At 43.0% G+C, this 72,089-nt stretch overlaps 1 protein-coding gene and 1 long non-coding RNA gene across 5 annotated transcripts; one reads left to right on the plus strand and one right to left on the minus strand.

Annotated features, from left to right (window-relative positions):
- Nucleotides 1-6,978: 6,978 nt before the first annotated feature.
- LOC311253938 lies at nt 6,979-10,729 on the minus strand. Its single transcript, XR_014622073.1, has 3 exons — nt 10,701-10,729; nt 9,118-9,261; nt 6,979-7,136 (listed from the first exon to the last, which is right to left on the minus strand). It is a non-coding gene; the product is annotated as an uncharacterized lncRNA (long non-coding RNA).
- LOC311253937 (uncharacterized protein) lies at nt 9,959-37,344 on the plus strand. 4 transcript variants are annotated; one of them, XM_084384388.1, is made up of 4 exons: nt 33,297-33,387; nt 34,460-34,605; nt 34,728-35,781; nt 36,144-37,344. In XM_084384388.1, the coding sequence occupies exons 3-4, from the start codon at nt 35,686-35,688 to the stop codon at nt 36,669-36,671; spliced, it is 624 nt and encodes a 207-aa protein (XP_084240514.1). In that variant the 5' UTR covers nt 33,297-33,387; nt 34,460-34,605; nt 34,728-35,685; the 3' UTR covers nt 36,672-37,344. The 4 variants fall into 4 exon arrangements, 3 of the variants coding, with proteins under 3 accessions (XP_084240513.1, XP_084240514.1, XP_084240512.1); XM_084384387.1 differs by lacking the exon at nt 33,297-33,387 and adding an exon at nt 9,959-9,971 and having other exon boundaries at nt 34,460-35,781; XR_014622072.1 differs by having other exon boundaries at nt 34,460-35,838.
- Nucleotides 37,345-72,089: the final 34,745 nt, after the last annotated feature.

Genomic DNA, 72,089 nt, shown 5'->3' on the forward strand with positions numbered 1-72,089 from the left:
ATCCAAATTCAACCAGTTCAGGCTAGTAAACCTGTTTGAAAGACCTTTTTTCAGTGAAATGCAGCTTAGTGCAAAAACAGGCTGCTCTCGCTCTGAAACGCTCATTTTTCACATAAGCCACTTTTCAGCCTTAGGCGACTGTGCAGTGCTAAAACAGGCTCCTATCGCTCTGAAACGCTCATTTTTGACATAAGCCACTTTTCACCCTTAATGAGTGAAATTCCAGGTAAAAACTCCTTTGCCGTGAAGAAGATCCAAATTCAACCAGTTCAGGCTAGTAAACCTGTTTGAAAGACCTTTTTTCAGTGAAATGCAGCTTAGTGCAAAAACAGGCTGCTCTCGCTCTGAAACGCTCATTTTTCACATAAGCCACTTTTCAGGGCTAAAACAGCCTCCAATCGCTCTGAAACGCTCATTTTTGACATAAGCCACTTTTCACCTTTAATGAATGAAATTCCAGGTAAAAACTCCTTTGCCATGAAGAAGATCCAAATTCAACCAGTTCAGGCTAGTAAACCTGTTTGAAAGACCTTTTTTCAGTGAAATGCAGCTTAGTGCAAAAACAGGCTGCTCTCGCTCTGAAACGCTCATTTTTCACATAAGCCACTTTTCAGCGCTAAAACAGCCTCCTATCGCTCTGAAACGCTCATTTTTGACATAAGCCACTTTACAGCCTTAATGAATGAAATTCCAGGTAAAAACTCCTTTGCCATGAAGAAGATCCAAATTCAACCAGTTCAGGCTAGTAAACCTGTTTGAAAGACCTTTTTTCAGTGAAATGCAGCTTAGTGCAAAAACAGGCTGCTCTCGCTCTGAAACGCTCATTTTTCACATAAGCCACTTTTCAGCGCTAAAACAGCCTCCAATCGCTCTGAAACGCTCATTTTTGACATAAGCCACTTTTCACCTTTAATGAATGAAATTCCAGGTAAAAACTCCTTTGCCATGAAGAAGATCCAAATTCAACCAGTTCAGGCTAGTAAACCTGTTTGAAAGACCTTTTTTCAGTGAAATGCAGCTTAGTGCAAAAACAGGCTGCTCTCGCTCTGAAACGCTCATTTTTCACATAAGCCACTTTTCAGCCTTAGGAGACTGTACAGTGCTAAAACAGCCTCCTATCGCTCTGAAACGCTCATTTTTGACATAACCCACTTTTCAGCCTTAATGAATTAAATTCCAGGTAAAAACTCCTTTGCCATGAAGAAGATCCAAATTCAACAAGTTCAGGCTAGTAAACCTGTTTGAAAGACCTTTTTTCAGTGAAATGCAGCTTAGTGCAAAATCAGGCTGCTCTCGCTCTGAAACGCTCATTTTTCACATAAGCCACTTTTCAGCGCTAAAACAGCCTCCAATCGCTCTGAAACGCTCATTTTTGACATAAGCCACTTTTCAGCCTTAAAGAATGAAATTCCAGGTAAAAACTCCTTTGCCATGAAGAAGATCCAAATTCAACCAGTTCAGGCTAGTAAACCTGTTTGAAAGACCTTTTTTCAGTGAAATGCAGCTTAGTGCAAAAACAGGCTGCTCTCGCTCTGAAACGCTCATTTTTCACATAAGCCACTTTTCAGCCTTAGGCGACTGTACAGTGCAAAAACAGGCTGCTCTCGCTCTGAAACGCTCATTTTTCACATAAGCCACTTTTCAGCCTTAGGCGACTGTACAGTGCTAAAACAGCCTCCTATCGCTCTGAAACGCTCATTTTTGACATAACCCACTTTTCAGCCTTAATGAATTAAATTCCAGGTAAAAACTCATTTGCCATGAAGAAGATCCAAATTCAACCAGTTCAGGCTAGTAAACCTGTTTGAAAGACCTTTTTTCAGTGAAATGCAGCTTAGTGCAAAAACAGGCTGCTCTCGCTCTGAAACGCTCATTTTTCACATAAGCCACTTTTCAGCGCTAAAACAGCCTCCAATCGCTCTGAAACGCTCATTTTTGACATAAGCCACTTTTCACCTTTAATGAATGAAATTCCAGGTAAAAACTCCTTTGCCATGAAGAAGATCCAAATTCAACCAGTTCAGGCTAGTAAACCTGTTTGAAAGACCTTTTTTCAGTGAAATGCAGCTTAGTGCAAAAACAGGCTGCTCTCGCTCTGAAACGCTCATTTTTCACATAAGCCACTTTTCAGCCTTAGGCGACTGTGCAGTGCTAAAACAGGCTCCTATCGCTCTGAAACGCTCATTTTTGACATAAGCCACTTTTCACCCTTAATGAGTGAAATTCCAGGTAAAAACTCCTTTGCCGTGAAGAAGATCCAAATTCAACCAGTTCAGGCTAGTAAACCTGTTTGAAAGACCTTTTTTCAGTGAAATGCAGCTTAGTGCAAAAACAGGCTGCTCTCGCTCTGAAACGCTCATTTTTCACATAAGCCACTTTTCAGGGCTAAAACAGCCTCCAATCGCTCTGAAACGCTCATTTTTGACATAAGCCACTTTTCACCTTTAATGAATGAAATTCCAGGTAAAAACTCCTTTGCCATGAAGAAGATCCAAATTCAACCAGTTCAGGCTAGTAAACCTGTTTGAAAGACCTTTTTTCAGTGAAATGCAGCTTAGTGCAAAAACAGGCTGCTCTCGCTCTGAAACGCTCATTTTTCACATAAGCCACTTTTCAGCGCTAAAACAGCCTCCTATCGCTCTGAAACGCTCATTTTTGACATAAGCCACTTTACAGCCTTAATGAATGAAATTCCAGGTAAAAACTCCTTTGCCATGAAGAAGATCCAAATTCAACCAGTTCAGGCTAGTAAACCTGTTTGAAAGACCTTTTTTCAGTGAAATGCAGCTTAGTGCAAAAACAGGCTGCTCTCGCTCTGAAACGCTCATTTTTCACATAAGCCACTTTTCAGCGCTAAAACAGCCTCCAATCGCTCTGAAACGCTCATTTTTGACATAAGCCACTTTTCACCTTTAATGAATGAAATTCCAGGTAAAAACTCCTTTGCCATGAAGAAGATCCAAATTCAACCAGTTCAGGCTAGTAAACCTGTTTGAAAGACCTTTTTTCAGTGAAATGCAGCTTAGTGCAAAAACAGGCTGCTCTCGCTCTGAAACGCTCATTTTTCACATAAGCCACTTTTCAGCCTTAGGAGACTGTACAGTGCTAAAACAGCCTCCTATCGCTCTGAAACGCTCATTTTTGACATAACCCACTTTTCAGCCTTAATGAATTAAATTCCAGGTAAAAACTCCTTTGCCATGAAGAAGATCCAAATTCAACAAGTTCAGGCTAGTAAACCTGTTTGAAAGACCTTTTTTCAGTGAAATGCAGCTTAGTGCAAAATCAGGCTGCTCTCGCTCTGAAACGCTCATTTTTCACATAAGCCACTTTTCAGCGCTAAAACAGCCTCCAATTGCTCTGAAACGCTCATTTTTGACATAAGCCACTTTTCAGCCTTAAAGAATGAAATTCCAGGTAAAAACTCCTTTGCCATGAAGAAGATCCAAATTCAACCAGTTCAGGCTAGTAAACCTGTTTGAAAGACCTTTTTTCAGTGAAATGCAGCTTAGTGCAAAAACAGGCTGCTCTCGCTCTGAAACGCTCATTTTTCACATAAGCCACTTTTCAGCCTTAGGCGACTGTACAGTGCAAAAACAGGCTGCTCTCGCTCTGAAACGCTCATTTTTCACATAAGCCACTTTTCAGCCTTAGGCGACTGTACAGTGCTAAAACAGCCTCCTATCGCTCTGAAACGCTCATTTTTGACATAACCCACTTTTCAGCCTTAATGAATTAAATTCCAGGTAAAAACTCATTTGCCATGAAGAAGATCCAAATTCAACCAGTTCAGGCTAGTAAACCTGTTTGAAAGACCTTTTTTCAGTGAAATGCAGCTTAGTGCAAAAACAGGCTGCTCTCGCTCTGAAACGCTCATTTTTCACATAAGCCACTTTTCAGCGCTAAAACAGCCTCCAATCGCTCTGAAACGCTCATTTTTGACATAAGCCACTTTTCACCTTTAATGAATGAAATTCCAGGTAAAAACTCCTTTGCCATGAAGAAGATCCAAATTCAACCAGTTCAGGCTAGTAAACCTGTTTGAAAGACCTTTTTTCAGTGAAATGCAGCTTAGTGCAAAAACAGGCTGCTCTCGCTCTGAAACGCTCATTTTTCACATAAGCCACTTTTCAGCGCTAAAACAGCCTCCAATCGCTCTGAAACGCTCATTTTTCACATAAGCCACTTTTCAGCCTTATAGGCGACTGCACAGTGCAAAAACAGCCTCCTCTCGCTCTGAAACGCTCATTTTTCACATAAGCCACTTTTCAGCCTTAGGCGACTGTACAGTGCTAAAACAGCCTCCTATCGCTCTGAAACGCTCATTTTTGACATAAGCCACTTTTCAGCCTTAATGAATGAAATTCCAGGTAAAAACTCATTCAGGCTAGTAAACCTGTTTGAAAGACCTTTTTTCAGTGAAATGCAGCTTAGTGCAAAAACAGGCTGCTCTCGCCCTGAAACGCTCATTTTTCACATAAGCCACTTTTCAGCGCTAAAACAGCCTCCTATCGCTCTGAAACGCTCATTTTTGACATAAGCCACTTTTCACCCTTAATGAATGAAATTCCAGGTAAAAACTCCTTTGCCATGAAGAAGATCCAAATTCAACCAGTTCAGGCTAGTAAACCTGTTTGAAAGACCTTTTTTCAGTGAAATGCAGCTTAGTGCAAAAACAGGCTGCTCTCGCTCTGAAACGCTCATTTTTCACATAAGCCACTTTTCACCCTTAATGAATGAAATTCCAGGTAAAAACTCCTTTGCCATGAAGAAGATACAAATTCAACCAGTTCAGGCTAGTAAACCTCTTTGAAAGACCTTTTTTCAGTGAAATGCAGCTTAGGCGACTGTACAGTGCTAAAACAGCCTCCTATCGATCTGAAACGCTCATTTTTCACATAAGCCACTTTTCACCCTTAATGAATGAAATTCCAGGTAAAAACTCCTTTGCCATGAAGAAGATCCAAATTCAACCAGTTCAGGCTAGTAAACCTGTTTGAAAGACCTTTTTTCAGTGAAATGCAGCTTAGGCGACTGTACAGTGCTAAAACAGCCTCCTATTGCTCTGAAACGCTCATTTTTGACATAACCCACTTTTCAGCCTTAATGAATTAAATTCCAGGTAAAAACTCCTTTGCCATGAAGAAGATCCAAATTCAACCAGTTCAGGCTAGTAAACCTGTTTGAAAGACCTTTTTTCAGTGAAATGCAGCTTAGTGCAAAAACAGGCTGCTCTCGCTCTGAAACGCTCATTTTTCACATAAGCCACTTTTCAGCCTTAGGCGACTGTACAGTGCTAAAACAGCCTCCTATCGCTCTGAAACGCTTATTTTTGACATAAGCCACTTTTCACCCTTAATGAATGAAATTCCAGGTAAAAACTCCTTTGCCATGAAGAAGATCCAAATTCAACCAGTTCAGGCTAGAAAACCTGTTTGAAAGACCTTTTTTCAGTGAAATGCAGCTTAGGCGACTGTACAGTGCTAAAACAGGCTCCTCTCGCTCTGAAACGCTCATTTTTTACATAAGCCACTTTTCACCCTTAATGAATTAAATTCCAGGTAAAAACTCCTTTGCCATGAAGAAGATCCAAATTGTCGGGGTTCGATACTTTGAAACGCTGGTTTGGAAAGATGATGGCCCAGTCGGCAAACTTTAGTTTGGTGATTTTCTTTTTATTACACCAACAACCCAAAGACAAAAATACCCACAGGTGGCAAAGCAACAAAAAAAACGCAGGAATATTTACAATATGACAGAGTAAAAAAAATATTTACAAGGAACAGGCAGCAACTGTCATCCACATGCCACTCAGCCGAATCCTTCCTTCAAGTGAGCCGAGCTCTCTTTAAATACCCCCTTGGCCCCTCCCCCGGGCAAACCAATTAACAAAACACAGGGGTTAAGAAACATAAACTGGGAAACAACCCAGATAGCAAAATTCTTTTGGCCCATATCTGGCCCACACCTGACATGTTCATCCGGTCCACATACCGCATGGAATGATGTCACTTGGGAGGTCCGCTCCTGTTTGCCAAAAGTGGGCCACAACCAAGCCATCACAATGCCAGATGTCAACCAAAAACAGGCCAAATAAACCAGCAATCAACCGAATGTGGGCCACTGTACACTTTTATTCTGGCCCAAGTACGGCATGGGAAGATGGCACAAGGGTGGTCCACAGTTGTTTGCCAGAAGTGGGCCACAACCAAACCAACACAGTGCCAAATGTCAGCCGACACGCAATAAACCAGCACTCACCCAAATGTGGGCCACCACTGTACATTTTTATTCTGGCCCACATCCCACATGGAATGATGGCACATGAGTGGTCCACAGCTGTTTGCTAGAAGTGGGCCACAACCAAACCAACACAGTGCCAAATGTCAGCCATGACCAAATAAACCAGCACTCACCCAAATGTGGGCCACCACTGTACATTTTTATTCTGGCCCATATACCACTTGGAATGATGGCACAAATGTGGTCCACAGTTGTTTGCCAGAAGTGGGCCACAACCAAACCAACACAGTGCCAAGTGTCAGCCAAAAATAGACCAAATAAACCAGCACTCACCCAAATTTGGGCCACTATGCATTTTTATTCTGACCCACCTACCACATGGAATGACATGAGTGGTCCACACTTGTTTCTCACATATGACCCACAGCCTAGTCATAATGCTACATATTAACCAAGAGCTGAATACATCAGAACTGGTTTACAGTCTATGATCTTGTCTAGCCTGTACACATTGGAGTCACAACCAAACCATGACAAAGTTCTATGTCAAATATGAACACATCATATAAATAAACCAGAACTGGTCTGAATTTGTGGCTACTGTACATGTCATTATGGTACCTCCAGATACTGTGTTAAATGGTGGCAATGGTCCAGTCTTGTTGGTCTCAGTCAAAGATGAAGATACCTACTGAAGAATTGAAGAAAAAACCAGACACGAGAAACAACTTCTGAACAGTAGAGAACTATTTTATTTTTTTAACATGTGCCACAAACAACAACACAACACAAACAAAACAAACATGAAGATGAACATGAAAATTCTGACTGCGGAACACTGTTGCGGAACACGCTCACTCATGGCCCCACCATTGTCTCCTCTTCATCTGGCCCTTTAAGAAATGCACAAAAGAACATATTTTGTTGACTCAGTAAAGCAGTACTGTGGTTACTGTATATGGTTGCAGTGCAAAACACAAAACCTTATCAGGAGACCAAACAAAAAAGGCCCTGTAAAGTGATATAAAGTTATACAATATTGTGTTCATCAAACACTCTGACAAACTTCACATTTAACCTGAAGTTACAGTAATAAAACATAATGTATATTTGAGTTTGTCTTCATGTTAAAGGGGAATAGTGCACAGCCATTTGATTTTTTGCTATTTTGCTAACCTTTCCTCAGCATTTGTTGGTTCACTGAAGCCAGCCATAATGCAATTAATGGAGCATATCATATACATGTTGCAATGTGTGTATTTGTGTGGTTCTATCCTTTCATAAAAAGATAATGGATACAGGGTGTTTTGGTGTGTCATGATGCTGCCAGCACGAGAGCTGGGATACTGGGTCGGAGGGTCTGATCTTACAAGGTTGGTTTTCAGCCAAGTGACGCTAGGTGGAAGGCAGAGAGCCTCCATTCTCCCTGGAACAAGCCAGCAACATTACTCTGGAGCTGTTTCATTAAAGCATAAGTAAGCGGAATGTTTGTGTTAATATAAGTCTTATATAGTTATATCTTCCGACAGCAATCACTTATATAGAGTGTTTGGTCCGAAACACGGGTCTGTCAGTCACCCTGCTCTGCTGTAAGCCGAGGAGAAAACTTTCCTTGTATCCTACAACCTTTATCCAATGAGGAGAGAGAACGGCATAAAGGGGCGGTCCTCTCTGTGTGTGCAGCCAAGGGATGCACGCGCATGTGTTGACGTAGGGAAGAGGGCGGGGACTGCTAACTCCATCCGCTGACAGGAAGTTAGCCAAAACGACCGGATCGCTTACTTCTGCTTTAAGTAAAAAGTAGGTAAAAATCTTGAATATTTCCTCTTTAATGACTCTCCATGGGGACCCCCAAGATAGCTGTCAGTCTGGTGGTGCGTAATAGGTATCCACAAAACTGGACATTTACTGGACCAGAGGTCTGTGTGCTATGGCACGGTGCTCTGGCGGAACACTGGGGCCATACTCAGATCTAAAAGCCCTCACAAGAGGAGAGAGTTGGGATAAAAGTTGAGGTGAGGTCTCTCTGTCCTGGTTTATTCTTTATATATTATGCCAAGGTAAGTATTATATTCCATTGCAACATGGCTGAGGCTCTCAGTTGGAAGCAACTCCATCCTACATATTAAACCTATCACATATCAAGTCTGAGATGACAATGAGTCAGCTAGCCTCACTCACACAATCGCTGTGTAGTTACATCAGACCTGCCCACATGGTGGAGCTGAAGACCATGAATGCAGCAGTAAAGGGAAAAGTTTGAGGTTAGATAAGACCACATCTTAAGACTCAAAACTTCATCCACTCATGTTAACATTAGAAGTATGTTTTTGTGTTTGATAGGGGGTTCTTTCATTCCAGCTCAATTTAGCAGGGAGATGGCATGTAATATTAATATATTTAAAAATATATTTCAGCTGTTGCTTCATATTCATTAATTTATTTTGTAGATAGAATATTATACTAAAGTCAAATACAGTTTTCATTAAAGATGTGTTTCTAACTGAAATGTGATTTCCCTACTTTTCAGACCCATGTACTGGCTTTTAAGAAAGGCAATGGGTGACAATTCCAGTTACAGTTTACATTACTGTCCCACCACTGCCAAGTGAAATCTTTACATTTACAAGAAAATGGCTATGCTTGCTGCATGGTGGCTGAACAAGCTTCTAATTCCTAAGTGACCATAGCGAAAAAAATGGCAAAAATCACAACACTGCCTTTTTTAATTGTATTTGCTCATTTAGAATTGGGGAGATTTGTTCTGTACTTTGCGCTCGTTTTTTTTTTACATATGCTGACAGCTTCATCTTGATTTCTGCTGTAGAACAGTATCACACATATATTGCAAAATAGGTATTGTAGCTGACTTACGTGCGAGCTGTGTGGCACGCCTTTTCTCCTCTCTCTCTCTCCTCCCACCATCCCTGTCTCCAGCGAGATGAAGCCACCTTTTTATATAAGCCTCCACCTCCTGGTCTGTTGCAGTGGCCGTTAATTGATTGTTTCTGACCGTTCCTAAAAATTGAGAAAACTGTAAAGCTTTGGATAGATTGCACACAATGGTGAGAAATGGCTAACTGCATGACATGCTATATCCTGCCCATAGTTGGGCAGCAATGAATGTAGTTTGAAAACAGTCTAGCCATGACCAGCCAATTACTAAAATTGTAGGAGGAAAACTCTCGCCTTCAGCTGACGAACTGATTGCAGACTGGTGCATCTTAGAGCAGGGGGCAGATAAATAGCTGGAGAAGATGGTGAAGCACATAGTTTTAGATATTTTTATTATGGTGCAGGTTGCTGACATTTCGGCACAGAGTATGTCTTCTTCAAAGCAAACAGAGCAATTTAAGAATGGCAGCTTTAAACTGGTGCCTTATAAAATGTGATTGGGTGTATATGTTGTTGTATTATAAGTATTTTATAACGAGTATTAGACTATCAGCATTTTTAATTAATTGTATTACTTAAAGCTATGGTCTAAGGTCTGAAAGACGATGAGAAGCCGCCATTAGCAGCACCGTGGAGAGCTCCAGAGCTGGAGGGGGACTCGTCGCTCTGGGCGACCCAGCACAGGGTGCTGTATGTGGGGGAGAGGAGTAGGAAGACCGGGGCCTGTAGCTCCGCGGCGCCGTAGTTCGCAGAGCGACCCCGCTCAGGTTGCCGCTGCGGCTAGAAGCGGCTGTGTGTTGGGGAGAGGATCAGGGAGACTCGACGCGGCACCGGTACCAGTAATAACGGCAGCAACACATTCTGTGCTTCTGTACTGTGCTTCTCTGAATCCTAGTGGGGCTTTCAGCGGCATGTGTTTAAACATGTACCCTCTGACTGTTATAATCATATGGATGCTGTTATAATGTGTTGTGATTGAGATCCTGACCCACCAAACAGCCTGGAAAGTGACAAAGTTACGTTTTTCGTACAAAATTACATAATCACCATCAGTAAACAGGACGCTGTCTGACTATTTCACTCGCGGGGAGGGATGCTGTTTTCTGGAGGGAAAGTTCACTGCCACAGAGATTTATTTTTCTTGTCTCACACAGAGTCGTTGAACATGGGTCGGCATGTTCTCTGACCACTTTGCCACCACTTCTCAACTGCCTGCTCTGCATTATAGTCCTCAACCTCAGGGAAATGCAATGATATACGGAGGAGGGAATTGAGCATTTTGTTTGAGAGTGAGCGTTTGACATTTTTTTTTTCACTGTCCCGTAATTGTCCCGGACAAAATATAAGTGTGTCCCAGCAGGAATTTTTATGGTCCCCGCCGGGACATCGTTAATTTCGAGCCCTGCTGCCTGGTCATATTAACCTTGTATAAAAACTGAATGTTAACTAGCTAACATTTTTCGCAGCACTGGCAACCTGACAAAACAATGTGAAGTTCCAACAATAAGAGCTGAATGTTTCCCACAGAAATTCATTCATTTATTTTTCGTTCAGGGACTCACCTCACCGTGACTTCTCTCCTCGATCTCCGGCTCGCGCACTTTTTGCTCCCTTGCTCCCTTTCGTCAATTCGAATATGATGCATTCAAAAGACTCGTAATTTGGAAAACTCCAACTTAAAGCGGAAAAAAACATAACGGAAAGTAGAGTTTGAATAAAGATACGATCCTTACAGACTTAATAGCGTTGACTTAATAAAAAAAAAAACACTGTCACTGTGGGTGATATGTTCAGGTAAATGTAGGTCAATACATTTTCCAATGTCGACCTGCCAGTCATTTTCTATGTGACACAGAGAGCAGGTGGGAGCGGTTTCTGTTCACAAATGAACTGTCACTCTTGGCCTAGGCTATGCTCTTATTGGCACACTCGGTCAAGGAATGTACAGTATGTTGTGAATTTAATGAATTGAATTGAATTTATTTATTTAAAACAGGGACAATGCACAAAAAAACATTAATCTTGTAAGACAAGAAGAGATGCTTTGAGCCAGGTTATAGTTCCGCCTGTAGTCCCTGGGCAGGTAAAGTTAAAGCAGATACAGTATTAAAATCATTGAAATATGAGTGACATGATGACCATAATATTTTAAAAATAGACAGAATACACTAGTAAAAGCAGGGAACAAGAGCACCAAATCATGAAGTGCACAACAGCACATACTCTCTTACTCTTATCACACATTCAAACAGATAACAGTCCAACTATCCTCCTCTAATAACCACATTCATACACATATTAATAACCAGACACGTATACACACATGTAACTCAACAATGTGTGCAAACTCGCTTCCTCAGTAACCAGCGCTTTGACAAGCATGAGAACATGTAGGGATTTGTACATACACTGAAAAAAGGAACATGTTGGATTAACTTAATTCAATGGTGGACATTGGTTGCACACAGATGTTTTGCTTTGGCAGCAACTTAAACAATTGAGTTAAATTAACACAAGTTATTCATGTTCAATAAACCTGTATATTTTGTGTTGATACAGTGTGATTAAAACATGTTTTGATAAAGTAATTTGAGCTCTTGGAACATTTAAATCCTTCACAATTTCATCACTTCATTTCAACACTATTCAATAACTTTTACTCCAATACTATTTGGTAGCGTAAATACTACACGCTATTTTCATTTTACATGTTCGTATTATAGTCTAGTGTCAATTACACAATTTTACAATGGAGGCCTAAAAACAGATTGTTTGTATTGTTCTCTGAAGATGGTTGCCTGTACCACTAGTAACCTTTCAAAATAAAATGTCTAATTTCACTGCAGTGACAGTAGGTAAAGAATTGAACTGACATTACTGTTCTACTGTAATACAAATCAACAGTGAACAAGTAATGTCAGTTTTTCAGTGTTTTACCGACTCAGCCACAGAATGGAAATTAGACCTTTTCTTTTGAAAAGGCTACAGGCAACCATCTTCGAAGAGAACAATACAAACATTATGTTCAAGGTCTCTATTGTCAAGATTAAATTAAATAACAATTGTAACTGTAAACAATTCGATTCAACTATAGAACTGATTTGAAATGCAAAAACGTTAGTTGCCATTGCCATTTCAACAATCATTTATTTTAATGCCTAATACCTTTCTATTAACTCTCTTAATCATTGACATTACCCATTTTTACCCCAATTAAAAACAGAAATGAACAGTTGCATGTCAAAGCCTTTATTCAAGAGCCATAGGATAAACAGCAATGACTGACCTCATTGTGACATCTTGGTTCAAAACAGAACAGTATCTTAGAAGTATTTAAAATTCCTTACTACAACTGAAACATCCCATGCTGTTGCTGATTGTTCACCTGGAAATTCAACCTCCAAAATGCAGGAGAGCAAGTGTGAGCTTTAATTGTCCTCCTACCTGGAGCTAACCGCCTCACGTGCACAACAACAGTGAGCTCTCCTTACTGGAACAGTTTTGTCTTTAAGCTTTGGGCTTTCCTCGAGAGTTGAGCCACATCCAACTCCATTACCACCTTTTGAATCACTTCAAAAGTATAGCGGAGCTGTGACGGATACCTCATGTTCAAAGAGTAAAAAAGTCCAAACAAGGCTGTTGCAAGGGCTACATTATCCAGATCTTGAAGAACCACCACACCCTCGATGATGATGCCAACATCAGAAAAGTCATTGCCTGGCGTCTCTCTGGTGACATATTCCCACTGTCGTTTTCTCAATGGCACTCAGTGCAGTGGCCTCAGTCATGTCCTGGTTAAAGATAAAACATTTCTTGAAGCTTTTTAAAAATAAATAAATAAAATAAAAAAATTGATGCTTTTGAATGCAGCAATTCTAATGCAATAGTTTATTTAAACCCATGTAAGCAGCATAGCAGATTACTACAGCCAAAGATTGCCCTGCCATGCTGCCATTCATGGTCAATTTCTGAGAGAAAAAATAAAATACAGACATAACAAATTCCAGATCAAATGAAGAAGAGCCTTCAAGCTAATGTAAAGACTGAATTCTCGTCCTCATTTCTTCTGGAAGTAGTTTTCATGTTCCTGGATGATTTTTTATTATTAACCTTGATTTACTCCAGGGCTGTATCCCAGTCCCAATTCTGCCCTTGTCAGATGAGGGTCAGTGCAGTGTAAGAAGATGGTGGATTTTTCCTTCTTTCACTAGATTCACAAATTTGAAGTGTTTTCACACTAGTGTAATCCCTAATGTAAGAGAAACAATATTTTTTCACTCTGTGGCAGAGGGGTCAATATAGGTGGTTTTTCACTTTCATAATGGGGGATTATGGAGAAAAAATGGACTGTTTGGACCATTTGTTTTTAATCTCAGCACTGGAATCACTTTGCCAAGGTGATAAAGATGGCAAATGGACCTAAACGGTCCAAGTAGGATCACAGGGTTAACTGAATACGTTTGGAAATGTAGCAAAGCCACAATCTACTCACAAAACACCCACCATGTACTCCTGCACCAAGACGTCGGGATTCTCATTCAGATAGATGCAGAGTCCTTTAATGAGGGACTCCCTTCCGGCATCAATGTCATCCTTAAGAATTATAACAAAGACAATAGAGATATTTGAACTCAAATTTTCAGTAGCACAGAAGAAAGTGATCAAAGACAAAAACTCTGACTTTTTTAAACAGTCAGCATGTGACACCAGTATCTAAAAACCAACAGTAAAACTACCTGTTTGGACCTGACCTTTATGGACTGGACGTTATATAATCTCCGGAGATGATATAAAAAAAGATACATTTCTCATAGTGCAGTGCAGTGACAGTGAATGCATGATAAAAATGACTGGGTCCTTTCAGTGGAATCAGTACTCACAGGTTCTCACATGAACACCATATCTATGACACAACTAGTCAGGGCATCATTTTTTAAATTACCTCCATTGCATCAAAAAGAGCTGGCCATCTCTCTTGTACATTGCTGATCATGGGAGCATCACAAAAAAAACATAAAAGCTGCTGCCAAACTGTGCTCGATTACATCTGGGTGGTCATTTAGAACACCAGTACTGCTACCTGGTTGAGCATCCTCACCAATGTCATCATCAGACGTATTTGAAGCAGATTCTGGGGAAGCGAGGGTGGCTGATACTACAATTCCTGGTTTAAAATCTTTTAGTGAAAAAGACCTGTGTTTTCTGCTCTTGTGGGATTTAAAAGATCCTAAGATGTTTGTTTGAAATTTGCAATCCAAGAACATGCACGTTACAACCTCATTTATCTTCAAATGTGCATTAACGTGAGTCCAGTAATCCCTCTCAGACACAAGATCCTTACAAGGACACAAATGGCAACTAAATGTACATTTCTCTGACTGATGACGACTAGTTTTAATAACATCTATTCAAATGAATTAACAATGCATTCCACGTTCTAAAAGTGCATGGGCAGCTTGCATGCACACATGGAATACGATTGTTATTCCCATAATGTCTATGTCTGACTCGATAGTACTTCAGAATATGGGACCTACTTGGAAAAACTGAAGGGCAGGTCTTGCATTGCCACATTCACTCTGTCACTGGAACACTTCTAGCACCATTCACTGTGGAAGTAAAAACAAAGAAGGATTAAAGGTAGGGTTGGAGATCCTGGAAAAACAGTTTGAGCAGGACACATTTTAAAAATACACAGACAAAAGTCCAAGCCTAAATTAAGGCTTTAGCTAAATTAATTACATTAATCACCTGTCTGACAATATATACAGGTAAAAGTTGAACCTATGACAGAGTTGTCGTATAAGATACCACAGATGTATTAATGAGGTGGCCAGTGTCTGTGTATGCATGTGCTGAGGGATTCATTAAAATCTGTAATGCATTAACTACTACTAATTACTACTAATTACGGTAATAATAAGAGCAAATACAACATCCTGGTCTCACCACAAAAACTTGAGCCCATGATCCATCAGCTGACTCCAGGTGATATGCAGACTTGAGTTTGCATTATGAGGCATTATCTAGGCATTATGAAAACTGTATTTTAATAAACATACATTAGATGTACTCTCACCGGCAACTTTATTTAGGTACACTGCATAAACCATTGTAAAATATCAAATAATTAATGTGATTCTTCTCTGATGAGAACAGAGACTAATCATGTTCCATGTTCAAACACTGGGCTGACTGTGCAAAGCCAGCAGCTTGTATCCAAGAAAAAGTTAAGTTGCCATTATGAACATTAGGCAGTGGCAGGCCATGGCTACGTGATTATTGCTACCACTGCTCAGACAGAGCAGACGCACACCAGTTAATGTGTCCTTTTTTGTTTGAATTTCCTCTCCTTCTGCTCATGTTCTCATTACACGGTGTTTGGGGGGAGGGGGGTCGCTAACTTAATGCCGCTGATGACATTAGCTTTGTCATCAGCGGTGTTAGCTAGTGTGTTAGCTAGTTAACACAATGTAACTGAACAGTCAGTTGGCAAAACAATTCAAACAGAAGACTAAGGAGCGCCGCAAAGTTAAGTTGAATGTAACATGGACGGCTCCCGCTCAAAAAACAAATTCAAATAAAACATAGTGATAAAATAGCGCGAGCAAATAAGCTCATGGGACTTTACCGAACTCACTTAGTTCAACGTTAACGTTACGTAGTGACTCTCAAGACATTAAACTACATTTGGCTGAGATTTCGACAATATTTAATCAGAAAATCCAGACTTACCGACCGAATCGTGGCGTGGCGTGGCGGACCGTACGGCGAGCTCTTGGACGTGACTGTAAAGTGCGCAAGACGAAATCGCGTGCGGTACCGCGATAATTAACATCGCTACTTTATTGACTCACTTCATCCCAACATGATCTGAAAAAATTAATGTACCCTCTCTGCATATTATGTAGTTTCTACACTATATAGTTACGTTTAACTTTAAAACATGAGGCAATTGTGTTCAATACACCCAAGATGCTGACATAAATCCAAGAGTTGGCCAGTCTCCTTTTTTCAGTGTAGAATAAGTTCTGGAAGGACATTCCATTGGCCACACATGAAAATGCATATACTCAAATCAGAGAAAACACAGAATTGTTGGTCAATATATATATATTTTTATAAATTAACTTTCATCAACAAACAACAAATTCATCACAGTCAGCATATTATTTATACTGACAGATAATATTGCACTAAGAGAAGAACAAGTTAAACTTGACTATGCCTACTGTATGTAATTCCTGCTGGTATCAGACGGATAACAACTCTCAGAATTCACCATCCGCTTGTTGTGTTAACTTTTTTCTCTCAGATTTTTATGAACGGTTTTGTTTCTCTTTGTATCATGGGTGCAACATCCGGGCTTGCCATGGGGATGTGTTGTTCATGATAGACATTAGCTTGGATAAAATTCTCACCTCCATAGTGGAGAACACAATTAAGGCAGTTCAGGCCTAAAAGTCTTCAGTCCTCTAACTGCTTCAAGCTCCAGCAAAGAAGCTGGACGGGGGCTCCATTAGTGGCGAGCTTCTTCCAGAATGAGTGAAGGATCAATATTGCAGGTCGTTCATGCTGCAACATTGCCAATCATGCCCATCATGGAACATTTCCACCGAAAAAGGAATATCTACTTGCACTTTGCACTTTGGATTCCTTGTTTTTTCCCCTGTCCGAGACTTAGGCTCGTTGACTCTTTTGTTGCTACTTTATTTCTGTTGGACTTTGATTACCTGTTTATTTACCTCTTTCTAAAATAATAAACTGTTCCATTTGAGTCTGCATTTGGGTCCTGTTATCCCCTATACCCTGAATAGTGGACAGCGGTTCAATGAGAGAAGCAAACTAACTTAACTTAACTTGTCTTGTCTTTTCTTGTCCTGGCACATTTGTACTTCACAAAGTATGGACCCCACAATGTTACTGAACCATATGTGGGCCACTTTAGGCTCACATCCAGATTAGTCGATGCTAACTTGCCGTCTTTCGGCCAAAAATGGCCCAAATGTGTTTCAACAAAGGTGGGCCACCTGTGTGGAACCACATGTGGGCCACTTTAGGCTCACATCCAGATTAGTCGATGCTAACTTGTCGTCTTTCAGCCAAAACTGGCCCAAATGTGTTTCAATAAAGGTGGGCCACGTGTGTGGAGCCATAAGTGGGCCACTTTAGGCTCACATCCAGATTAGTCGATGCTTACTTACCGTCTTTCGGCCAAAACTGGCCCAATTGTGTTTGAGCAAAGGTGGGCCACATGCGTTTTCTCATAAGTGGGCCACATAGGCTCACATCCAGATTAGTCGATGCTAATTTGCTGTATTTCGGCCAAAACTGGCCCAATTGTGTTTCAGCAAAGGTGGGCCACTTGCGTTTTGTCATATGTGGGCCACTTTAGGCTCACATCCAGATTAGTCGATGCTAATTTGCCGTCTTTCGGCCAAAACTGGCCCAAATGTGTTTCAACAAAGGTGGGCCACGTGTGCTAAACCATATGTGGGCCACTTTAGGCTCACATCCAGATTAGTCGATGCTAATTTGCCGTCTTTCGGCCAAAACTGGCCCAAATGTGTTTCAACAAAGGTGGGCCACTTGCGTTTTGTCATATGTGGGCCACTTTAGGCTCACATCCAGATTAGTCGATGCTAATTTGCCGTCTTTCGGCCAAAACTGGCCCAAATGTGTTTCAACAAAGGTGGGCCACGTGTGCTAAACCATATGTGGGCCACTTTAGGCTCACATCTAGATTAGTCGATGCTAATTTGCCGTCTTTCGGCCAAAACTGGCCCAAATGTGTTTCAACAAAGGTGGGCCACTTGTGTTTTCTCATATGTGGGCCACTTTAGGCTCACATCCAGATTAGTCGATGCTAATTTGCCGTCTTTCGGCCAAAACTGGCCCAAATGTGTTTCAACAAAGGTGGGCCACGTGTGCTAAACCACATGTGGGCCACTTTAGGCTCACATCCAGATTAGTCGATGCTTACTTGCCGTCTTTCGGCCAAAACTGGCCCAATTGTGTTTCAGCAAAGGTGGGCCACTTGTATTTTCTCATATGTTGGCCACTTTAGGCTCACATCCAGATTAGTCGATGCTAATTTGCCGTCTTTTGCCCAAAACTGGCCCAAATGTGTTTCAGCAAAGGTGGGCCACGTGTGCTGAACCATATGTGGCCCAGCCTTGGTTCACTTAAGGAATAACCATTCCCTACTCTGCCACGTATTTGCCAAAGATGGGCCATATCTGTTTTGTGATATAAGGGCCGAATGTAGCATTTACCACATGGGCCAGTTTAGGCTCACATCTGTTTTGTGCGGGCCAGAAGAATGCCTACAGTGCCGGATTGTTGCCTGAAGTGGCCCACATCCGTATGCTATCTGGGAAAGCACAAAACTAACAGAACCCCTTTAAATCTAACCCCAGTACTGTGGCACTAATAACCCCTCATATAGCTGTGCCACTTTTCCCACAGAACACATACATTAACAATATTTCAAAACAATTAACACACATAGTTTAGTCCATGGTCACCTGACCCATGGAAGCGCGCCACAGTGCGCTACTTATGACGTGGCCCGGAACTGCCTCGGTTCGGCCCGTGAACCCGAGACAGACCTCTGCAGCAACAGCAGGTGAGCGTGTGTGTAGGTGTGTGTGTGTGTGTGTGTGTGTGTACGTGTCGCGTAGGCGCCGAGTGTGCACCCTCGACGACCCACGGAGGGGAGAACAGAGTTCAGGGTAAAAAGTTTATGTCACTGCTGGACCGCGAGATGCGGCCGGCGGGGAAACAGGTGATAAGGAGCTTGGCTCCGCCGGAACAATGAGGGCGCAGCGCGCCCCACCGGCACTCTCTGACAGAGAGAGCGCGCCGGTCAGGAAATGACGGGCGTTCAACAGCGCTCCGCCACATTATCCCCCTCCTCCCCGAGGTTGACGATGTGCGGCAACCTGGAGAGATAGTCTGCCACAACATTGGTCTTGCCCGCTCGGTGTCGGATCTGGAACTGGAACGGCTGGAGAGAGAGGTACCAGCGGGTGAGACGACTGTTGTGGTCTTTCATGGAGTTAATCCAGGTCAGAGCCCTGTGATCAGTCTCTAAGTCAAACTCTCTCCCCAGCAGGTAGTACCTCAAACTCTCCAGGGCCCATTTGATGGCCAGGCCCTCCTTCTCCACAGTGGAGTACCTGGTCTCCCGTGGCAGCAGCTTCCGGCTCAGGTACAGCACCGGTCGCTCGTCACCAGGCTCACCTTGGGCCAGGACTGCCCCCAGTCCCACCGCTGAGGCATCGGTCTGAACCAGGAACCGCTGGCTGAAGTCAGGGCTCCTCAGAACTGGCGAAGAGCACAAACAGGCCTTGAGAGCTTGGAACGCCGCCTCGCAGTCCTCGTTCCAGATGACCGGGTTCCTCTGGTCCTTCGCCGTCAGTGCTGTCAGAGGTGCTGCGAGGGTGGCGAACTGTGGGACGAACCTCCTGTACCAGCCGGCCAAGCCCAAGAAGGACCTCACCTCCTTCTTCGTGCGAGGGCGTGGGCAGCTACGGATGGCCTCGACCTTGTCCACCTGTGGTCGGACCTCCCCTCGTCCAAGCCGGTACCCCAAGTACTTCGCCTCCTCCCAGGCCCATTGACACTTGGCTGGATTCAGCGTCAGGCCTGCCTGCTGGATCTGGCCCAGGACTCGCTCCAGATCATGCAGGTGCTGCTCCCAGGTGGCACTGAAGATGACCACGTCATCGAGGTAGGTAGCACTGCAGTCCTCACACCTCCGCAGGACACGGTCCATCAGCCTCTGGAAAGTTGCTGGTGCTCCATGTAGGCCGAAGGGCATCACCGTGAACTGGAAGAGGCCAGCAGGTGTCTGGAACGCTGTGCAGGGACGACTGGACGCTTCCAGGGGTACCTGCCAGTACCCTTTACAGAGGTCCAGGGTGGTGATGAACCTAGCCCGACCAATCCTCTCCAGCAGGTCGTCGATCCGGGGCATCGGGTAGGCGTCGAACTCTGACATGGCGTTGACCTTCCTGAAGTCCATGCAGATGCGCAGGGAACCGTCCTTCTTCCCCACAATGACCACCGGGCTACACCACTCAGACTGCGACGGCTCGATCACCCCCAAGCGCTGCATCTCCTCCACCTCCTTCTGAAGTTTGGCCACCAGGTGCTGGGGCACCCGGTAGGCCCTCTGACGAACCGGCCCCTTGTCTTTCAGCCGGACCACATGCTCCACGAGGTCAGTCTTCCCCGGGTTGGCCGCGAAGAGCTTGGCGACCCGCTGGAACACCTGGCACAGCTGGCTGGACTGGGCGGCAGAGAGGTGCCCGAGAGCAGGCTCCGCAGACTGGCTCAGGTCGGCGAGGGTAGACTCCTCCTCCCCCGCGCTGTCCACCGCCGTCACCAGCAGAGACGCCACGGGAACCCGAGCCTCCCTCCACTCCTTCAGCAGGTTGACGTGGTAAACCTGCTTTGCCCTTTTCTTGTCCGGGTGGTGGATCTCGTAGGTCACCGGGCCCATCTTCCTGAGGACGGTGTACGGGCCCTGCCATTTGGCCAGCAGCTTGCTGTTGGAGGATGGCAGGAGGAGTAGGACCTTCTGGCCAGGCTGGAACTCTCTGTGCCTGGCCTGTCAGTCGTACCACGCCTTCTGGGTCTGCTTGGCCTCACGAAGGTTGACCTCGGCCTCGTCTCGGTACCTTGCCAACCGGTCCCTCATCTCCAGCACGAACTGGACCACACCACGGTCACTGGTGCCGGTTGCGGGAGACTCCCAGGTCTTCCGCAGCAGATCCAATGGCCCCTGTACCTCCCAGCCATACAGAAGCTCAAACGGGGAAAACCCTGTGGACGCTTGGGGAACCTCCCGGTAGGCGAAAAGCAGGTAGGGCAGCCACTGGTCCCAGTCTCTCCCAGTGTCGGCCACAAACTTCTGCAGCATCTTCTTCAGGGTCTGAATGAAGCGCTCTACCAGGCCGTCCGTCTGAGGGTGGTACGGGGTGGTCTTGATCGCCGAAATCCCCAGTGCCGGTGGAAGAGCTGCAGGAGTCTGGAGGGGAAGTTGGTCCCCTGGTCTGTGATGATCTCGTCCGGTACACCAACCCTGGAAAACAACTGAACAAGACAACGCAGAACAGCAGGAGCAGTGACCGTGCGCAGGGGGAAAGCCTCTGGGAACCGTGTGGCGTAGTCACAGAGCACCAGGATGTACTGGTGCCCCCCACTGCTCTTCACCAATGGGCCCACAATGTCCATGGCCACACGCCTAAACGGAGTGGAGATCATGGGCAGGGGTTGTAGGTAGGCTCGGTCGGACTGGCAGACATAGCAAGTTTTCTGACAGGTGGGACAGGTTTTGCAGAAGGTTTGCACATCAACATACATGGAAGGCCAATAGAACCTGGGGGATATGCGCAAATAGGTTTTGTTGCGGCCAAGATGACCTGCCCAAGGCAAGGTGTGTGCCAGGTGCATTATCATCGGCCGGCATGACACAGGAACCACAAGGCGTTTGACCCCCTCCGCCACTGCATACAAAACATCACTGTCAACAACAAAACATTCTTTCTCCCCTTTTGACATATCCAGCCCCCCAACCACCTTGGCGAACAAGGACTTCAGAGTCCCATCCTCCCTTTGCAGGGCCCCAATGTCCTCTGGCACCTCCCACATGCCCTTTGCCAGTCCCTTTGCACAGTCCGGCTCCCGGGACTTCAGCCCCTTTTCAAACCGCCGCTGGCGGCGAGACTTCCTGGGCCCCTTCATGGGCCCCTCAAACAAACTGCTGTCCAGGGTTGAAAAGAGTTCTGGATCGGGCCCCTTTTTCGGCCCTGGGTCGGCTGTCACCCCCGCCCTGGCCTGGGTGCGGGTGATCACATAACCGGACAAACCCTTCCCCAGGTCACTGTCTTTGGGGCCGGCCTCCAGCAGCACGTCCAGCAGCACAGGTAAGTCCCACCCCAGGATAGCAGCAACAGGTAACCTTTCCACCACCCCGACCGTCAGCAGGTAAGGTTGCTCATCCACCACCACCGTCACCTCAGCTGTGGGGTAGGAATGGCTGTCCCCGTGCACACACAAAATGTCTTCCTGTCTGCTATAATCCACCACGCCCGTTGGCACCAACTCCCTTCGGACCAGCGTCAGGAAGCTCCCCGAGTCAACCAGAGCAGTCACAGACTCACCATTAATGGTAACGTCCTTAAAACGCTGTTGCCCTCCCCCAGCACTTGCAACCTCAGCCCGAGGAGTGTAGCATGCCCCGCTAAGCTTAGCTTTTCTGATGGGGCACAACGAAGCCTTGTGCCCTGCTTGCTGGCAGTAGAAACAGATGAACTCCTTACCGGGGCTGCGCTGGCGAGGTGTGGGCCGGGATTCTCCAGGCGGATGCTGGCTGGCTCTGGCTGCTGGTCTGGGCTGCGACGAAACCTGGCGACTGGGACCACCGTGATAAGCAGGCGGGCCTCCCCTCCGTGCGTTGAGGTACTGCAGCGCTAGCTTGCCTGCAGCTAACCCATCCGTTGGCTTGTGCTCCTTCACCCAGGTGCGGATGTCTGTTGGGAAGACTCGCAGCAGCTGCTCCAAGATGACCTGCTCACCGATCTGCTCCTTGGTATGCTGCTCTGGCCGAATCCATCGACGGTAGAGACCCTTTAAGCGGTGGTAAGTTTCTGTTGGGTTCTCTCCCGGTGGAACTGCCATGGCCCGGAACTGCTGGCGATACGTCTCCGGTGAGACGTCAAACTTGGTCAGGAGTGCCGCCTTCAGGTCCGGGTATGAATGAGCCCTCTCCTCGTCCATAGCGGTGTACGCCTCTAGCGCCTTCCCAGTGAGTAGCGGCACCAGGCGACACGCCCACTCACCATCTGGCCAACCACACGTTCTGGCAATCCGCTCGAAGCGAAGCAGGTAATTTCCAATGTCCTCCCCAGCCAGGTACTGGGGAATCTTGGGGTCACCAAAGGGTCTGCTCTCCGGCCTCGGAGGTTCTGTCCCACTGCTCACCCCAAACCTTGCCGCCCTTAAGGGTGAACTGCGGCGCGGTGCAGCAGGTGTAGGTAAGTCCATTCTAAGGCTCATCAGCGACCTCTCAGATGGTGATAGGGACCCAGGTGCAGGGACAGGTGCTACCGGCCTCGGCCCTGCCACTGCCTGATCCAGTTGCGGGGGCTGGCCACGAAGCCTGGAGTCCCCTGAGCTCTGCCAGGAACCCCTCCTCTCTTCTCTGCTGTCCCTCCAGGAAGGTCCTCATGACCGCCACCAGCTCCTCTCCTGGACTTGGAGCTCCAGGGCCGGCCTGCCGGACTGGGGCCGCCGCACCCCCTTCGTCCTCCTCGGCTGTGGACCAGGCTCCCTCCTCGCCATCTTTGTCCTGCACTGGTTCCTCCTTTTGTGAGCGCAACCCAGTACCCGTCTTCCTGTGTACCGGATGCGCCCTCGTCGACTGGCCATCCCACTTCTGACACCAAATGTCGGGGTTCGATACTTTGAAACGCTGGTTTGGAAAGATGATGGCCCAGTCGGCAAACTTTAGTTTGGTGATTTTCTTTTTATTACACCAAAAACCCAAAGACAAAAATACCCACAGGTGGCAAAGCAACAAAAAAAACGCAGGAATATTTACAATATGACGGAGTAAAAAAAATATTTACAAAGAACAGGCAGCAACTGTTATCCACATGCCACTCAGCCGAATCCTTCCTTCAAGTGAGCCGAGCTCTCTTTAAAAACCCCCTTGGCCCCTCCCCCGGGCAAACCAATTAACAAAACACGGGTTAAGAAACATAAACTGGGAAACAAAGCACAAAACTAACAGAACCCCTTTAAATATAACCCCAGTACTGTGGCACTAATAACCCCTCATATGGCTGTGCCACTTTTCCCACAGAACACATACATTAACAATATTTCAAAACAATTAACACACATAGTTTAGTCCATGGTCGCCTGACCCATGGAAGCACGCCACAGTGCGCTACTTATGACGTGGCCCGGAACTGCCTCGGTTCGGCCCGTGAACCCGAGACAGACCTCCGCAGCAACAGCAGGTGAGCATGTGTGTAGGTGTGTGTGTGTGTGTGTGTGTACGTGTCGCGTAGGCGCCGAGTGTGCACCCTCGACAACCCACGGAGGGGAGAACAGAGTTCAGGGTAAAAAGTTTATGTCACTGCTGGACCGCGACATGCGGCCGGCGGGGAAACAGGTGATAAGGAGCTTGGCTCTGCCGGAACAATGAGGCGCCCCACCGGCACTCTCTGAGAGAGAGAGCGCGCCGGTCAGGAAATGACGGGCGTTCAACAGCGCTCCGCCACACAAATTCAACCAGTTCAGGCTAGAAAACCTGTTTGAAAGACCTTTTTTCAGTGAAATGCAGCTTAGGCGACTGTACAGTGCAAAAACAGGCTCCTCTTGCTCTGAAACGCTCATTTTTCACATAAGCCACTTTTCACCCTTAATGAATTAAATTCCAGGTAAAAACTCCTTTGCCATGAAGAAGATCCAAATTCAACCAGTTCAGGATAGAAAACCTGTTTGAAAGACCTTTTTTCAGTGAAATGCAGCTTAGGCTACTGTACAGCGCAAAAACAGGCTCCTCTCGCTCTGAAACGTCTATTTTTGACTTAAGCCAGTTTTCACCCTTAATGAATTAAATTCCAGGTAAAAACTCCTTTGCCATGAAGAAGATCCAAATTCAACCAGTTCAGGCTAGAAAACCTGTTTGAAAGACCTTTTTTCAGTGAAATGCAGCTTAGTGCAAAAACAGGCTCCTCTCGCTCTGAAACGCTCATTTTTGACATAAGCCACTTTTCAGTCTTAATGAATTAAATTCCAGGTAAAAACTCCTTTGCCATGAAGAAGATCCAAATTCAACCAGTTCAGGCTAGAAAACCTGTTTGAAAGACCTTTTTTCAGTGAAATGCAGCTTAGGCTACTGTACAGTGCAGAAACAGGCTCCTCTCGCTCTGAAATGCTCATTTTTGACATAAGCCAGTTTTCACCCTTAATGAATTAAATTCCAGGTAAAAACTCCTTTGCCATGAAGAAGATCCAAATTCAACCAGTTCAGGCTAGAAAACTTGTTTGAAAGACCTTTTTTCAGTGAAATGCAGCTTAGGCTACTGTACAGTGCAGAAACAGGCTCCTCTCGCTCTGAAATGCTCATTTTTGACATAAGCCAGTTTTCACCCTTAATGAATTAAATTCCAGGTAAAAACTCCTTTGCCATGAAGAAGATCCAAATTCAACCAGTTCAGGCTAGAAAACCTGTTTGAAAGACCTTTTTTAAGTGAAATGCAGTTTAGTGCAAAAACAGGCTCCTCTCGCTCTGAAACGCTAATTTTTCACATAAGCCACTTTTCAGCCTTAGGCGACTGTACAGTGCAAAAACAGGCTCCTATCGCTCTGAAACGCTCATTTTTCACATAAGCCACTTTTCAGCGCAAAAACAGGCTCCTCTCGCTCTGAAACGCTCATTTTTGACATAAGCCACTTTTCAGTCTTAATGAATTAAATTCCAGGTAAAAACTCCTTTGCCATGAAGAAGATCCAAATTCAACCAGTTCAGGCTAGAAAACCTGTTTGAAAGACCTTTTTTCAGTGAAATGCAGCTTAGGCTACTGTACATAGCAGAAACAGGCTCCTCTCGCTCTGAAATGCTCATTTTTGACATAAGCCAGTTTTCACCCTTAATGAATTAAATTCCAGGTAAAAACTCCTTTGCCATGAAGAAGATCCAAATTCAACCAGTTCAGGCTAGAAAACTTGTTTGAAAGACCTTTTTTCAGTGAAATGCAGCTTAGGCTACTGTACAGTGCAGAAACAGGCTCCTCTCGCTCTGAAATGCTCATTTTTGACATAAGCCAGTTTTCACCCTTAATGAATTAAATTCCAGGTAAAAACTCCTTTGCCATGAAGAAGATCCAAATTCAACCAGTTCAGGCTAGAAAACCTGTTTGAAAGACCTTTTTTAAGTGAAATGCAGTTTAGTGCAAAAACAGGCTCCTCTCGCTCTGAAACGCTCATTTTTCACATAAGCCACTTTTCAGCCTTAGGCGACTGTACAGTGCAAAAACAGGCTCCTCTCGCTCTGAAACGCTCATTTTTCACATAAGCCACTTTTCAGCCTTAATGAATGAAATTCCAGGTAAAAACTCCTTTGCCATGAAGAAGATCCAAATTCAACCAGTTCAGGCTAGAAAACCTGTTTGAAAGACCGTTTTTCAGTGAAATGCAGCTTAGTGCAAAAACAGGCTGCTCTCGCTCTGAAACGCTCATTTTTGACATAAGCCACTTTTCAGTCTTAATGAATTTAATTCCAGGTAAAAACTCCTTTGCCATGAAGAAGATCCAAATTCAACCAGTTCAGGCTAGAAAACTTGTTTGAAAGACCTTTTTTCAGTGAAATGCAGCTTAGGCTACTGTACAGTGCAGAAACAGGCTCCTCTCGCTCTGAAATGCTCATTTTTGACATAAGTCAGTTTTCACCCTTAATCTATTAAATTCCAGGTAAAAACTCCTTTGCCATGAAGAAGATCCAAATTCAACCTGTTCAGGCTAGAAAACTTCTTTGAAAGACCTTTTTTCAGTGAAATGCAGCTTAGACAAAAATAGGCTCCTCTCGCTCTGAAAGGCTCATTTTTGACATAAGCCAGTTTTCACCCTTAATGAATTAAATTCCAGGTAAAAACACGTTTGCCATGAAGAAGATCCAAATTCAACCAGTTCAGGATAGAAAACTTGTTTGAAAGACCTTTTTTCAGTGAAATTCAGCTTAGGCTACTGTACAGTGCAGAAACAGGCTCCTCTCGCTCTGAAATGCTCATTTTTGACATAAGCCAGTTTTCACCCTTAATGAATTAAATTCCAGGTAAAAACTTGTTTGCTATGAAGACAAGGGCGCAACTTCCACTGGGGACAGGGGGGACATGTCCGCCCCACTTTTCAAAATCATGTTTTTGTCCCCCCCACTTTTTACACTTTGAAAACTAACAGTAGGCACAGGCTGTAATTGCAAAACAACAAGAAACCCTGCGTAAACTGACCGCTCGGAAGCCCCCCTCACACTACGTGCTCAATCAAAGACACAGACAGGACGCGGCACAGCAGCAAAAAGATGAAAAGGAGCCGACAGCTCAACTTAAAGTCCTTATTTGGAACGGGACTAAAAAGGAAGAAAGAAAATGTGGGTTGATTAGTCATTACTGGTATTTCTAACTTTACTCTATACACTATTGTAGCTAACGTTAGCTAACTAATGTGTTAAACCAGGCGCTTAGCCATCTCTGTTTAAAACGTGTATGCAGCGCACTGATCACACAAGGAAGAGAGGAGGTGAAAAGAGACAACAACACCGTTACCTGTTGTATACTGGCCTCAGGCTGTACGATCGCTAAAACGCTGACGACCAGTGAGTAACGAGTTTGAAAGTAGCCTCTAACTTAATCAATCAATCAATCAATCACATTTTATTTGTATAGCACTTTACAATAGCCAGACGGTACCCAAAGTGCTTTACATCAAAACAATAAAATAATACATAAAAGCAATACATAAAAAACACAGGAAAGTGCTACAGTGCTGCAAGAAAACACAAGAAAGTACTACTAGTGCTGCAGGGTGTTAAAGGCCCTCCAAAAGTGCATTAAGTAAAAAACAGGCAAAATAAGTACACCTAAGAGCAGGACTACCCTAGTCAGAGTTAAATGCCAATCTAAAAAAGTGTGTCTTCAGCTTCGATTTAAAAAGGCTGAGGTCAGTAGTGGTGCGAATGTCAGGGGGCAGTCTGTTCCACAGCCTGGGAGCTGTGACAGCAAAAGAACGATCGCCCCACTGTTTAAGTCTTGACCTTGGTACCTCTAACAGGAGCTGGCCGGAAGAACGGAGGGCCCTGCCATGATCGCGGACAGTTAAAATCTCTGACAGGTAGGAGGGAGCCAGGCCATTAATGGAGTAAAAAACAAACAATAAAAGTTTAAAATCAATTCTAAAACGAACTGGAAGCCAGTGGAGTGACGACAGCACAGGGGTAATGTGTTCACACCTGGACGTGCCTGTTAAAAATCGGGCAGCAGCGTTCTGAACAAGTTGGAGACGCGAGATTAAAGACTGGCTTCATGAACGCAGCTCAAACCAACCCGGTGCCTCAGCAGGATGACCAAGCCTTGATAAATACACCGGATCCGCGCATCCTCATGCATTTCAGCCGGGTCGCTACCGGAGCTAAATTAAAAAAATAAATAAAAATAAAAATAAAAGCGCTCCTTGCGGTGGAGCTGAGAACAGCGGAGTTTCCTCTACTACAGCTGAACAGCTGACATGTGGTCAAGACGTACAGACCTGTCACAGTCTCACGGTGCATTTCATAATTATAAACTTCAACCTCAGAGCTCTCTGTCCTCAGACTGTCCTCACCTGTCCTGAACATCACACAGGGACAACATGGAGCCATGGAGCTGCTTGTGTGATTGGTTACTGAGTTGAGTTGATTTGTGTCTGACTGTCAGTCTGTGACCAACACTGTCTATGGTGCTGAAAGCTCAAGCAGGTTGATGTCTGGCTGAGTCAGTAGCTACCATGTCTTTGGTACAACACAAACATTAAATGGACACAGACAGTCTACAATTAACATGGTAGCTACATGGCTTAGACATGGTAGCCACTGACTCAGACAGTGACCTGTGTGTGTGTGTGTGTCAGAGGGGGTGATCTGTGGCATTGTCTTCTGCAGAAATATTTAGTGTGACTAGCATGTTTAAATAATGGAATAAATGCAATGTTTAAATAACTATCACAAGGGCCCATCGAGAATGCTCCTCCCTCTCTGTGCTGAGACCCACGCTCCGCCACTGGCAGTATGGCTAATGACAAAATAGTAGGCTAGGGTTAAATAGAAATGGCATGATTTAAGCTCTACGCAGGCAGAAATCGAGCGCACTGTGGTGTAGTGAAGAATGAAAACCAACTTGTAAGCTCAAGGGACTTTACTCAACATCTTCAGCAGGAAGTACAGCTTCATAACAACAGCTCCTTCTTCTTCTCTTCACCTACATACATAGTCCTGTCTTATTCAGTGGTGCCATCTAGTGACACTCCAACGTAACAGCGTTACAGAACACAACACGCGCTATGCGTACACAAATTTGCCGTTCCTACTTGTGTCCCCCCCACTTCTGAAACTAAAGTTTCGCCCATGGTTAAGTATATTTCTCCAGGAAAGTTTCTTCTGCCTCTCAAGTTTATAATTACAGTTTATAATTCAAGAGAAGGTCCGAACAGTCTGATGACATTATTTTGCATATGAATTAGCCATGTGCTTCTGTTCCTTCGCAGACCATGTCAATAACACCCGAAGACATAGTGTAGTCGGATTCTCTGAGCACCGCAACAGGTTCAGTCCTTTTGAATTCTCATTCACATCTTTCTTTGACCTCATGACGCTTTCCAACAAGGTCAAGGTGTGGTTTGGTAAACACTAGGAGGTCATTTTTGACTATGCGCGTTCCTCCCAAAACGGCGCTGACGTCCCCTGCAGAGTTTAATCTTGACATTTTCAATACGTCTTTGTATAAAATCACAATCGAGTAAGTCGACATTTAAAAAAAAAGCGTTGAGCATGGAAATGTAATTTGTTACATACTGGTTGAAATAAAATCCATGGTGACTACAGCTGTGGCTAGTGGTTGTGGCTAACCTTGCATGCCACCATATGCACAAAGGATTGTGCCATGAGAACAGCTCATGGCAGTCTATCACAGATGTTAATCATTAAAATCTGAATAACTTTCACTGTTTGTTTCAATCTCGTAATTTATGTATTTTGTAACTTTACAATCGACCTAATACGGCTTGGCTTTATTCGCGGACTTCATGCTACGAGGATACAATAGACGATAGTAATTAAGGTTTCAAACATTTAGTAAATGGGGTAATTTGAATGTCGACAAGATAACATGCAAAAATTAATTTAAAAAAAATAGTATCGCAAACATACCTCCAGTCCTCAGTCAACTTCACTGCACGATCTGCTTCTCCGATTGCATTCACAGGCAGTGGGAAACTTCACTACTGTTATGGCCTCAAATTGAAAGGAAACTTTTATCAAATGTTTCAATGTAAAAATACTACAGATTGAGGTAATTACTCCCATATTAAATAATTACTTCAAATATAGTTTTAAGCAGAGTGAATACTACGAAAACTGCCTATTAAAAATGAAATAATCTTAATATTCTCAGTCATGCAAGCCATGGGATGGTTTTGATTAGTAAAAATGAGTTAAAATATTTTTTTATCTTCAAATAATTTCAAATCATAAAGGGATTAAGAAGTTAAACATGTATTAATAATCATTATTTATTCAGTTCCAGGAAATCAGTAATTCCTGCCTGCCTTGAACGCAGCAGTGTTTTTGGAGGGAGTTTGGAGGTGCAGGTGCATTGAAAGCTCCCCTCCCCCACCCTGACTTGCACCTGACCTGACTGTGAACTTTCAGAGGAGCATGTAGTATGGCACTTATTCAATCTGAGATACAGAGCAGCACAAGTCTGAACTTTTTAAATGCTGTTTATCTTTAATAGGGATTTTCACATATTTTATACCAGATATGTATATTTAAATTACTATTGAAAATAAAATAAAAAATACAATTAGAATTTTTCTTTTCTATTAAATTTTGTAACTTGTAAGAAATGACTTATAATGGAAGGCTGAATATTGAGACAATATTTAGGAAAGACTGATATTTTAGCTCTGGCAGCTCATTGTAGTGACACTGAAGGTCAGTTTCTAAGCCTGTTGAGTGGCATCCTATGGTGGCATCCCCTCCCCCACCCTGAGTCCTCTCTTAACAGCCTTAGCTTTGAAGTCTGTCTTCTCCCTCTCACTAGAGAGATTTCTGATGCTGCTCGGGAAATTGCCTCCATACAGAATTGGGGGAGCATACGTCAGTCCGACCACCCAAAAGTCCGACTACCCATTAATCCGAGTTACTTTACAGTGTTAGGGTTAGGCTAAGGCAAATGTAATCAAATAATGCCCTATTTGCATATTTAAATATATATTCATGGAAACCTCCAATACAAAGGATGTTCTTATTCATGTCAGTGATCAACCTGTGAAGTTTCATGGATATATCTCTTAGTTTAAATTTTTGCCCTATTCACCTCAATTATACTGGGGCTAATATTGTGGTGGCCATATTGGATTTCCAGCAAAAAATTAACTTGCTTGTCCATATAGGTTGTAATCCTACTGGGTCATAGATATTTTTCTGGTGGCCAACCTTTTATAACATTGCAAATGCAGCACCCCGGGTGGATCATCTTATTTGTCCTCCAACATGTCAATCATTCTGAGGAAATGCTCACGTCACGCTGTCATGCATGCTCTTTCCTGGCTCGTTTCCACTAGCTGCACGTGCACTTTGATTATTTATGTGTCCCATGAAATGTCTGCGAGGACTTTTACCCCAGTTGGTGTGACAGTGGAGCATTACCGGCGGCCCGGTGGATGGTGCAGCGGGGGCTCCACCGGCCGGGACCGCACAGTAAAGCCGGGGGCATGGAGGGGGTGAAAGGGGAGGCTATACAGTAGGATATACAGTAACATGTTTTAATAAAAGTATTTCAAACATGCACAGAACAGTAACACTCTTGCATAAAAGGTATGCCCCAGTGGTCAGCATAATCCGACTCGAAGCAGACTGGTGCATTTGTGTGCAGATTAAGAGGAATAACAGAGTTTGTCATCCTGAATGTGTACAGAGTGTTTTGAATAGGAAAGCTAAGTAGCTTTAGAAAGCTCTAATCATTATGGGACAAAAATATTTTTGTATGACACTTATAAGTGAGCAACATAAAAATCTGGCTAAATCCCTTCAATCCTGTTTTTTCACCTTTAATACCCCCTGTCTCTTTGGCTGCCATGCAGCCCCCTTTCACCTTAGAGACCCCAAAATTTGCATGGAGGTTGTCTTGGGGCCCCTACACAAGAATACGAAAGCAAAATATAAGTCATTTAGAAAAAAGGTCCTTTTCAAAAACCCAAGGGTGTTACACCCTCTGACATACTGACAAATTTATAGCATTTTTTTTATAGAGGTCGTGGAAGTCTGAGCTTTTGATATGTTGTTCTGTAGCCCCAGATGAGTAGATAAGCATTGGTTTGGCTTTGATTAAACATCTACTTTTTGGTAGGCGGGCCTTCAAACTTTCACATTTTTAAACCAAATGAGGCTCACCATTCCAACAAACTGAATGACTTGAAACTTGTTATCTATTCCAAAAGCTCACAACTGCTGGCCACTAGGAAAACGAAGAACGCTCCAATTATGGGACCAAAATGTTCTTGTATTACAATTTTAGCTGAGCAACATACTCAAATCGTATTCATTTAGAATAAAGTTTTGATATTTTTGTTAAACAGTTTTACATGTCTTTTTTGGCCTTAAATGGCCCCCTTTGACCCTAGAGACCCTAAATTTTGCACGGTGGTTGACCCCCCAATACAAGTGTGCCTAAGGATTTTTCATATTGCAGGTTATACTGGTTTACAAAATAAATGTAATGTGTGAAAAATACCATTTGAAAAGTTGAGTGAGGATTTGAAATGTTTTTTCAAGACACAAGAGCACAAATTTAACCGAAAAAGTGAGCACAGCGCCTAAAAACTCTCTCTGTCTCTCTCTTTTTTTTTTTCCAACATCGCGTCATATTACGTCACAAGAGGGAGTTGTATGCTAGCAGCTGCCATAGCTTAGTGTGGGAGCAGATGGCTATTTGTCAGAGCGGTCGTCTTATCGTGAGTCAGTGTGTTTACAGCAGGTTTGGATTGCGTTATCATGGACATGGTAAATTATTCAGTTTGTGGTGGTTTCACAAACTCCAGCCTGTCACGACATCGAGTCCACCGGTCCACCAGAAAAAAAACGGTGCTATCTTCCGTGCCTGGGTGCGTGTTGTGCAGCTGAAGAGACGGGGCTTGACCTCTGCGTCAGCTACGAAAAACTCGGTTGTGTGTCGCTCAGTTTAAACCAGAGGGTTATCACTCCAGCGATCTGATGGAGTTCAACTGGGATTCCGAAGCAAGAACTGTGCGACCCCCCGCCCCCCTCTCCCCTCCAACCCCCGGTGCGGTGCGGTGCGGTGCCTTCGGTGCCGACAGCCTCATCGGGACCGCTGTCTGTCAGCAGCTGCTGGTGCTGCCGCCCCGGCAGGAGACAGTAACGGATCAGACAGAGACTCAGCTGAACGTGAACAGCCACTTGTAAGTCTTGTTTTATAACATTTGCGTGAGCTAGAGTGGGTGACATCATCGCTAGAGTGGAGAGCAGCTGCAAAAACTTGAGAAAAAACTCTCTTCATCTTGATTTGGGTCCCACAGCTTTTACTTCACATAGACAATATATACATAGAAATGTAGGAAATCTTGTTGGCTTTCAGGTGATGTTCTTATTTCAGATGTAGGACTTAAACTTTTGGCTGTAGAAGCCCTCGAGCGACAAGCACTCCAGCAACTCCCCCATAAGCTGCAGTGTTACAGAAATAAAAAAGACATCACATGGTTCAGCAATGTCTCCTGTTACTCACTGTATACATATTTTGGCCATAACCATTACACTTTTTTCTAAACCTGCAGGAGTTTGGGAGGTGTTTTCCCATTCATTCTTATGGGGACATTTTCAACTTTGGTTCTGCTATTGCTCCAGCATATGCAGCTACAGAAACTGTTTGGCTGTCAAACTGTTCAGCTTTTTAAGCTCTTTCAGCCTATTACTTTTCAGCTTTTCAGCCTTTTCATCCTTTTCAAATATTCAGCTTCATGTTCAGCTAGAGAAACCATCCAATTATCAAAATGTTCAGCTTTTTAAGCTCTTTGAACCTATTACTTTTCCGCCTTTGACTTTTCAGCTTTTGAAAAAAGACAGCTTTTTCTGCAAATTCTTGACCATTCATTCTCATAGTTGTATGCATTTTTTATGCATTAGGCAAGTGTTTTCCAGCACATTCAGCAGATTTCCGAAATCAATTCAGCCGTCAGCATTCACGCTGTATTTTCGCAGGAAATACAATTTTTCGAGTTATATATGCTATCTATATGCATACAGGCGGTACAACTCCAACACTATCTGACCTCCATTTTTAACACACTTGAACACATTCTGTGACAGAGCTGTTGTATGGGATTGCAGGTTGGACAAGGGTATATGTAGTAAACCAACCATTGAATGTATTAAGTTACATATTTGTATAAAGATTGACCTCTTATTATCCTAGCTTTCCAGGCACAGCCCAAGATGTGTCATGGTGCAAATTAATAGGTAATTTTCTTTTTTCAGGGCTACTGACAAGTTCATTGTGTGCCAAAGCCAGCTTATGTCTCTATTTACTAACTGCTCAGCCTGTTGTGGAGAAACTGAAGTAAGTAACTCCAACGGAAAGAAACATTGAGACGCAGGAGGGAACTTGTGCAAAAATAAAGCAGGTAAGGGTCTTCTTGTGATTTCTGATGAAAAAGTATCATAACTTGTATTTCAGTTTGTATATCTTGTGTTATTTATGTACTGTAATCTTCTGCCTTTCACATATGTCTTTCATGTCTGTCAGCATTTTTGGCTCCTCATGGATTCTCTGAGAGTGCGAGAGTGCAGCACTGTCCTGTCCTCGTCTGCTGCGGCTCCCCTTTCCAGATCCCTCCAGAAGATCAACAAGGAGGAAGCTGTTGGCATATTCACTGCCAGCATTCATGATTTGATACAGGACATTGATAACTCTGAGGCTTTTCATACTCATAACACTGTTTTTTTTTTTTTTTAAATGGGTCAGATGGTATATTTCTTTTGATTATTAATGGATAATAACCGTTTTTTACAATCTGGACCTTATTTCTAGCATAAAATACGATCATTTACTCACCCAGATAACTTTGGTGTCATTACAAGTCGTTCCAACGAAATTAGATCCAGCTGAGAGCCGCGTATATCTGTATAATGCAAGTACACAGGGCAGTGCAATGTAGCCTCTAAATAACACATTATCTGCCGCAAAATTCGTTAATTTCACCAATATTTTGTTATGATACGCTACTGCTATTCCCCTCTGAGTCCGGGGTTAGCTGTTGGTCTGTAGGTTGACCTACTAACCTCTGATCTGGATGATGTCATCTCCGACTGCGGCGCGCCTTGTTGCTATCGCTAATGCTACGGTTCGTTTCTGCGTGTGTCCGACTTGTCTGAACAAAATGAGCAGCTGGACGAAGTTCAGCTTCCTCTCCGCAACCTAGACTTACTAAAGCTCTGGCTAGTTGCACTAAAAATGGACCCGAATGCCGAAGCGGAATGATTATTATCAGAATGAGCCGGGCAGCGGTCGGAGATGATATCGTCCAGGTCAGAGGTCAGTAGGTCAACCTACAGACCCCGGGTGTTGATAACCGCTAACCCCCGGACTCAGAGGGGAATAGCACTAGCGTATCATAACAAAATATTGGTGAATGAAAGAGTTTCGCGGCAATTTTTTATTACTTACTAGTATTACTTTTTTTTAAAGAGAGTAATTATTGATAATGGCATTGACATACTGTCATCATATTCTCACACTTTTGATCTGTCTCCCTTCAGGGACCAAAGCTCCTCTCAACAGCAGCAGCAAGAAGCACCAGGTACCACAAGATCAAGGAGAGCCTTATGAACAAGAGTAGCAGAGGCTGTCAAAAGAGGTATCTGCATTCACTACTGACCAATGATGTAGGCATACTCAAGTGTTGGAACCAAGTGATAAAGTCACAATCTCTTTTTCAGTAATTCAGTAATGGATGGTAGTCATTTGTTTTACTCACCCATTACTTGTCCATTATACTCACACAAGGATACAGTAATAAGTCTGCATGAATAATAAAATGCATACTTTGGAACTGTGAGACAGTAGATACAGTAGATCATGGCCACATTCATGCCAACACCAGTAGAATTTTTTTTTTTACAATTGTGTGTTACTGACTATACATTTTTATCATTTTAACAGATCTGTGAAACAATCCTGGGCCATGCCAAAGACAGGTTCTCCTTCACCAGCTACCTTGTGAGTGCCGTGCTGCTAGAGGCAGAGCTGTTTGACCGGCATCTGAAAACATTCCCTGAAGAGGCTCTGAATACCACCATGAGGGCATACCCCATGCTACACAAGGAGAGGCTCAGGACTGAGCTTTCTCTCATCTACGAAAGTCCAGACTTCAGGGGCTCCTGCAGTGCACTGGCTCTGTACCAGGTTCTACAGAGCTACAACCTCCAGGAAACCTTCTCTGAGACTGTGGCGCTGTTGAACATCCTCATAATCACTCCAATGACAACAGCTGAAGCTGAGAGGTGTTTCTCCACCTTAAAGAGGTTCAAGACATTCCTGAGAAATACAATGGGACAGGAACGTCTGAATGCATTGGGCCTGCTTTCCATGGAGAGGGAACTTGTCAGGAACATGCCTGATTTCAATGAGAGGGTGATTGATCGCTTTGCTTGCTTGAAAGAGAGGCGAGCTAAATTCCAATACAAGTGATGAGTGAGTGTGTTCTTAAATGGTGAGTTGTGTTATGTTGTACTCTCCAAATGTTGAATTGTAAATAGTTGTATTGATTGCATATTGCCAGCCAAATATAAACTGAATATGTTCTGGAAAATTTTGATTAATTACAGTTTTGATGATAGTGTAATTTGATTTGATTATCGCTATGGCATCCATGATGGCTATAAATTGTAGACTGTGCTAAATGTGATTTCATGGGCAAACTATTAGATGACAATGTATCTGTTAATGTGTGTTTTATTGTGGAACCAAATTTATTGTATTTGAGACATTTAAATAGCCTAGCTATACAAAAAATACTGAATAGTATGAATATTTTATGTCTGGTGTTGCCATCTAGTGGTTGAACAGGAACACCAAATTAATCAATGAAATGTGACACTGTAAAGCTGGCTATCTGACTTTTATTTATTATTATTTTACCCATTGAATGGGTCACCTTAGCCATCATTGCAACTTTTGCCTAGTGGTGGTGAAACCGAAGCTTTCTGAAGCACTGAACCACTTTGACAAAGTTGCCTGGAAAATGATGCACTGCTTCGAAGCATTCGATACAGTCAAAATAGTGACATCTGCTGGCTGTTGAGGGGAAGAATTGACGTCATGACTTTCATGAGTCAGTTTTTAATAAAATGTATGTTCTCTCACCAAACTTGTGTCATAATGTTACTGTAGTCAATCTAAATATTCTATATATTCTGTCATTGGTAAGTATCAGTACTCCGACATGTATTAGATAATCAATACTAGTTTTTTTATTGCATGATACATGGTAGTAATCTGTACGATGTTGTGATGTAAGCATATCCGTAGCTAATGCGTATACAGTAAGCTAAGCCACCAGTCTCTGACCAACTCTGCACTGACTGTCCTGACACCACAGCTCAATTTCTCTCTCCTCTGGCCATCAATTCTCCTCCTGGTGTCTCTCTGCTCTCTAATGTGCATAATGGACTCCTAGTTATACGGTTGTGGTCTGTCGTATTTGTAATTATACACATGTAAAGTTCCCTCGGGGTCAGAACCAGCACCACAATCCATTGTTTTCCTATTGTTCAAACCGACCGCTCTCCCTCTGCCTACGTCACTTCCGTTAAGGGTTTTTCGATGCGGAAGTAAAATTTTCTCCCAAAAACGGAAGTCTTATTTATAAATTTATATTTATAAATATAATTTTAAGAAAAACTTGTTCCTACATTATATTTCTAAGCATTGGTTTAAGGGGGGGGGTCTAACCTGCAATATGCTCTTTAAGTCTTTTAGAATGTGAAAATTTATAAAAATAAAGGGGTTTATTTGAAGACCTCACATGCACCAGGATGACCTTTCAAGTTTCTGAAGGTTGTATGGGCTGGGGACTTTACAAACTGCAGAGGCCATGTCAGGATTTCAGCCTTCTCGGACAAAGCTTTGATCATTTATTAAAGAAAAGGGACTGTCCTGCCTTTTTAAAATTCAAATGTGTTGGGGCGGTGTTTAGTTCAGTTGGTAGAGCACCCGCCCCATGTGTAGAGCAGGCGGCCCTGGTTCGAATCCCACATTCAGCGGCCCTATCCTGCCTGTCATTCCCCCTCTCTGCCTCCCATTTCCTGTCACTCTCTGAACTGTCCTATCAATTAAAGGCATAAAAGCCCCAAAAATATACTTAAAAAAAAAACAATTCAAATGTGTAAAACCTGTCTCTTTTTTTTTAAACCTTAAATAGTCCCCTTTGACCCTAGTCAAAGTCACTCTAGGGTCTAATAAACTCACACACAATTGGCCCATGTATCGCGTACCATCACATAAACGGTATCATCATTGCCAGACTTGGCCCACATCTGGTTAACATACTATTTGCCTTGTCAGAAATAGACAAGAAGTGCCGGCTTGATGCCAGATCTGGCCCAGACCTGTCTGCTACGTATCTGGGCCACATACAACTAACCACAAATGGCCCACATTTGGCATGCCATTACATAAACGGTGCCATCATTGCCAGACCTGGCCCACACCTGGCTAACATACTATTTACCAGGTCAGAAATAGGCCAGAAGTGCCGGCTTGATGCCAGATCTGGCCCAGACCTGTCTGCTACTGTACAGACCTGGGCCACATACACCTAACCACAATTGGCCCACATTTGGCATGCCATTTCATAAACGGTGCCATCACTGCCAGACCTGGCCCACATCTGGCTAACATACTATTGCCATGCCAGATGTAGGCCAGAGGTGCCGGCTTGATGCCGGATCTGGCCCTGACCCGCTTGCTATGTGGGGCTGGCATTTCTAACAAGAAAACGGCTTGAAAACAATCTCACTGCACACACCTCTGCTGTGTGTGTGACTGCGGGCACAGCGGGGTTGGTTGCACCATGAGACATGAGAGGGGGGGATTCAATTACATTTTATAAAGATTAAAACACTTTGTTTTATGCTCTAGTCGACTGCCTATACCCCCTATGCCAAGAGCCGGCCCTGCAACCTCCTCTAGGACAAGTATCCAACATTTTAAACTGCCTCATTAAAACAGGTAACACACAACTGAACACCTGCTAGGCTTGCTAGCACAATGTTTCCTTCTGGAAGCGTGGCAAAGCACATAAAAAATAGGGACCCGCCATTTCTGCTATTTTTTTCGACACGCACCCAAAATACAACTAAATGTTAGTATATTAACAATATATGAACATTCAAAACTTACAGTAAGTCCAGTGAGGCTGACTGTTGCCACGTAGGTCCAACTTTCTGCAGTCCTCCGTGCTGCCTGTCTTCGGTGCTCCCCCCCTTTTATTGCATTTTAACATGTACAAGGCCTATTATTAAATTCCACCTATTTGAAATAATAGAAATAAGAAGACTTTACCATTCTTATATGTAGGCCTTAATTCTATTAACTTGTACTTAAGTTGTGTTTTTAATTTATGCTTACTTAATAAAGAAATATTTCAATTTAATCAAACATTATTAGTATAAATTACTCAAAAAGAAAGAACATGTTACACAAACTTGACATAATTAAGTTAGTAGAACTTTTTTAAAACTTTGAGTATGCAGTACTTAATCTATTTAATTAATTTGAACGTTCGGGTTTACAGTGTAGCATAAGCTGTATTTGACTGAAAAAAGGTCTTTCACTGAAGTTTCCTTGCCTGAACTGGTTGAATGTGGATCTATTTCATGACAAACAAGGTTTTACCTGATCTTTAATTCATTGAGGGTGAAAACTGGCTTATGTCAATTTTTAGCATTTCAGAACAATAGTAGCCAGTCCAGGCTAGGAAACTTGCTTGAGAAACCTTTTTGCAGTCAAATACAGCTTATGCTACTGTACAGTGCACAGAGCACACAGTACAAATACACATAACAAAGTAGAAATATACAGAAAACTGTAGAAATACACAGTGGAAATACACAGCACACAGTATAAATATACAGTAGAATTACACATCACAGCAGAATAACTCCTCACAATAGAAATACTCAGTCGAAATACAGAGCAGACAATAGAAATGCACAGTAGAAATACTTATCACAGTAGAAATACACTGTAGAAATACAGAGCACACAGTAGAAATGCACAGTAGAAATACACATCACACAGTGGAAGTACACAGCACACAGTCGAAATACACTTTAGAAATACAGAGCAGACAATAAAAATACACAGCAGACATAAACATCACAGTAGAAATACACATCACAATATAAAAACACAGTGGAAATACAGAGCAGACACTAGAAATACACAGTAGAAATACACATTACAGTAGAAATACACATCACAGTAGAAATACACAGCACACAGTGCAAATACACTAGAAATACCACACAGTCAAAATACACAGTAGAAATACACAGTAGAAATACACAGCACAGAGTCGAAATACACTTTAGAAATGAAGAGCAGACAATAGAAATACGCAGTAGAAATACACATCACAATAGAAATGCACAGTAGAAATACACAGCACACAGTCAAAATACACAGTAGAAATACACAGCACACAGTGCAAATACACTAGAAATACATAGCACACAGTTGAAATACACAGTAGAAATACAGAGCAGACAAGAGAAATACACAGTAGAAATACAGAGCAGACAAGAGAAATACACAGTAGAAATACACAGCACACAGTAGGAATACACTAGAAATACATAGCAGACGGTAGAAATACATTGTAGAAATACACATCATAAAGTCCAAATACACTGTAGAAATACACAGTAGAAATACACATCACAGTGGAAATACACAGTAGAAATATAGATCACAGTAGAAATACACATCACAGTAGAAATACACAGCACACAGTACAAATACTATAGAAATACATAGCACACAGTCAATATACACAGTAGAAATACAGAGCAGACAATAGAAATACACAGTAGAAATACATATCACAATAGAAATACACAGTAGAAATACACAGCACAATAGAAATACACAGTAGAAATACAGAGCAGACAATAGAAATGCACAGTAGAAATACACATCACAGTAGTAATGCAGAGCAGACAATAGAAATACACAGTGGAAATACACGTCACAGTAGAAATACACAGTAGAAATACACAGCACACAGTACAAATACACTAGAAATACATAAGACACAGTCGAAATATACAGTGGAAATACACATCACAATAGAAATACACAGTAGAAATACACAGCAGACAATAGAAATACACAGTGGAAATACACATCACAGTAGAAATACACATCACAATAGAAATACACAGTAGAAATACACATCACAGTAGAAATACACATCACAATAGAAATACACAGTAGAAATACACATCACTGTAGAAACACAGAAGAAATACACAGCACACACTGCAAATACACAAGAAATACATAGCACACAGTCAAAATACACAGTAGAAAAAAGGAGGAGACAATAGACATACACAGAGAAATAGAAATCACAATAGAAATACACAGTAGAAATACACAGCACACAGTGCAAATACACTACAAATACATAGCACACAGTCAAAATACACAGTAGAAATACAGAGCAGACAAGAGAAATACACAGTAGAAATACACAGCACACAGTAGAAATACACAGTAGAAATACACAGCACACAGTAGAAATACACTAGAAATACATAGCAGACAGTAGAAATACATTGTAGAAATACACATCATAAAGTCCAAATACACTGTAGAAATACACATCACAGTGGAAATACACAGTAGAAATATAGATCACAGTAGAAATACACATCACAGTAGAAATACACAGCACACAGTACAAATACTATAGAAATACATACAGTAGGTACTACTTCAAAGTGGCCATTTCACTCGCGGGGAGCGAGATTCACGCAACGCGTGAAATGTCAGTGACAACTGTAGCCACTAGGTGGAAGCATAGTACTGAATTGCAGCTGAAACGATTTTGGGACAATTCCACATTTGACCACAATGTAGCTGCAATGGAGAGTGGCGCTGTTTTAGGCTACAGGTAGAGTGAATGGAGAGGGGGACTGCTAAACCGTATCATATTGATTCAGACTGATTGTTTCTCAGCGGTGGGACACCTCAGTTATCTGGGTGACCTTGGATAATCACTTGTGCTTTCTTTGTTTTACAGTAGAGCTAAACTACATTAGTCGTTTTTTAAGGAACATTTGTTTACTGTTTACATATATCACGGCCTGACTGGATGTTGCTTAAATATAAGAATAGCCAATAAAAATATCTGATACCCTAAAGACATCTGAGGTTGTGATTTCGCTTGCTCGCTCGCTGCAGCCATGGCTAATAAGCGGAGGCAGAAACAATTACGCACAGCCTACAGAATTTTCTACGTCCATACAAGCATTTAAGAAATTATTCTTATCAGTTCCATAATTCAGAGAGGATTTTTACTCAACGAAAAAATTTATAAAGATCATCTTTTAGGTTGAAGACACGACAGCAGCACGTATGTCCAGACGCTGGTGTGTGTTATGACTGACGTATAGCTCCCCTGGTAGAGCAGCTCCCTCAGAAAGCAGAATTTGCCGCTAGTGTGAGTTCGAATCTCAGTTTAGGCTGTAACTTTAGTTAATGTGTTTTCTTTTCTCATCATCATCATCATCATTATGATCACATATAGCTCCAAGTTTGAGCAAATAAATGAGCAAATGAGCATTAATTCTCTGCCGGGCCGCGGCACCAGCTTTCCTGCTTGTGTACATAAAATACATTAAATTCTGACACCACAACTGTAGCGTACCGAATATCAATAGATGATAACCAGAAAAAAAACGTTCTATTGATCTGATTCACCGGCTTCATGGACGTCGGAACTATTTTCTGAGAGGGGGGGCGGGGGAAGCACGCACTTTTATCAATGATTAAGGATTTGATTTTAAGTTATTTTATAATGGCGTGCAGTTATAAGAGAACTAGATGGATGAACACGGCATCTTTATTGTTAAGAAAATGAAACTCCAGGAAGCTCCCCACTGCGTAAAAACGCAGCGCAGCCAGGAGCTGCACCTCCGGGCTGAGGGCAAAATTGCAGCGGGTTGCTCTCTGGATGTGTGGAGACAGAGTGATCAGCCGTTGGATCTCCGCACGGGGCAGCCGGTACTTTGCCTGGACAGCCCGGTCTGACAGCACGTCCAGTGGGGAGAAGTGCTGACGCACGTATGCATTTATGTAAACCGTCTGGCTTCGCGCACGGCGACGCTGTTGGTTCGCAGCGAGAATGTGCTGTATTGTAGCCATCGTTTCTCACACGCGCGGACTTTGGCAACGCATTTATATACTGTAGAGTAGCAGGTGAAGCCTCTCTGGATGAGGTTCAGTTGAGTTTAATTACATCTGTTTCCTTGATATCTGTGAAATGCCACAGGGTTGTTGTATTTTTATGTGTAGCAGCCTACTATAAACTCATATGCAGATATGTGTGGAAAACTTAAACGTGTAATTCAATAACAAGGTTTTTTCTTCTTCTTCTATTAGCCTATGTTTCTTGCGCCAGTGGTCCGCAGCTATGAGCGCATTTCAACATTGAGCATTGTTTTATTATTTCGAAAAGTGGAGGATGTAAATTTCCCTGACGCGGCTTGATCACTGAGCATTTGGCTGTAAGAAGGCTGTTAAGAGTGGGTCAGCTCGATCTTACATTTCCTTCTTAGTGAAAGATCTTCTTAAGCTAAGAGCGACTCTGGAAAACACATCCTTCTTTCACAGCGTTCTTAAGAGCGCTCCTAAGAAGATCTTAGCACTTAAGAGCTCCTTAACGAATCTGAGAAACGCGGCCATTGGCAGGGCCAGACACAGCTTAATGAGCTTCTCCACCTCCGAATGCAGGATGGACACATCCTGGATGGTGCTTACTTCTCGTCCCCTACACACATTCCTCAGTATGGGGGAATGCAAATGTTAAGGCATCTGGAACAAGTTGCTTAACTGGAAAGACCACATCCATCCCCCACACTTTTGAAAAGCTTGCTACGCCAGCGCCCCCACCCCCACCCCCGCGCGCTGAGGACAGCAAAGAGGTCTGCAACAAATACATTGATCACTTGGCCAAGGGATCTCCTCCTGCAGGGAGACGGCTTCAGGGACTCAGTCCGCTTTAAATAACCTTCTGTATATCCGACTACTGTGAAGCTGCTGATTATGTATTTTAATAAAGCTAGAGAAAACTGTCTGACATGACGTGGCGTCGTTCTTCTTTCTATAAGCCTGTTGTAGAAAATATAAGGAATAGAAAGCACAAATATTTGTGTTAAATTCTGACACCACAACTGAAATAAAGAAAGCCGGTCATAGACGTCGGAACTCACGCACCCCATCAGCCACCCTACCCACGGGAAGATACGAGAAGTAAGCACCATCCAGGATGTGCATATGGACCTGGTGCGCTCCGAGGCGGAGCGGCGTTTTGATCAGGAAGGACTCCGCATAGCTGCAGGGCGAGAGCAGGCAGTTCTTGAGGCGGCTCAGGGGAAACGAGTGGATGTGGGTTCCTCGGAACTGACCCCCTTTCCACGAGAGAGGTGGAGAAGCTCATTAAGCTGTGCCTGGCCCTGCCAATATCTGTCGCGGCATCCGAGCACTCTTTCTCAGCCTTGCGCAGGCTGAAAACCTGGCTGCACACCATGACGCAGGAGAGACCAACACATTTGACCGTTATGAACGTTCACAGTGACCTTATGGATGAAAGCGATGTCTCGACCCTGCTTAAAATCTTCATCAGTGGGTCAACTGAGAGAAGGTCCACTTTTGGATATGCATGAAAGCCCTGAGTCAGGAGCGCAGACTTTTCTTTTTTTCATTCAAGGGTACAAATAATGCCGTTATGTTCCTTAAATGGCTTGATTTAGTGATCAAAGTTTCATTTTCTTAACAATAAAGATGCCGTGTTCATCCATCTAGTTCTCTTATAACTGCACGCCATTATAAAATAACTTCAAATCAAATCCTTAATCATTGATAAAAGTGCGTGCTTCCCCCGCCCCCCCTCTCAGAAAATAGTTCCGACGTCCATGAAGCCGGTGAATCAGATCAATAGAACGTTTTTTTTCTGGTTATCATCTATTGATATTCGGTACGCTACAGTTGTGGTGTCAGAATCTATGTACACAAGCAGGAAAGCTGGTGCCGCGGCCGGTGGAGAATTAATGCTCATTTGCTCATTTATTTGCGCAAACTTGGAGCCATATGTGATCATAATGATGATGAGAAAAGAAAACACATTAACTTAAGTTACAGCCTACACAGAGATTCGAACTCGTATCAGCGGGTGATTCTGCTTACTGAGGGAGCTGCTCTACCAGGGGAGCTATACGTCAGTCACAATATTTTCATGTGCCTTATCTTTCACCGACCCGCTGCCCCAGCTGACACACCAGCGTCTGGACATACGTGCTGCTGTCGTGTCTTCAACCTAAAAGCTGATCTTTATACACTTTTTCGTTGAGTAAAAATCCTCTCTGAATTATGGAACTGATAAGAATCATTTCTTAAATGCTTATATGGACGTTGAAACTTCTGTAGGCTGTGCGTAATTTAAAAGGCTTCATAGTGAAAAAAAATCATTCATCTCATCCGCCATCAACATCATCAACAACTCACTAAGTTTGTCCTTGCTAGAGGGACCCTGTAGCGACAGGCTGAAGGAAGGAGTTGGAATGAGGTGTGGAGTGGGTGAGGTATTATTAGCTACATTCTTGTATTTAAGCAACAATGAACAGAAACATAAATCAGGCAACTCTGTCCATTCCCGTTCATGGTCACTGCTCCCTGCTGCTGCATGTTGTCGTCCTCCTGCTCACAGATGCCACCTGGTGGTTGTTTGGGCACATTGCCGCTTCTCATGAAAACACAATTTATCCGCCACTAAAAAGGTGTGTGATTCTCGCGTGATTCACGCGAGAATCACGCGTGAACTCGGCCACAACGAAGTAGTACCTACTGTAGCACACAGTCAATATACACAGTAGAAATACAGAGCAGACAAGAGAAATACACAGTAGAAATACAGAGCCAACAATAGAAATAAACAGTAGAAATACATATCACAATAGAAATACACAGTAGAAATACACAGCACAGAGTTGAAATACACTTTAGAAATACAGAGCAGACAATAGAAATACACAGTAGAAATACACATCACAGTAGTAATACAGAGCAGACAATAGAAATACACAGTGGAAATACACGTCACAGTGGAAATACACGTCACAGTAGAAATACACATCACAATAGAAATACACAGTAGAAATGCACAGTAGAAATACACAGCACACAGTACAAATACACTAGAAATACATAAGACACAGTCGAAATATACAGTGGAAATACACATCACAATAGAAATACACAGTAGAAATACACAGCAGACAATAGAAATACACAGTGGAAATACACATCACAGTAGAAATACACATCACAATAGAAATACACAGTAGAAATACACATCACAATAGAAATACACAGTAGAAATACACATCACTGTAGAAACACACAGAAGAAATACACAGCACACACTGCAAATACACAAGAAATACATAGCACACAGTCAAAATACACAGTAGAAAAAAGGAGGAGACAATAGACATACACAGAGAAATAGAAATCACAGTAGAAATACACATCACAATAGAAATACACAGTAGAAATACACAGCACACAGTGCAAATACACTAGAAATACATAGCACACAGTCAAAATACACAGTAGAAATACAGAGCAGACAAGAGAAATACACAGTAGAAATACACAGCACACAGTAGAAATACACAGTAGAAATACACAGCACACAGTAGTAATACAGAGCAGACAATAGAAATACACAGTGGAAATACACGTCACAGTAGAAATACACATCACAATAGAAATACACAGTAGAAATGCACATCACAATAGAAATACACAGTAGAAATACACATCACAGTAGTAATACAGAGCAGACAATAGAAATACACAGTGGAAATACACGTCACAGTAGAAATACACATCACAATAGAAATACACAGTAGAAATGCACATCACAATAGAAATACACAGTAGAAACACACAGCACACAGTAGTAATACAGAGCAGACAATAGAAATACACAGTGGAAATACACGTCACAGTAGAAATACACATCACAATAGAAATACACAGTAGAAATGCACATCACAATAGAAATACACAGTAGAAATACACATCACAGTAGTAATACAGAGCAGACAATAGAAATACACAGTGGAAATACACGTCACAGTGGAAATACACATCACAATAGAAATACACAGTAGAAATGCACATCACAATAGAAATACACAGTAGAAACACACAGCACACAGTACAAATACACTAGAAATACATAGGACACAGTCGAAATATACAGTAGAAATACACATCACAATAGAAATACACAGTAGAAATACACAGCAGACAGTAGAAATACAGAGCAGACAATAGAAATACACAGTGGAAATACACATCACAGTAGAAGTACACATCGCAATAGAAATACACAATAGAAATACACAGTAGAAATACACATCACAGTAGAAATACACATCACAATAGAAATACACAGTAGAAATACACATCACTGTAGAAACACACAGAAGAAATACACAGCACGCAGCGCAAATACACAAGAAATACATAGCACACAGTCAAAATACACAGTAGAAAAAAGGAGGACACAATAGATATACACAGAGAAATACAAATCACAGTAGAAATAGACAGTAGAAATACACATCACAATAGAAATACACAGTAGAAACACACAGCACACAGTACAAATACACTAGAAATACATAGGACACAGTCGAAATATACAGTAGAAATACACATCACAATAGACATACACAGTAGAAATACACAGCAGACAGTAGAAATACACAGCAGACAATAGAAATACACAGTGGAAATACACATCACAGTAGAAATACACATCACAATAGAAATACACAATAGAAATACACAGTAGAAATACACATCACAGTAGAAATACACATCACAATAGAAATACACAGTAGAAATACACATCACTGTAGAAACAGAAGAAATACACAGCACACAGTGCAAATACACAAGAAATACATAGCACACAGTCAAAATACACAGTAGAAAAAAGGAGGAGACAATAGATATACACAGAGAAATACAAATCACAGTAGAAATACACAGTAGAAATACACATCACAATAGAAATACACAGTAGAAATACACAGCAAACAGTAGAAATACACTAGAAATACATAGCACACAGTCGAAATACACAGTAGAAATACGCATCACAGTAGAAATACACAGTAGAAATACACAGCACACAGTACAAATGCACTAGAAATACACAGCACAGTCGAAATACACAGAGCAGACAAGAGAAATACACAGTAGAAATACAGAGCCAACAATAGAAATAAACAGTAGAAATACACAGTAGAAATACACAGCACAGAGTTGAAATACACTTTAGAAATACAGAGCAGATAATAGAAATACACAGTAGAAATACACATCACAGTAGTAATACAGAGCAGACAATAGAAATACACAGTGGAAATACACGTCACAGTAGAAATACACATCACAATAGAAATACACAGTAGAAATACACAGCACACAGTACAAATACACTAGAAATACATAGGACACAGTCGAAATATACAGTAGAAATACACATCACAATAGAAATACACAGTAGAAAAAAGGAGGAGACAATAGACATACACAGAGAAATACAAATCACAGTAGAAATACATAGTAGAAATACACATCACAATAGAAATACACAGTAGAAATACACAGCAAACAGTAGAAATACACTAGAAATACATATCACACAGTCGAAATACACAGTAGAAATACGCATCACAGTAGAAATACACAGTAGAAATACACAGCACACAGTACAAATGCACTAGAAATACACAGCACAGTCGAAATACACAGTAGAAATACAGAGCAGACAAGAGAAATACACAGTAGAAATACAGAGCCAACAATAGAAATAAACAGTAGAAATACACAGCACAGAGTTGAAATACACTTTAGAAATACAGAGCAGATAATAGAAATACACAGTAGAAATACACATCACAGTAGTAATACAGAGCAGACAATAGAAATACACAGTGGAAATACATGTCACAGTAGAAATACACATCACAATAGAAATACACAGTAGAAATGCACATCACAATAGAAATACACAGTAGAAATACACAGCACACAGTAGAAATACACTAGAAATACATAGGACACAGTCGAAATATACAGTAGAAATACACATTACAATAGAAATACACAGTAGAAATACACAGCAGACAGTAGAAATACACAGCAGACAATAGAAATACACAGTGGAAATACACATCACAGTAGAAATACACATCACAATAGAAATACAAAGTAGAAATACACATCACAGTAGAAATACACATCACAATAGAAATACACAGTAGAAATACACATCACAATAGAAATACACAGTAGAAATACACATCACTGTAGAAACACACAGAAGAAATACACAGCACACAGTGCAAATACACAAGAAATACATAGCACACAGTCAAAATACACAGTAGAAAAAAGGAGGAGACAATAGACATACACAGAGAAATACAACTCACAGTAGAAATACACAGTAGAAATACACATCACAATAGAAATACACAGTAGAAATACATAGCAAACAGTAGAAATACACTAGAAATACATAGCACACAGTTGAAATACACAGTAGAAATACGCATCACAGTAGAAATACACAGTAGAAATACACAGCACACAGTACAAATGCACTAGAAATACACAGCACAGTCGAAATACACAGTAGAAATACAGAGCAGACAAGAGAAATACACATCACAATAGAAATACAGGGTAGATATACACCGCACACAGTACAAATACACTAGAAATACATAGCACAGTCAAAATACACAGTAGAATTACATATCACAATGGAAATACACATCACAGTAGAAATACACAGTAGAAATACACAGCACACAGTGCAAATACGCTAGAAATACATGGCACACAGTTGAAATGCACAGTAGAAATACACAGTATTTAATAACAACCAAATTGTGATAAGACAGAGGCCCATTACTTTTTCTCAGTGGGAGAAGAAAGGCATTCACACCTTAGGGGATGTTTATAATGATACTGGTCTTCGCTCATTTCAGGATCTGAAAGACTGTTATGACCTGCCAGGCTCATCTTTCTTTTTTTATCTTCAGCTTAGGGCGGCACTTAAGGCCTATGGAGTCCCGTGGGGTTAGCCACTGAAACAACACCCCTTTCACAAACTTGTTACGAGCAGAGGAACCTCCCGGGGCTTTGTCTCTACTTTTTATACTTTTCTACTGAAGTCCTCTTACAAGGACCTGCTCTTAGACAAACAGTGGAGAAGTGATTTTGATTGGGACACGGTTTGGTCTGACATTTTGTTGACTTCACGTAATCCAAATCACCAACAAATCCACCTGAATTATGCTCATAGAACTTACCTAACCCCACGAAGATTGCACTTAATGGGTCTGGTGGCTGACTCCCGGTGCACCCTGTGTTCCCTCGGGGCTCCTGGTACATTTCTTCACATGTTCTGGCAATGCCCTCCTGTCGCTAGTTTTTGGAGCCGTGTATCTTCTCACTTATCAAATATTTTTTCTTTGACAATTCCGGTGTCAATAACTACTTTACTCCTGAATGATTTATCTCAGTTTTCAACATCTGGACAGCAGAAAAGACTTATTTTTGCTGGCCTTACTGCAGCTAAGAAATTAGTAGCTATGAGGTAGAAACACCCCGATAAGCTGTCAGTGAACAATTGGATCCTCACATTTCTTGATATTATTTACCTGGAGTTGTCCACTGCTCGTGTGATTGGAGTCAAGGAATCCGAGATTGAGCTGTGGGTCTCAGTGGCAGGGAAACTAAAGGAGCGGATCTAGCCACCTAATTTGCTAGTAGCTTTTGGTTCTGGGGGGCCCAGGGGTGGTGGTGGTGGTGGGCGGGTGGGGTGGTTATTTTATATGTTGTTTTTTTTTTTTTTTTTTACTATTGTGGTTTTCTCATTCTTATGTCTGTCATCATGTTTTGTATTTGTTATTAAAATGCACTGCCTTTTTCAAAGTTTGGAAAATAAAATAAAAATTTCATCACAAGAAAAAAGAAATGCACAGTAGAAATACACAGCACACAGTCAAAATACACAGTAGAAATACACATCACAGTAGAAATACACAGTAGAAATACACAGCACACAGTGCAAATACACTAGAAATACATAGCACAAAGTCGAAATACACATTAGAAATACAGAGCAGACAAGAGAAATACACAGTAGAAATACACAGCACACAGTAGAAATACACAGTAGAAATACACAGCACACAGTAGAAATACACTAGAAATACATAGCAGACAGTAGAAATACATTGTAGAAATACACATCACAATGTCATAATATACTGTAGAAATACACAGTAGAAATACACATCACAGTAGAAATACACAGTAGAAATATAGATCACAGTAGAAATACACATCACAGTAGAAATACACAGCACACAGTACAAATACTATAGAAATACATAGCACACAGTCAAAATACACAGTAGAAATACAGAGCCAACAATAGAAATAAACAGTAGAAATACACAGCACAGAGTTGAAATACACTTTAGAAATACAGAGCAGACAATAGAAATACACAGTAGAAATACACATCACAGTATAAATACAGAGCAGACAGTAGAAATACACAGTAGAAATACACATCACAATGGAAATACACATCACAGTCGAAATACACTTTAGAAATACACAGCACACAGTGCACATAGACTAGAAATACATAGCACACAGTTGAAGTACACAGTAGAAATACACAGCACAGAGTCCAAATACACTTAAGAAATACAGAGCAGACAATAGAAATACACAGTAGAAATAGACATCACAGTACAAATACACATCACAATAGAAATACACAGTAGAAATACACATTACAGTAGAAATACACATCACAAAAGAAATACACAGTAGAAATACACAGCACACAGTACAAATACAGATCAGACAATAGAAATACACAGTAGAAATACACAGCACACAGTGCAAATACACACTAGAAATACACAGCACACAGTGCAAATACACTAGAAATACATAGCACACAGTTGAAATACACAGTAGAAATACACATCACAGTAGAAATACACATCACAATAGAAATACACAGTAGAAATACACAACACACAGTACAAATACACTAGAAATACATAGCACACAGTCTAAATACACAGTAGAAATACAGAGCAGACAAGAGAAACACACAGTAGAAATACACATCACAGTAGAAATACACAGTAGAAATACACAGCACACAATGCAAATACACAGTACAAATACACAGCACACAGTGCAAATACACTAGAAATACATAGCACACAGTTGAAATACACAGTAGAAATACACACCACAGTAGAAGTACACATCACAATAGAAATACACAGTAGAAATACACATCACAGTAGAAATACACATCACAATAGAAATACACGGTACAAATACACAACACACAGTACAAATACACTAGAAATACATAGCACACAGTCTAAATACACAGTAGAAATACACATCACAATAGAATTACACAGTAGAAGTACACAGCACACAGTAGAAATACACAGCGCAGAGTCAAAATACACTTTAGAAATACAGAGCAGACAATAGAAATACACAGTAGAAATACACATCACAGTAGAAATACACTTCAGAAATATAGAGCAGACAATAGAAATACACAGTAGAAATACAAAGCCTCGTTTGCCATAAAGAAGATCCAAATTCAACCACTTCAGGCTAGAAAACTTAAGTGAAAGACCTTTTTTCAGTCAAATACAGCTTATGCAAATCAAAAATCAAATCAAATAAAATTTTATTTGTATAGCCCAAATTCACAAATCACAGTTTGCCTCAGAGGGCTTTACAATCTGTACAGAGACGACACCCTCTGTCCTTCGACCCTCGATTCGAGTGAGGAAAAACTTGCCCCCCCAAAAAAGGACCTTTTAACAGGCAAAAAAAATGCGGAAGAAACCTCAGGGAGAGCCACAGAGGAGGGATCCCTCTCCCAGGACGGACAGACGTGCAATAGATGTCGCATGTACAGAGCAGATCAACGAGATCACAATGTATTCAATTATAAGCGATGGTTGACAGGAGTGAAAGTACATAAAGATGTATTACAGCAATAATAATGAAATGCACATGGAAATGTGATTACTAGTGATAACAGTAGTAGTGATTAATGGTAAGGATGGTATGTAGTAATGCATTACAATAATAGTAGTGGAACGTATGTAACAGAGATGTGACTAATATTAGCGACAGTAGTGGTGGGTGTCAGGCAGGGTCATGGCAGTAGGCGCATCCACGATCAGGCAGGGCCATAGCAGTAGGCGCATCCACGATCAGGCAGGGCCATAGCAGTGGGCGCATCCAGTGGGCGCATCTATGCTACTGTAAGTGCAAAAAAAGCGACTTTCTCTGTCTGACACGCTGAAAATTGACATGAGCCAGTTTTCACCCTTAATGAATTAAATTCCAGGTAAAGCCTCGTTTGCCATAAAGAAGATCCAAATTCAACCACTTCAGGCTAGAAAAGAAGTGAAAGACCTTTTTTCAGTCAAATACAGCTAATGCTGTTGCCCAGCAGCCAGCAGCCAGTCAGCCCAGCACAGGTGCTGGCAATGATGACGACGAGCAGCCCAGCTGTTCCACATCATCATCTACTCTGCCTGAGTATTAGAGGAGGCTGAGAGGGGGCGCCCGTTGCTTGAACGTCGACTATTGTGGTCAGGTTAGCCGGCTGTGTACTAGCAGCACTCGTAAATCTTCGAATAGACTGTATTGTATATCTTTGCTAATCCTGTTCTCCTCTTTGTTTGTTCCAGGCTCCCTCCGTTAAAACCAGTGTCTCCTCGCTCCGTCCATGCCTTCCAGGCCCCTCACCTTCACCCTCACCTAACCACCACGTGGACCCTCCACCCTCTCTCCTCTCCCTGGATACCCAATCTCTCCCTCCTCTGCTCCACTCCCACGTAAAGTTGTTTAATAAAGTTGTTAAACTTGAAGCACGGTTCTGTGTCTTTGTCTCTGGGGTACCTGGCACATTTGGCTACTGTAACTTTAGAGCCTAACAGAACGTTCAAGTCACCATGAGCCAAGCCGGGTCCCCAGGGGCAGGGAACCAGACTCCTGCAGATTTAGGAGGTTTGATTGCCAAACAGGCCCGTGACCTTGCCGAGCTGCAGCAGGAGTTGAAGAAGGCCTTTCTCACTGTGCAAAGTCAGATAGCAGTGCTTGAAAGTGCCTCCCGTTCCACAGTAGGAACTGTGGCGTCCCTTTCCACCCAAGTGAGCGCCATCTCCGGAGCGTTGGCCGACATTCAGAAATCCCTGGATACCCTTACAGCCCGAACACCGGTCAGCGGACTTCCAGCTCCCATCGCCAACACCAGTCCCAGCCCTCCCATTGCAGCGGCGGGTTCAGCGGCCTCCCCAGCCCAGTCGCACCCCCAAACTTAGCCCAACTTGGTCAGCCCTAGGCCGTTCGACGGAGACTTCATCCACTGTCGGGGTTTCCTCGCTCAATGTGAGTTACTTTTCACTCATCAGCCGTCTAGATATTCTTCCGATGGGTCTAGGATTGCCTTGGTCATGTCTCTTCTGATTGATGAGGCTCTCAGTTGGGCTATAGCTGCAGTTGAAGGCAACCTTTCTCTTGCTACTGACTACGCACAGTTTAAGAGGGAGTTTCAGGCAGTGTTCGATCACCCTGTAGACGGGAAGGACGCCGCCAGTCGTTTGCTGGTAATCCGTCAGGGGTCTCGCTCTGTGGCTCAGTATACCCTGGAGTTCCGAATCCTGGCAGCGGAGAGCCGATGGGACACCAATGCCCTTCTCAGTGTTTATCGCAAGGGGCTGAGTGATGCCATCAAGGATCTCGTTGTCCGTGACTGCCCTGAAACCCTCAACGACTTAATATCCCTGGCCCTCCTAATGGACTCCCGGCTTCAGGAACGTCGCGCAGACAGAGCCCATTGAGGCTCTCCTCGCCAACCCTCCCACCACCCAGCTACGGAGGTTCCAACTCTGTTCTCTGCTAGCCGAGCTGAGCCCCCTCCTTCACCTCTGCGTTCCCCAGCTCCTTTGGCTGATCACGACTCACACCAGAGGAGAGAGAACAGAGACTGAACAACAGGCTGTGTCTCTACTGTGGTGAGTCAGGTCATTTCATTCGCTCTTGCCCCACTCGCCCAAAAGATCCTGCTCGCTGGTAGGGGCTATACTGGTGAGCAAGACTATTTTCCACCAGCCCAAGAAGAATCCCAACCGCCTCTTCCCTGCTACGCTGGCCTGGGGCACAGAGACACTTTCTGTCAGCGCCCTCATTGATTCTGGTGCGGATGAGTGCCTCATGGACGTTTCCTTTGCCCGCCAAGCAGGTGTCCCCTTGGTTCCCTTGGACCACTCGTTGCTCCCCCAGGCCATAGACGGACGTCCATTAGGCGCTATCTCCTATTCTACCAGGCCCCTCATGCTCACCCTTTCAGGTAATCACACCGAGTCAATCTGTTTCTTTGTTCTACATGCCTTGGTGTTGGGTCGACCTTGGTTGGAGAAGCATGAGCCCCATATCTCCTGGGCCTCCGGCCGGATCCTGGGATAGAGCACTACCTGCCATGCAACCTGCCTGCGTTCCGCACTGTCCCCGCCCTGTGGTTCCCAAGCGGTGCCCTCTCCCCCAGACCTCACAGGTGTTCCCCCCGAGTATCATGATCTTGCCCCAGTGTTTAGTTAGGACAGGGCTATGTCGCTTCCCCCTCACCGGCCGTATGATTGTGCCATCAATCTCCTACCTGGGACCCCCTTCCTGAAGGGACGGCTTTACAACATCTCTCTTCCAGAGAAGGAAGCAATGCGCAACTACATTGCGGAATCCCTGCATTCAGGCATCATCAGACCCTCGTCTTCCCCCCTTGCAGCAGGCTTTTTCTTTGTGGCTAAAAAGGATGGCGGCCTGAGACCATGTATTGATTACCGTGGGCTAAACAAACTCACTTTGAAGAATAAATATCCTCTTCCCCTTATCAGCTCCACCCTCGAGCCACTTACTCATGCCAAAGTTTTCAAGAAGCTTGACCTCCGAAACGCCTACCACTTAGTCCGGATCAGGGAGGGCGACGAATGGAAAACGGCCTTCAACACCCATCTTGGCCACTTCGAGTATGCCGTTTGGCCTGTCCAATGCCCCGGCCGTTTTCCAAGCCCTTGTGAACGACGTGCTGAGAGACATGCTTAACATCTTTGCGGTGGTGTACCTGGACGACATCCTCGTCTTCTCCAAGTCTTTGGAGGAACACCACCAGCATATCCGCCTGGTTCTTCAGCGGCTGTTGGAGAATTGCCTGTACGTCAAGGCTGAAAAATGTGTGTTCCACTCTGACTCTGTTACGTACCTGGGCAATGTACTGGAGAATGGACAGACCCGGGTGGATCCTGCCAAGGTCAAGGCAGTAGAGGAATGGCCACGTCCCAACGACCGAACTCAGCTAAGGCGTTTCCTGGGGTTTGCTGGCTTCGTCTGCAGGTTCATCAAGGGTTTCAGTCAACTAGCAGCCCCTCTCAATTCCCTCACTTCCCCTTTCACTCCTTTCTCCTGGACAGCGGAGGCGGAGGCAGCTTTCTGTAAGCTTAAGAGCCTGTTCGTTTCAGCTCCTGTGCTGGTCTACCCCAACCCAACAAGGCAGTTTGTCGTCGAAGTAGATGCCTCGGATACGGGCATCGGGGCAGTTCTCTCTCAACGGTCTGAGGGGGACCAGAGAGTGCATCCTTGTGCCTACAACCCCGCTGAGTGGAACTACGACGTGGGTAATAAGGAGCTACTGGCGGTCCATGATGCACTGAAAGAGTGGAGACACTGGTTGGAGGGAGCGAAGCTGCCATTCATAGTGTGGTCAGACCACAAGAATCTGACCTACTTAAGGACAGCAAAGAGGCTTAACTCCAGATAGGCCCGCTGGGCCCTATTTTTCAGCCGGTTTGATTTTGCCCTTAGTTACCGCCCGGGTTCCAAGAACATCAGGGCTGATGCTCTCTCCCGTCAGGTCACTGGGGAACTACCTGAGGTCCAAGAGGTGCCGAACACCATCCTTTCCCCCACCCGAGTCGTGGGTGTAGTCACCTGGCCTATCGACTCCATGGTAAGGCGGGCCCAGCGAACCCAGCCTGATCCGGGCAATGGACCCCGAAACAGACTGTTCGTTCCCACCTCTGTCTGCCCACAAGTGTTGGAGTGGGGTCACTCCAGTCACATTGCCTGCCACCCAGGGGAACGCCGAACAGCAGAATTCATCAGCCGCAGATTCTGGTGGCCCTCCCTCAACAAGGATGTTAAGGAGTTTGTAGCTGCCTGCACCGTCTGCGCCCGGAGCAAGGCTTCCCATCGTCCTCCAGCGGGCCTGCTTTAACCACTCCCCGTCCCCACTCGGCCATGGTCCCACATAGGTATGGACTTTGTTACAGGGCTCTCGGTATCCCAGGGCAATAATACCATCCTGACTGTGGTTGACCGGTTCTCTAAGGCTGTCCACTTTATTCCACTCCCCAAGCTTCCTTCCGCTGTAGAGACTGCAGACCTCCTCACCCTCCATGTTGTTCGCCTGCATGGAATTCCCTCAGACATTGTGTCTGACCGTGGTCCCCAATTCGTCTCAAAGGTGTGGCAAGCCTTCTGTAAGGGAATCGGGGCCACAGTCAGCCTCTCCTCTGGCCACCATCCACAGACCAATGGGCAAACAGAGCGTGCCAACCAGACACTTGAGACGGCCCTTCGCTGTGTCACCACCAGCAACCCTTTGACCTGGTCCAGATACCTGCCCTGGGTGGAGTACTCTCTCAACGCCATGGAGAGCGCAGCAACTGGTATGTCCCCTTTCCAATGCTCACTGGGTTACCAACCCCCTCTGTTTCCCCAACAGGAGCTGGAGGTGGCAGTCCCATCCACCAGGGTCCACCTCCGCCGGTGTAGACGGGTCTGGAAGGCGGCCCGGGCTGCGCTTCTTCGTACCACCGCACAAGCCCAGCGTGGGGCCAACCAGTGGAGGGTATGCGCTCCTGTCTACCAACCTGGCCAGAAGGTTTGGCTGTTGGCCCGGGATCTGCGCCTCCAGACCTCTCAGACCTCAACCCGCAAGCTGAATCCCCGGTATGTTGGCCCCTACTCTGTGGAACGCGTCATTAGCCCTTTGGCAGTACGTCTGATTCTCCCTCCTGCTCTCAAGGTTCACCCAGTTTTCCACGTCTCTCAGCTTAAACCTGTGGCCACAAGCGCCTTGTCTCCTGTTTCAGCTCCTCCGCCTCCCGAGTCCTGGCTGATGGTGACCCTGTGTGGACAGTTCACAAGCTGCTCGCCGTCCGTCGCCGTGGTCGGGGATTCCAGTACTTAGTGGACTGGGAAGGCTATGGTCCCAAAGAACGATGCTGGGTGCACTCGTCTTACCTCGCTGACCCCTCCTTGTTGGATGCTTTCTACAGGGACAACCCAGGTGCCCCTGAGCGGTCATCCGGTGCCTCCCCTCAGGGGGGGGGTACTGTTGGGGCTGCCCAGCAGCCAGCAGCCAGTCAGCCCAGCTCAGGTGCTGGCAATGATGACGACGAGCAGCCCAGCTGCTCCACATCGTCATCTACTCTGCCTGAGTATTAGAGGAGGCTGAGAGGGGGCGCCCGTTGCTTGAACGTCGACTATTGTGGTCAGGTTAGCTGGCTGTGTACTAGCAGCACTCGTAAATCTTCGAATAGACTGTATTGTATATCTTTGCTAATCCTGTTCTCCTCTTTGTTTGTTCCAGGCTCCCTCCGTTAAAACCAGTGTCTCCTCGCTCCATCCACGCCTTCCAGGCCCCTCACCTAACCACCACGTGGACCCTCCACCCTCTCTCCTCTCCCTGGATACCCAGTCTCTCCCTCCTCGGCCCAGCTCCACTCCCACGTAAAGTTGTTTAATAAAGTTGTTAAACTTGAAGCACGGTTCTGTGTCTTTGTCTCTGGGGTACCTGGCACATTTGGCTACTGTAACTTTAGAGCCTAACATGTGCTACTGTAAGTGCAAAAAAAGGGCTCTTCTCGGTCTGACACGCTGAAAATTGACATGTGCCAGTTTTCACCCTTAATGAATTAAATTCCAGGTAAAGCCTCGTGTGCCATAAAGAAGATCCAAATTCAACCACTTCAGGCTAGAAAACTTAAGTGAAAGACCTTTTTTCAGTCAAATACAGCTTATGCTACTGTAAGTGCAAAAAAAGGGCCTTTCTCGGTCTGACACGCTGAAAATTGACATGAGCAAGTTTTCACCCTTAATGGATTAAATTCCAGGTAAAGCCTCGTTTGCCATAAAGAGGATCCAAATTCAACCACTTCAGGCTAGAAAACTTAAGTGAAAGACCTTTTTTCAGTCAAATACAGCTTATGCTACTGTAAGTGCAATAAAAGGGACTTTCTCGGTCTGACACGCTGAAAATTGACATGAGCCAGTTTTCACCCTTAATAAATTAAATTCCAGGTAAAAACTGCTTTGCCATGAAGAAGATCCAAATTCAACCAGTTCAGGCTAGAAAACCTGTTTGAAAGACCTTTTTTCAGTGAAATGCAGCTTAGGAGACTGTACAGTGCAGAAACAGGCTCCTCTCGCTCTGACACGCTGATTTTTGACATAAGCCACTTTTCACCCTTAATGAATTAAATTCCAGGTAAAAACTCCCTTGCCATGAAGAAGATCCAAATTCAACCAGGTCAGGCTAGAAAACCTGTTTGAAAGACCCTTTTTCAGTGAAATGCAGCTTAGTGCAAAAACAGGCTGCTCTCGCTCTGAAACGCTCATTTTTCACATAAGCCACTTTTCAGCCTTAGGCGACTGTACAGTGCTAAAACAGCCTCCTATCGCTCTGAAACGCTCATTTTTCACATAAGCCACTTTTCACCCTTAATGAATGAAATTCCAGGTAAAAACTCCTTTGCCATGAAGAAGATCCAAATTCAACCAGTTCAGGCTAGTAAACCTGTTTGAAAGACCTTTTTTCAGTGAAATGCAGCTTAGTGCAAAAACAGGCTGCTCTCGCTCTGAAACGCTCATTTTTCACATAAGCCACTTTTCACCCTTAATGAATGAAATTCCAGGTAAAAACTCCTTTGCCATGAAGAAGATACAAATTCAACCAGTTCAGGCTAGTAAACCTGTTTGAAAGACCTTTTTTCAGTGAAATGCAGCTTAGTGCAAAAACAGGCTGCTCTCGCTCTGAAACGCTCATTTTTCACATAAGCCACTTTTCAGCCTTAGGCTAAAACAGCCTCCTATCGCTCTGAAACGCTCATTTTTGACATAAGCCACTTTTCAGCCTTAGGCGACTGTACAGTGCTAAAACAGCCTCCTATCGCTCTGAAACGCTCATTTTTGACATAACCCACTTTTCAGCCTTAATGAATGAAATTCCAGGTAAAAACTCCTTTGCCATGAAGAAGATCCAAATTCAACCAGTTCAGGCTAGTAAACCTGTTTGAAAGACCTTTTTTCAGTGAAATGCAGCTTAGTGCAAAAACAGGCTGCTCTCGCTCTGAAACGCTCATTTTTCACATAAGCCACTTTTCAGCCTTAGGCGACTGTACAGTGCTAAAACAGCCTCCTATCGCTCTGAAACGCTCATTTTTCACATAAGCCACTTTTCACCCTTAATGAATGAAATTCCAGGTAAAAACTCCTTTGCCATGAAGAAGATCCAAATTCAACCAGTTCAGGCTAGTAAACCTGTTTGAAAGACCTTTTTTCAGTGAAATGCAGCTTAGTGCAAAAACAGGCTGCTCTCGCTCTGAAACGCTCATTTTTCACGTAAGCCACTTTTCACCCTTAATGAATGAAATTCCAGGTAAAAACTCCTTTGCCATGAAGAAGATACAAATTCAACCAGTTCAGGCTAGTAAACCTGTTTGAAAGACCTTTTTTCAGTGAAATGCAGCTTAGTGCAAAAACAGGCTGCTCTCGCTCTGAAACGCTCATTTTTCACATAAGCCACTTTTCAGCCTTAGGCGACTGTACAGTGCTAAAACAGCCTCCAATCGCTCTGAAACGCTCATTTTTGACATAAGCCACTTTTCAGCCTTAGGCGACTGTACAGTGCTAAAACAGCCTCCAATCGCTCTGAAACGCTCATTTTTGACATAAGCCACTTTTCACCTTTAATGAATGAAATTCCAGGTAAAAACTCCTTTGCCTTGAAGAAGATCCAAATTCAACCAGTTCAGGCTAGTAAACCTGTTTGAAAGACCTTTTTTCAGTGAAATGCAGCTTAGTGCAAAAACAGGCTGCTCTCGCTCTGAAACGCTCATTTTTCACATAAGCCACTTTTCAGCGCTAAAACAGCCTCCAATCGCTCTGAAACGCTCATTTTTCACATAAGCCACTTTTCACCTTTAATGAATGAAATTCCAGGTAAAAACTCCTTTGCCATGAAGAAGATCCAAATTCAACCAGTTCAGGCTAGTAAACCTGTTTGAAAGACCTTTTTTCAGTGAAATGCAGCTTAGTGCAAAAACAGGCTGCTCTCGCTCTGAAACGCTCATTTTTCACATAAGCCACTTTTCAGCCTTAGGCGACTGGACAGTGCTAAAACAGCCTCCTATCGCTCTGAAACGCTCATTTTTGACATAACCCACTTTTCAGCCTTAATGAATTAAATTCCAGGTAAAAACTCCTTTGCCATGAAGAAGATCCAAATTCAACCAGTTCAGGCTAGTAAACCTGTTTGAAAGACCTTTTTTCAGTGAAATGCAGCTTAGTGCAAAAACAGGCTGCTCTCGCTCTGAAACGCTCATTTTTCACATAAGCCACTTTTCAGCCTTAGGCGACTGTACAGTGCTAAAACAGCCTCCTGTCGCTCTGAAACGCTCATTTTTGACATAACCCACTTTTCAGCCTTAATGAATTAAATTCCAGGTAAAAACTCCTTTGCCATGAAGAAGATCCAAATTCAACAAGTTCAGGCTAGTAAACCTGTTTGAAAGACCTTTTTTCAGTGAAATGCAGCTTAGTGCAAAAACAGGCTGCTCTCGCTCTGAAACGCTCATTTTTGACATAAGCCACTTTTCACCCTTAATGAATTAAATTCCAGGTAAAAACTCCTTTGCCATGAAGAAGATCCAAATTCAACAAGTTCAGGCTAGTAAACCTGTTTGAAAGACCTTTTTTCAGTGAAATGCAGCTTAGTGCAAAAACAGGCTGCTCTCGCTCTGAAACGCTCATTTTTCACATAAGCCACTTTTCAGCGCTAAAACAGCCTCCAATCGCTCTGAAACGCTCATTTTTGACATAAGCCACTTTTCACCTTTAATGAATGAAATTCCAGGTAAAAACTCCTTTGCCATGAAGAAGATCCAAATTCATCCAGTTCAGGCTAGTAAACCTGGTTGAAAGACCTTTTTTCAGTGAAATGCAGCTTAGTGCCAAAACAGGCTGCTCTCGCTCTGAAAGGCTCATTTTTCACATAAGCCACTTTTCAGCCTTATAGGCGACTGTACAGTGCAAAAAGAGCCTCCTCTCGCTCTGAAACGCTCATTTTTGACATAACCCACTTTTCAGCCTTAATGAATTAAATTCCAGGTAAAAACTCATTTGCCATGAAGAAGATCCAAATTCAACCAGTTCAGGCTAGTAAACCTGTTTGAAAGACCTTTTTTCAGTGAAATGCAGCTTAGTGCAAAAACAGGCTGCTCTCGCTCTGAAACGCTCATTTTTCACATAAGCCACTTTTCAGCCTTAGGCGACTGTACAGTGCAAAAACAGGCTGCTCTCGCTCTGAAACGCTCATTTTTCACATAAGCCACTTTTCAGCGCTAAAACAGCCTCCAATCGCTCTGAAACGCTCATTTTTGACATAAGCCACTTTTCACCTTTAATGAATGAAATTCCAGGTAAAAACTCCTTTGCCATGAAGAAGATCCAAATTCATCCAGTTCAGGCTAGTAAACCTGGTTGAAAGACCTTTTTTCAGTGAAATGCAGCTTAGTGCAAAAACAGGCTGCTCTCGCTCTGAAACGCTCATTTTTCACATAAGCCACTTTTCAGCGCTAAAACAGCCTCCAATCGCTCTGAAACGCTCATTTTTGACATAAGCCACTTTTCACCTTTAATGAATGAAATTCCAGGTAAAAACTCCTTTGCCATGAAGAAGATCCAAATTCAACCAGTTCAGGCTAGTAAACCTGTTTGAAAGACCTTTTTTCAGTGAAATGCAGCTTAGTGCAAAAACAGGCTGCTCTCGCTCTGAAACGCTCATTTTTCACAAAAGCCACTTTTCAGCGCTAAAACAGCCTCCAATCGCTCTGAAACGCTCATTTTTGACATAAGCCACTTTTCACCTTTAATGAATGAAATTCCAGGTAAAAACTCCTTTGCCATGAAGAAGATCCAAATTCAACAAGTTCAGGCTACTAAACCTGTTTGAAAGACCTTTTTTCAGTGAAATGCAGCTTAGTGCAAAAACAGGCTGCTCTCGCTCTGAAACGCTCATTTTTCACATAAGCCACTTTTCAGCCTTATAGGCGACTGTACAGTGCAAAAACAGCCTCCTCTCGCTCTGAAACGCTCATTTTTCACATAAGCCACTTTTCAGCCTTAGGCGACTGTACAGTGCTAAAACAGCCTCCTATCGCTCTGAAACGCTCATTTTTGACATAACCCACTTTTCAGCCTTAATGAATTAAATTCCAGGTAAAAACTCATTTGCCATGAAGAAGATCCAAATTCAACCAGTTCAGGCTAGTAAACCTGTTTGAAAGACCTTTTTTCAGTGAAATGCAGCTTAGTGCAAAAACAGGCTGCTCTCGCTCTGAAACGCTCATTTTTCACATAAGCCACTTTTCACCCTTAATGAATGAAATTCCAGGTAAAAACTCCTTTGCCATGAAGAAGATCCAAATTCAACCAGTTCAGGCTAGTAAACCTGTTTGAAAGACCTTTTTTCAGTGAAATGCAGCTTAGTGCAAAATCAGGCTGCTCTCGCTCTGAAACGCTCATTTTTCACATAAGCCACTTTTCAGCGCTAAAACAGCCTCCAATCGCTCTGAAACGCTCATTTTTGACATAAGCCACTTTTCAGCCTTAAAGAATGAAATTCCAGGTAAAAACTCCTTTGCCATGAAGAAGATCCAAATTCAACCAGTTCAGGCTAGTAAACCTGTTTGAAAGACCTTTTTTCAGTGAAATGCAGCTTAGTGCCAAAACAGGCTGCTCTCGCTCTGAAACGCTCATTTTTCACATGAGCCACTTTTCAGCCTTAGGCGACTGTACAGTGCAAAAACAGCCTCCTCTCGCTCTGAAACGCTCATTTTTCACATAAGCCACTTTTCAGCGCTAAAACAGCCTCCAATCGCTCTGAAACGCTCATTTTTGACATAAGCCACTTTTCACCTTTAATGAATGAAATTCCAGGTAAAAACTCCTTTGCCATGAAGAAGATCCAAATTCAACCAGTTCAGGCTAGTAAACCTGTTTGAAAGACCTTTTTTCAGTGAAATGCAGCTTAGTGCAAAAACAGGCTGCTCTCGCTCTGAAACGCTCATTTTTCACATAAGCCACTTTTCAGCCTTAGGCGACTGTACAGTGCTAAAACAGCCTCCTATCGCTCTGAAACGCTCATTTTTGAAATAACCCACTTTTCAGCCTTAATGAATGAAATTCCAGGTAAAAACTCCTTTGCCATGAAGAAGATCCAAATTCAACCAGTTCAGGCTAGTAAACCTGTTTGAAAGACCTTTTTTCAGTGAAATGCAGCTTAGTGCAAAAACAGGCTGCTCTCGCTCTGAAACGTTCATTTTTCACATAAGCCACTTTTCAGCGCTAAAACAGCCTCCAATCGCTCTGAAACGCTCATTTTTGACATAAGCCACTTTTCACCTTTAATGAATGAAATTCCAGGTAAAAACTCCTTTGCCATGAAGAAGATCCAAATTCAACCAGTTCAGGCTAGTAAACCTGTTTGAAAGACCTTTTTTCAGTGAAATGCAGCTTAGTGCAAAAACAGGCTGCTCTCGCTCTGAAACGCTCATTTTTCACATAAGCCACTTTTCAGCCTTAGGCGACTGTACAGTGCTAAAACAGCCTCCAATCGCTCTGAAACGCTCATTTTTGACATAAGCCACTTTTCACCTTTAATGAATGAAATTCCAGGTAAAAACTCCTTTGCCATGAAGAAGATCCAAATTCAACCAGTTCAGGCTAGTAAACCTGTTTGAAAGACCTTTTTTCAGTGAAATGCAGCTTAGTGCAAAAACAGGCTGCTCTCGCTCTGAAACGCTCATTTTTCACATAAGCCACTTTTCAGCGCTAAAACAGCCTCCAATCGCTCTGAAACGCTCATTTTTGACATAAGCCACTTTTCACCTTTAATGAATGAAATTCCAGGTAAAAACTCCTTTGCCATGAAGAAGATCCAAATTCATCCAGTTCAGGCTAGTAAACCTGGTTGAAAGACCTTTTTTCAGTGAAATGCAGCTTAGTGCCAAAACAGGCTGCTCTCGCTCTGAAAGGCTCATTTTTCACATAAGCCACTTTTCAGCCTTATAGGCGACTGTACAGTGCAAAAAGAGCCTCCTCTCGCTCTGAAACGCTCATTTTTGACATAACCCACTTTTCAGCCTTAATGAATTAAATTCCAGGTAAAAACTCATTTGCCATGAAGAAGATCCAAATTCAACCAGTTCAGGCTAGTAAACCTGTTTGAAAGACCTTTTTTCAGTGAAATGCAGCTTAGTGCAAAAACAGGCTGCTCTCGCTCTGAAACGCTCATTTTTCACATAAGCCACTTTTCAGCCTTAGGCGACTGTACAGTGCAAAAACAGGCTGCTCTCGCTCTGAAACGCTCATTTTTCACATAAGCCACTTTTCAGCGCTAAAACAGCCTCCAATCGCTCTGAAACGCTCATTTTTGACATAAGCCACTTTTCACCTTTAATGAATGAAATTCCAGGTAAAAACTCCTTTGCCATGAAGAAGATCCAAATTCATCCAGTTCAGGCTAGTAAACCTGGTTGAAAGACCTTTTTTCAGTGAAATGCAGCTTAGTGCAAAAACAGGCTGCTCTCGCTCTGAAACGCTCATTTTTCACATAAGCCACTTTTCAGCGCTAAAACAGCCTCCAATCGCTCTGAAACGCTCATTTTTGACATAAGCCACTTTTCACCTTTAATGAATGAAATTCCAGGTAAAAACTCCTTTGCCATGAAGAAGATCCAAATTCAACCAGTTCAGGCTAGTAAACCTGTTTGAAAGACCTTTTTTCAGTGAAATGCAGCTTAGTGCAAAAACAGGCTGCTCTCGCTCTGAAACGCTCATTTTTCACAAAAGCCACTTTTCAGCGCTAAAACAGCCTCCAATCGCTCTGAAACGCTCATTTTTGACATAAGCCACTTTTCACCTTTAATGAATGAAATTCCAGGTAAAAACTCCTTTGCCATGAAGAAGATCCAAATTCAACAAGTTCAGGCTACTAAACCTGTTTGAAAGACCTTTTTTCAGTGAAATGCAGCTTAGTGCAAAAACAGGCTGCTCTCGCTCTGAAACGCTCATTTTTCACATAAGCCACTTTTCAGCCTTATAGGCGACTGTACAGTGCAAAAACAGCCTCCTCTCGCTCTGAAACGCTCATTTTTCACATAAGCCACTTTTCAGCCTTAGGCGACTGTACAGTGCTAAAACAGCCTCCTATCGCTCTGAAACGCTCATTTTTGACATAACCCACTTTTCAGCCTTAATGAATTAAATTCCAGGTAAAAACTCATTTGCCATGAAGAAGATCCAAATTCAACCAGTTCAGGCTAGTAAACCTGTTTGAAAGACCTTTTTTCAGTGAAATGCAGCTTAGTGCAAAAACAGGCTGCTCTCGCTCTGAAACGCTCATTTTTCACATAAGCCACTTTTCACCCTTAATGAATGAAATTCCAGGTAAAAACTCCTTTGCCATGAAGAAGATCCAAATTCAACCAGTTCAGGCTAGTAAACCTGTTTGAAAGACCTTTTTTCAGTGAAATGCAGCTTAGTGCAAAATCAGGCTGCTCTCGCTCTGAAACGCTCATTTTTCACATAAGCCACTTTTCAGCGCTAAAACAGCCTCCAATCGCTCTGAAACGCTCATTTTTGACATAAGCCACTTTTCAGCCTTAAAGAATGAAATTCCAGGTAAAAACTCCTTTGCCATGAAGAAGATCCAAATTCAACCAGTTCAGGCTAGTAAACCTGTTTGAAAGACCTTTTTTCAGTGAAATGCAGCTTAGTGCCAAAACAGGCTGCTCTCGCTCTGAAACGCTCATTTTTCACATGAGCCACTTTTCAGCCTTAGGCGACTGTACAGTGCAAAAACAGCCTCCTCTCGCTCTGAAACGCTCATTTTTCACATAAGCCACTTTTCAGCGCTAAAACAGCCTCCAATCGCTCTGAAACGCTCATTTTTGACATAAGCCACTTTTCACCTTTAATGAATGAAATTCCAGGTAAAAACTCCTTTGCCATGAAGAAGATCCAAATTCAACCAGTTCAGGCTAGTAAACCTGTTTGAAAGACCTTTTTTCAGTGAAATGCAGCTTAGTGCAAAAACAGGCTGCTCTCGCTCTGAAACGCTCATTTTTCACATAAGCCACTTTTCAGCCTTAGGCGACTGTACAGTGCTAAAACAGCCTCCTATCGCTCTGAAACGCTCATTTTTGAAATAACCCACTTTTCAGCCTTAATGAATGAAATTCCAGGTAAAAACTCCTTTGCCATGAAGAAGATCCAAATTCAACCAGTTCAGGCTAGTAAACCTGTTTGAAAGACCTTTTTTCAGTGAAATGCAGCTTAGTGCAAAAACAGGCTGCTCTCGCTCTGAAACGTTCATTTTTCACATAAGCCACTTTTCAGCGCTAAAACAGCCTCCAATCGCTCTGAAACGCTCATTTTTGACATAAGCCACTTTTCACCTTTAATGAATGAAATTCCAGGTAAAAACTCCTTTGCCATGAAGAAGATCCAAATTCAACCAGTTCAGGCTAGTAAACCTGTTTGAAAGACCTTTTTTCAGTGAAATGCAGCTTAGTGCAAAAACAGGCTGCTCTCGCTCTGAAACGCTCATTTTTCACATAAGCCACTTTTCAGCCTTAGGCGACTGTACAGTGCTAAAACAGCCTCCAATCGCTCTGAAACGCTCATTTTTGACATAAGCCACTTTTCACCTTTAATGAATGAAATTCCAGGTAAAAACTCCTTTGCCATGAAGAAGATCCAAATTCAACCAGTTCAGGCTAGTAAACCTGTTTGAAAGACCTTTTTTCAGTGAAATGCAGCTTAGTGCAAAAACAGGCTGCTCTCGCTCTGAAACGCTCATTTTTCACATAAGCCACTTTTCAGCGCTAAAACAGCCTCCAATCGCTCTGAAACGCTCATTTTTCACATAAGCCACTTTTCACCTTTAATGAATGAAATTCCAGGTAAAAACTCCTTTGCCATGAAGAAGATCCAAATTCAACCAGTTCAGGCTAGTAAACCTGTTTGAAAGACCTTTTTTCAGTGAAATGCAGCTTAGTGCAAAATCAGGCTGCTCTCGCTCTGAAACGCTCATTTTTCACATAAGCCACTTTTCAGCGCTAAAACAGCCTCCAATCGCTCTGAAACGCTCATTTTTGACATAAGCCACTTTTCAGCCTTAAAGAATGAAATTCCAGGTAAAAACTCCTTTGCCATGAAGAAGATCCAAATTCAACCAGTTCAGGCTAGTAAACCTGTTTGAAAGACCTTTTTTCAGTGAAATGCAGCTTAGTGCAAAAACAGGCTGCTCTCGCTCTGAAACGCTCATTTTTCACATAAGCCACTTTTCAGCCTTAGGCGACTGTACAGTGCTAAAACAGCCTCCTGTCGCTCTGAAACGCTCATTTTTGACATAACCCACTTTTCAGCCTTAATGAATTAAATTCCAGGTAAAAACTCCTTTGCCATGAAGAAGATCCAAATTCAACAAGTTCAGGCTAGTAAACCTGTTTGAAAGACCTTTTTTCAGTGAAATGCAGCTTAGTGCAAAAACAGGCTGCTCTCGCTCTGAAACGCTCATTTTTGACATAAGCCACTTTTCACCCTTAATGAATTAAATTCCAGGTAAAAACTCCTTTGCCATGAAGAAGATCCAAATTCAACAAGTTCAGGCTAGTAAACCTGTTTGAAAGACCTTTTTTCAGTGAAATGCAGCTTAGTGCAAAAACAGGCTGCTCTCGCTCTGAAACGCTCATTTTTCACATAAGCCACTTTTCAGCGCTAAAACAGCCTCCAATCGCTCTGAAACGCTCATTTTTGACATAAGCCACTTTTCACCTTTAATGAATGAAATTCCAGGTAAAAACTCCTTTGCCATGAAGAAGATCCAAATTCATCCAGTTCAGGCTAGTAAACCTGGTTGAAAGACCTTTTTTCAGTGAAATGCAGCTTAGTGCCAAAACAGGCTGCTCTCGCTCTGAAAGGCTCATTTTTCACATAAGCCACTTTTCAGCCTTATAGGCGACTGTACAGTGCAAAAAGAGCCTCCTCTCGCTCTGAAACGCTCATTTTTGACATAACCCACTTTTCAGCCTTAATGAATTAAATTCCAGGTAAAAACTCATTTGCCATGAAGAAGATCCAAATTCAACCAGTTCAGGCTAGTAAACCTGTTTGAAAGACCTTTTTTCAGTGAAATGCAGCTTAGTGCAAAAACAGGCTGCTCTCGCTCTGAAACGCTCATTTTTCACATAAGCCACTTTTCAGCCTTAGGCGACTGTACAGTGCAAAAACAGGCTGCTCTCGCTCTGAAACGCTCATTTTTCACATAAGCCACTTTTCAGCGCTAAAACAGCCTCCAATCGCTCTGAAACGCTCATTTTTGACATAAGCCACTTTTCACCTTTAATGAATGAAATTCCAGGTAAAAACTCCTTTGCCATGAAGAAGATCCAAATTCAACCAGTTCAGGCTAGTAAACCTGTTTGAAAGACCTTTTTTCAGTGAAATGCAGCTTAGTGCAAAAACAGGCTGCTCTCGCTCTGAAACGCTCATTTTTCACAAAAGCCACTTTTCAGCGCTAAAACAGCCTCCAATCGCTCTGAAACGCTCATTTTTGACATAAGCCACTTTTCACCTTTAATGAATGAAATTCCAGGTAAAAACTCCTTTGCCATGAAGAAGATCCAAATTCAACAAGTTCAGGCTACTAAACCTGTTTGAAAGACCTTTTTTCAGTGAAATGCAGCTTAGTGCAAAAACAGGCTGCTCTCGCTCTGAAACGCTCATTTTTCACATAAGCCACTTTTCAGCCTTAGGCGACTGTGCAGTGCTAAAACAGCCTCCTATCGCTCTGAAACGCTCATTTTTGACATAAGCCACTTTTCACCCTTAATGAATGAAATTCCAGGTAAAAACTCCTTTGCCGTGAAGAAGATCCAAATTCAACCAGTTCAGGCTAGTAAACCTGTTTGAAAGACCTTTTTTCAGTGAAATGCAGCTTAGTGCAAAAACAGGCTGCTCTCGCTCTGAAACGCTCATTTTTCACATAAGCCACTTTTCAGCCTTAGGCGACTGTACAGTGCAAAAACAGGCTGCTCTCGCTCTGAAACGCTCATTTTTCACATAAGCCACTTTTCAGCGCTAAAACAGCCTCCAATCGCTCTGAAACGCTCATTTTTGACATAAGCCACTTTTCACCTTTAATGAATGAAATTCCAGGTAAAAACTCCTTTGCCATGAAGAAGATCCAAATTCAACCAGTTCAGGCTAGTAAACCTGTTTGAAAGACCTTTTTTCAGTGAAATGCAGCTTAGTGCAAAAACAGGCTGCTCTCGCTCTGAAACGCTCATTTTTCACATAAGCCACTTTTCAGCGCTAAAACAGCCTCCAATCGCTCTGAAACGCTCATTTTTGACATAAGCCACTTTTCACCTTTAATGAATGAAATTCCAGGTAAAAACTCCTTTGCCATGAAGAAGATCCAAATTCAACCAGTTCAGGCTAGTAAACCTGTTTGAAAGACCTTTTTTCAGTGAAATGCAGCTTAGTGCAAAAACAGGCTGCTCTCGCTCTGAAACGCTCATTTTTCACATAAGCCACTTTTCAGCCTTAGGCGACTGTACAGTGCTAAAACAGCCTCCAATCGCTCTGAAACGCTCATTTTTGACATAACCCACTTTTCAGCCTTAATGAATGAAATTCCAGGTAAAAACTCCTTTGCCATGAAGAAGATCCAAATTCAACCAGTTCAGGCTAGTAAACCTGTTTGAAAGACCTTTTTTCAGTGAAATGCAGCTTAGTGCAAAAACAGGCTGCTCTCGCTCTGAAACGCTCATTTTTCACATAAGCCACTTTTCAGCGCTAAAACAGCCTCCAATCGCTCTGAAACGCTCATTTTTGACATAAGCCACTTTTCACCTTTAATGAATGAAATTCCAGGTAAAAACTCCTTTGCCATGAAGAAGATCCAAATTCAACCAGTTCAGGCTAGTAAACCTGTTTGAAAGACCTTTTTTCAGTGAAATGCAGCTTAGTGCAAAAACAGGCTGCTCTCGCTCTGAAACGCTCATTTTTCACAAAAGCCACTTTTCAGCGCTAAAACAGCCTCAAATCGCTCTGAAACGCTCATTTTTGACATAAGCCACTTTTCACCTTTAATGAATGAAATTCCAGGTAAAAACTCCTTTGCCATGAAGAAGATCCAAATTCAACCAGTTCAGGCTAGTAAACCTGTTTGAAAGACCTTTTTTCAGTGAAATGCAGCTTAGTGCAAAATCAGGCTGCTCTCGCTCTGAAACGCTCATTTTTCACATA

The sequence above is a fragment of the Pagrus pagrus genome (assembly GCF_965226575.1).
Source record: "Pagrus pagrus genome assembly, contig: HAP1_SCAFFOLD_77, whole genome shotgun sequence".
In the NCBI taxonomy this organism is placed as follows: domain Eukaryota; kingdom Metazoa; phylum Chordata; class Actinopteri; order Spariformes; family Sparidae; genus Pagrus; species Pagrus pagrus.

Bases quoted from the DNA above. Each gene is read 5' to 3' on its own strand.
- LOC311253937 (XM_084384387.1), top strand. From the start codon at position 35,686: ATGGCATTGACATACTGTCATCATATTCTCACACTTTTGATCTGTCTC. The intron at 35,782-36,143 runs GTACCACAAGAT...TCATTTTAACAG, and splicing joins GCAGCAGCAAGAAGCACCAG to ATCTGTGAAACAATCCTGGG.